This window comes from Juglans microcarpa x Juglans regia, chromosome 4S (genome assembly GCF_004785595.1).
Source record: "Juglans microcarpa x Juglans regia isolate MS1-56 chromosome 4S, Jm3101_v1.0, whole genome shotgun sequence".
Taxonomy (NCBI): Eukaryota; Viridiplantae; Streptophyta; class Magnoliopsida; order Fagales; family Juglandaceae; genus Juglans; species Juglans microcarpa x Juglans regia.
Genome location: NC_054601.1, coordinates 10,956,272 through 11,028,360, shown reverse-complemented (window position 1 = coordinate 11,028,360; position 72,089 = coordinate 10,956,272). Strand labels below are relative to the sequence as shown.

At 36.9% G+C, this 72,089-nt stretch overlaps 4 protein-coding genes and 2 pseudogenes across 9 annotated transcripts in view; all 6 read right to left on the bottom strand.

The window, feature by feature from the left end:
- The window catches only part of LOC121262523 (serine/arginine-rich-splicing factor SR34-like), a 7,886-nt gene extending 2,101 nt beyond the window's left edge, over positions 1–5,785 (bottom strand). For 5 of the 6 annotated variants that reach the window (XR_005940116.1, XR_005940115.1, XM_041165027.1 and 2 more), the window contains exons 1-11: positions 5,649–5,785; positions 5,163–5,255; positions 4,772–4,837; positions 4,617–4,691; positions 4,413–4,524; positions 4,283–4,329; positions 3,989–4,046; positions 501–550; positions 329–385; positions 122–243; positions 1–56 (exon numbers count right to left, since the gene is read on the bottom strand). The exon at positions 1–56 is cut by the window's left edge and continues 58 nt beyond it. Coding sequence is in view for 4 of the 6 variants with exons in the window: in XM_041165027.1 (XP_041020961.1) it covers positions 1–56; positions 122–243; positions 329–385; positions 501–550; positions 3,989–4,046; positions 4,283–4,329; positions 4,413–4,524; positions 4,617–4,691; positions 4,772–4,837; positions 5,163–5,249 (730 nt within the window). In the remaining 2 variants the exon portion in view is untranslated. The remainder of the gene's footprint in view (positions 57–121; positions 244–328; positions 386–500; positions 551–3,988; positions 4,047–4,282; positions 4,330–4,412; positions 4,525–4,616; positions 4,692–4,771; positions 4,838–5,162; positions 5,256–5,648) is intronic. The other variant, XM_041165028.1, reaches the window with a different exon arrangement.
- Positions 5,786–6,674: 889 nt separating this feature from the next.
- On the bottom strand, positions 6,675–12,194 carry LOC121262524 (NADH dehydrogenase [ubiquinone] iron-sulfur protein 5-B-like). Its single transcript, XM_041165031.1, has 2 exons — positions 11,984–12,194; positions 6,675–6,940 (listed from the first exon to the last, which is right to left on the bottom strand). Exons 1-2 carry the CDS (start codon positions 12,131–12,133, stop codon positions 6,836–6,838), a joined length of 255 nt encoding a protein of 84 aa, XP_041020965.1. The 5' UTR covers positions 12,134–12,194; the 3' UTR covers positions 6,675–6,835.
- A 17,046-nt stretch (positions 12,195–29,240) lies between these two features.
- Positions 29,241–33,448, bottom strand: LOC121262646 (protein FAR1-RELATED SEQUENCE 6-like). The gene is made up of 3 exons (XM_041165214.1): positions 33,436–33,448; positions 33,158–33,394; positions 29,241–31,666 (listed from the first exon to the last, which is right to left on the bottom strand). Exon 3 carries the CDS (start codon positions 31,664–31,666, stop codon positions 29,597–29,599), a length of 2,070 nt encoding a protein of 689 aa, XP_041021148.1. The 5' UTR covers positions 33,158–33,394; positions 33,436–33,448; the 3' UTR covers positions 29,241–29,596.
- A 7,908-nt stretch (positions 33,449–41,356) lies between these two features.
- LOC121262035 lies at positions 41,357–41,789 on the bottom strand (annotated as a pseudogene).
- A 1,775-nt stretch (positions 41,790–43,564) lies between these two features.
- LOC121262034 lies at positions 43,565–50,630 on the bottom strand (annotated as a pseudogene).
- Positions 50,631–63,702: 13,072 nt separating this feature from the next.
- On the bottom strand, positions 63,703–65,776 carry LOC121263828 (small nuclear ribonucleoprotein Sm D2-like). Its single transcript, XM_041166908.1, has 6 exons — positions 65,648–65,776; positions 65,490–65,524; positions 65,278–65,302; positions 64,629–64,706; positions 64,092–64,196; positions 63,703–63,985 (listed from the first exon to the last, which is right to left on the bottom strand). The coding sequence occupies exons 1-6, from the start codon at positions 65,759–65,761 to the stop codon at positions 63,869–63,871; spliced, it is 474 nt and encodes a 157-aa protein (XP_041022842.1). The 5' UTR covers positions 65,762–65,776; the 3' UTR covers positions 63,703–63,868.
- Between the last annotated feature and the right edge of the window lie 6,313 nt (positions 65,777–72,089).

The window sequence follows — 72,089 nt, the reverse complement described above, 5'->3', positions numbered from 1 at the left end:
GCCTCGACTGCAATCTAGCAGGCGAACGGTGAGAAGATTTGGCTTTAGGAGACTTGCTGCATTACAATCAGAGAGTTAGAAAAAAATAATTACGGACTTACCAAGACATCTATGACTTTACCTCTTGCTCCTGCCCAGACTAATACTTCGGCTACGACTGCGGCTATAGCTCCTGCCTCTTGAATAAGATCGACCACGACTAGGGCTCCTAGAGGCATCCCTCTTTGAATCATATTCCCTAACCTGTAAACAAATACAACAATAAACAAAGACGACATGCACCAAGAGGAAAAGTGAAATATTCAAAAGTATCTAAGTTAATGCATACACGAACATATCCCCGAGAAAATGCATTCCGAAACTCAGAGTCATCAAGTTTTTTTACCTGCAGAAAGAGGAGTACAAATTCAGAAAACTACCTACTTAATCCTGATTGAACTCAACTTCAGGGGAGGTCATTCATATTGTTCATCAGCAATCATGAAAGAGATTTCACTTACTGCATACTTCATGTCTTCATAGTTTGTGTAATCCACAATCCCTGTTGTGCCTACAAAACAAACATTACAGACATTTAGAAGGAAAATTAAATCCCACATGTTTTCTTCTGAGCTCTTAGCTCAAATACCAGTATCAACTAACAAACTGTTGGATGACTCAATCAGAAAGTATTTTAGGGAGTTTGTTGTTAATTTGTGAATACCTTAGGAGAGTTTTTTAGGAGATTCATCTTTTCCTTTTAGGAGTTATTTCTTTCCTTATCTATTTCTTCCCTTATCAATTAGTTATTTCTTTCCTTATCTATTTCAGCATTGTAATCTATAAATAAACCCTTGTAAATCTATTTTCAGTATGAATGAGAAAAGTCAATTTCAGTTTCTCTAGATGGTATCAGAGACAAACCTGGGTAACTCATTCTAGGGTTTTTTTTTATCAAACTCTAAACACAGGTAGGTGTTGATTTACCTAAGGAGAAGAAGTGTGTAGATGTAAGTGGGTGTTCACTATGAAATGCAAGGCTGATGGCAGTGTAGAAAGATACAAGGCGAGACTCGTAGCCAAGGGATTCACACAACCTATGGAATTGACTACCAAGAAACTTTTGCTCCCGTGGCAAAGATAAACTCAATCCGAGTGTTACTGTCTTTGGCTGTACATTTTAGGTCCTTACACCAGTTAGATGTAAAGAATGCCTTCTTAAATGGAGATCTAGAGGAGGAAGTTTTTATGGAGTTGCCACCAGTTTTTGAAGGTAAACTTGGTAGAGAAAAAGTGTGCAAATTGAAAAATTCATTGTATGGACTCAAGCAATCCCCTAAAGCTTGGTTTGAATGCTTTGGGAGGGCTGTAAAGAGTCACGGTTACATTCAAGGTCAGGCTGATCACACTATATTCTACAGGCACTCAGGTGAAGGGAAAGTTGTTGTTTTAATTGTCTATGTTGATGACATTATTTTGACAGGAAATGACAGCAGTGAAATTGAAAGATTAAAGAAGGTGCTTGCTAATGACTTTGAGATCAAAGACTTGGGCAGCTTGAAGTATTTTCTTGGTATGGAATTTGCAAGGTCTAAGAGAGGTATTTTTGTTTCACAAAGGAAATATATACTTGACTTGCTTGGGGAAACAGGTTTATTAAGATGTAAGGCTGCAGAGACACCCATAGAACTGAATCTAAAGTTACAACCTACCAAGCCAAAAGAAGTCACTAATAAAGATCAGTTTCAAAGACTGGTTGGAAGACTGATTTATCTCTCACATACACACCCTGACATAGCTTTTATAGTTAGTATGGTAAGTCAATTTATGCACTCACCTGGACCTGACCACTTTGATGCAGTGTACAGAATTCTAAGGTACTTAAAGGGAACTCAGGTAGAGGTTTATTGTTTGGAGACTATGGACATCTACAAGTTGAGATATACATTGATGCAGATTGGGCTGGGAGTATAACAGATAGAAGATCAACGTCTGGCTATTGTGCTTTTGTTGGAGGAAACCTGGTTACATGGTGCAGCAAAAAGCAGAATGTGGTGGCTAGGAGTAGTGCAGAAGCTGAATTTAAGGCTGTTGCCCATGGGATCTGTGAAGTGTTATGGATTAAAAGATTACTTGAAGAATTGAGGGTTGAAAACTCACTACCTATGAGATTATATTGTGATAATAAAGCTGCCATAGCCATTGCTCACAATCCGGTACTTCATGATAGAACAAAACATGTTGAAGTTGACAAACATTTCATAAAGGAGAACATAGATAGTGGACTGATCAGTTTATCTTATATTCCGACTACTGAACAAGTAGCTGATATATTTACCAAGGGTCTGCCAAAGAAACAGTTTGAGAACTTGAACAGCAAGCTGGCCATCAAAGATATCTTCAAGCAAGCTTGAGGAGTGTTGGATGACTCAATCAGAATGTATTTTAGGGAGTTTGTTGTAAATTTGTGAATATCTTACGAGAGTTTTTTAGGAGATTTATCTTTTCCTTTTACGAGTTATTTCTTTCCTTATCTATTTCTTCCCTTATCAATTAGTTATTTCTTTCCTTATCTATTTCAGCATTGTAATCTATAAATAAACCCTTGTAAATCTATTTTCAGTATGAATGAGAAAAGTAAACTTCAGTTTCTCTAGACAAACCTAAAACAACAAAACAATCATAATCAAAATAATTGAAAATGTGTATTTTGTGTGTGTGAATACAATTTTTTTTTTTTTTTTATAAGTAAACAATGTGTGTGTGGGAATACATACATACGCAACAATCCCAAAAGCCCATCACTCCCTGTCCCAAGTCTAGGTATAAAATGAGAACTTCATTAAAAGCAAGGAATTTGGCACAGCTCCCATAGGATTTAGAAATTTCTTAACTGCATACCAACTTTTATCCAGAAGGAAAACCTGGAATCTGGATGTGGTGTAAAGTAAAAATTGATAACACAGGATTAAGCCCTCTTCTTTAAAAGCAAGGAATTTGGCACAGCTCCCATAGGATTTAGAAATTTCTTAACTGCATACCAACTTTTATCCAGAGGGAAAACCTGGAATCTGGATTTGGTGTAAAGTAAAAAGTGACAACACAGGATTAAGCCCTCTCTCTCCCTCCCTCCTGGTGTTCTACCACAACTGTAAGCCCTTTTTGCCCCATTGAAGTTCATTTCCTTCGCTCTTGAAAACCCGTGTTCTTTCATCAAGCACTAAATGTGTCACAGCTTGTATTTTTGAGTTTATTCTCTGGTTACTGAGAAATTGCGGATAGAACTATAAGGTGGAATCGTTGCTCAGAAATTGATTTCTTAGGCTTAACTTGAAGAAATCATTGCTGTTGGCACATTTTTTGGGTTGGGGTTTTGTGTTCTGGAGTTTTACCGCAGCAAATGGAAGATTTAGATTTAGAATAATAGGCTGTGTTGTAGTGTGGCAAAACATTGGGCTGTGAGATGGGGAGGAACCAGCAATTGAAAAACTAACCTTGAGTGTGGTGCGGCGGAACTGGATGGTGAAGACAGAGAGAACCATTAGATAAGGAGGAGGAGAAAACTGAGATTACACCGCTAAGATACAGTGGTTACAATGATGAACATGTGAATGGGAGACAGCAGTGACGATGAGGAGGGATGGTGGTTGCAGGTTGAGAGATTGAGAGAGGAATGGTGACAGATCGAGTGAGAGAAAGATTGAGGACGTTGGGAGAAAGCAACTGAGATTCAAAAGTGGGCTGTGATCTCATGTGGTCAAGCTTGCTAGTAAGAAATTGGGCGATTGACGTGTTAGCCTCTCATTTGAACGTGTAAAATGGCCATTGACACCCAATCCAGACCAAAGAGGAACTATTATCCAGATCCTTCACCCATATTGTAAAAAGGCAAGATGGTAAAGATCAATAGAAAACTAGAACCATCAAAAACTAGAATCATCTCAAATTTTGACACCACCACTATGTCATTATAAACTTCAAACAAGACCATTAGAATTATCTGTCTTACCACCGTTCTCACGGAAAACTTGGGAAAAACAAACATCCCCAGCTTGTCGCATGTGGTCCTGATACAAGACATCAATTAATCAAAATTAAACTTTCAGAAAGTGTTTTGCTACTAGCAAGCCAGGTGTGTCAACATACCACTTGTCCCAGGACCCATTATAGTTATAAACAAGTTAAAACACCAAAACTTTTCATCATTGTGGGACCCACGTCAGCGGTGTGTTGGATGTGTGAAAAAAAAAAAAGGGCTTGCAAATAGATTTTTTCTTACCAACTTATCCACACTAATGCTCACCTTAAGGTCTTGCCATGAAGCAGAAGAAGGCAATCCAGTGATAAGCACTACATGGTGGAACAAGAACAACTTCAGAAGACAATATATTCCAAATACACTAAAAAATAAGAGTATTGAATAATGTACACACCACGAAATTCAGAGCGCCTGGATACTCCACCACGTCCACCACGACCATTGCTATGACTACTATAACGATCTCTTGATGATGGATGTCCACGGCCACCATGTGCCAGTTCCACCTATAAATAGATGGGAACATACAAGATAAGCCAAGCCACGTGGATATCATACTCAAAGTGGAAACATATGTACACATAGAAGAATGACTCACACGTAGCCGATGCCCGTCAAAATCATAGCCATCACGACCACGAATAGCATCTTCAGCGTCTTGAGCATCTTCAAACTGTAAAAAATAATGTTAATAATGGGGAAAAAAAAGTAGAAACAAAGAAACCATATCAATTTAAGAACCTATCAACTCACCTCAACAAATGCATAACCTGGGGGCCTTGGTGGTACCTTCAGATCAATGTGGGCTACACGTCCATACTGCATTTGCAAAGATCAATTCTTCTAATTAATCAAGACAAAAGTATACAACTTATTCAAATCCATTTGCAACTCACATACATCAATCTTTAGGAAAAACTACATAAAATATAACTCGGTGCATTCAGACCTCAACTGGGTATAAGCTCTATAAATTCGACAAGTTGCCTTACCTATAAATCCTATGGACTTTCAGTTCAGGTTCGTTGAACAAGACAAATTCATACGCTTCGCATTTACATGTTTATTCGGCCCAGTATCGTGAAAAACTAAAGGCACGTCACATACAAACCAGGCCAAACAGTTAAAATAAAATCAAAGTTACCTTGTGAAACAAATCCTCCACTTCTCTCTCGCGAATATCGGCAGGAAGATTGCCGACATAGAGAGTTCGGCTCGCACGGCTACTCATTCTTTCCTAAGACAAAAATGCATCTAAATCAATAAGCCCAGGAAATTAAAGCTAAAACCATGCAAAAGGAATAGCAGTACGAAACAAAACGGATCCATTGGGTTGCTCATTTTATGAGCAAAAGAAACAGCACAAAAATTACAAATCTCAGATTTTCCGTAATTTAGGACCCAACTGAAAAAGAACCCGAGTCAGGTAAACCACAATAGAGAGATAAATAGCTTAGAGAATAAGCAAACGTCAATGAAACAAAAGCATCGCGAAAAGGACAACTCCAAATTCATAATTTGGTTTTCTTTGTCGATTTTAGTGCCCTTTCTCAACTATCAAACAGGGGAACGTGACCTGCGAATCAGTGTTTCTAGGGTGTCGAAGATCGTGCATGAGAGAGCCACTTACCTAGAAAGCGCAAAGGTGACAACGCTGTGAATAGGGTTTTTGACTGGGGAGAAGGAGGGAACTCAGGGAAAGGGCTCTCGGGCGAGACGACGCAGGATAAAGTAAAGAAACTGCGTTAGGTTTAGGGAAAGATAATGTGTAAACCGAATGTATCTTGTATGTCTCATTATCATCGCCATAATATTACAAGTACCATCTCGCGTTTCTCTTCAAAAAACAGTACAATTCCAAGTTAAACGAGAAAGTGGTGTTGCTCATAAATTTATAAATTAACATGATATTTATATTTATTTTATAATAAAATATAATTTTATAATTTAACATATCACATCATATTACAATTTAACATAAATTTGTACGTTATTTCTTCTATGTTTGGTATGAAAAATGTATCTCGTTTGTTTTTACAGCTGAGATGAATTGAAACGAAAGTTAAAAATTAAATAAAATATTATTAAAATATATTTGTTTACTATTATGTTTTTTTAAAGATTTGAAAAAATGAAATTATTTATTTTATTTTGTGTGAGAATTTGAAAAAATTATAATAATTAGATGAAATTAGTGAGTTGAGAAAAATTGTGAAAACAAACAAGACGAATTTTAATTTCTAATTAATTTGTTTGAAATATGTGATCCATTTGAATTTGACACGTAAATTACATGCTTGGAGTAGTTTCTAAAAACCATATAATAATTTACTAAATTAAATTTATTAGAAACAAATTTTCATTTAAGTTATCTATTTAATATTATATTATTAAACTTTGTATAAGTTTTACATTTTCGTATATCCTGCACTGTACAAGTGTTTCACCTTGTGCTATTTCCCGATTCACATTTTGACAGCCATGCTTATTCCCGATGGCATGCACCAAATCCTATCTTATTCTTTGCAAGCTGTGTAAATTTTGCAAATTGCTTACAAATAGGATTCAGGACTAACTTTCCCCGATCACCAACAATGAAAAAAGGTAACATAAAGTAGAGTGTGCCTAGAAGATCAGTTTCCAATACGCATCTTGTGCAAAAGAGTTTTATCTTTAATCTTTGTCTCATTGCCCGTGCCAAGGAAGTGCACAGCATCCAGAAGAAACAAAAAACAGAGTAACATAATCAAGTTCTGAATAATACATCTTGGTACAATTTTTATTCTCAGGTCTAAGAAGAAGATGACCAATTACAGACTAATGATGATGTTTATCAACACTCTCTTTACCCTCCTCGGGCTTCCTTGCAGCCGCTCGCAGCTTACGTTGCTCCTCCTTATAGATCCGATTTCTTCGTTGGAACTGCAATAAAGTTCCAGATAATGAGATTCAAAAGGTAACACAAACCAAGATGATAGGTGCCTGTATATTTCACATTCTTGTTTCATTGCTTTTGGCATTGCATTTCCTCCAAGGTAGTTAAAATTGTCCAAGTATTTTTTTCATTTCAGATATTAAGATTATATAGCAAATCAACAAACCATTAAACATTTACAAAATACAAGATGCCATGAGACCTGCATAAAATATTATTGGATCAAATTCTTTTCTAGATGTCTAAGTAGAGCTAATGGTAGTGTCTCACGTAATTTTACAGTTTAGGATTTTGCTGTAATCTTTGAATAAAGAATAAAGTAGAACCTAATCATTGCTTCTTATTGACTTTGAAATAATTTTGACAGTCTTCAATTGAAATATTAGAGTATGTATCCTTTAATACAAAAAGTCAAAACATAAAATTCTTCCAAGTAATTTCACCTTTTTAGTTTTAACCTTTGAATGGCATATAAAAGTAGCTATTGGCTCTCTCTAATTTGCCTACGTATTTCACATCTCTATTTCCGCTTCCTTCTAGCATGGACAACCGCTTAGGGAAGCTACAATGAGACTTCCTTTCAGGATGGGATTAGGTGATATGTCAAATTTCACCTGGTCAGCTGAGCCAAAGTATGTTCCCCTGTCTATTATGGTGGTTTAGGAGTTTGAAACCTACAATTGTTTAATCATGCACTATTGAAGAAGAAGCTTTGGCAATATCAAAATGAGAGAGAAGCATTGTGGAGGGCAGTTATAGACTCTAAATACAAGTGTGTGTACTGTGTAGAGTGGGAGGTAATCCAATGAGGTACAAGGACCTTATGGGGTAGAATTTTATTTTATTTTTTTGATAAGTAACTTATGGGGTAGAATTATAGAATAAGAAAAAATGAGAAAAGTTTTCTAATAGAGCCCTTCTACTCATCATCCACACACCACACATGATTTTTTTTTTTTTTTTCTTGCTAAACTAAAGGAATTCTTCTACTCATAATCCATACACCACACATTTGGTAAGGGAAAAAAAAATCATGTGTAATGTGTGGTGTAAGGATGATGAGTAGAATTTTTCTTTCTAATAATGTTAGATTTGAAGCAAGTGATGGAGCCCGTATTAGATTGACATGATGTGTGGTATGGTGTTAGGGCCCTCAAGGAAAGCTTTTAGGAATGTGAATAGCATTGATCGTGATAAGGATGCTTCAATGGTAGATCATTTGGAGATATCAAGTGATCTCCCTCAGTAGAATGTTAGAGGAGGTAGAAGCCTTTACCACGTTCTTTAATATCCTAAACTCCATTAAGGTGGAGACAAACTCCTTTTTGCTACTTCCAAGTAAGGGATATTCAAAATTCGTCTTTCTATATATCTTCCTCGAGATAATAATCCATTTTTCTAGAAGGGTATATGGAGGTGTGATACCCCATTCTGATAAGTGATAGGGGTAGATTGTGTATGTACTTGGGAAAAAGAAGTTCTTGCTTTTTATAATGTTCCAATGGGGCTCCAATTATATAATTTACTAATTCTTTTGTAGTATAGATCATGTGGTTTGGGTTTTCCATTGGAGTATTACAAATGGTATCAAAGCTCTATCCCAACTAGAAATGTGAAACTTGAGTCGTGCCACCTACAACGAACTGACCTGACAAAAAAGTCGGGAATATAAGGGGGGAGATTGTGATACCCCATTCTAATAAGTGATAAGGGTAAGTGGTGTATGAAATCTCACATTCTTTTGGAAGAAGAAGTTCTCGCTCTTTAAAATGTTTCAATGGGGCTCCAATTGTGTCATTTACTAGTCATTTTAGAGCATAGGTCATGTGGCTTGGGTCTTCCATTGGAGCGTTACATTTCAAGTGTCACGGTATGGAAGCTTCACTGTTTACATGGAAGATTTTGGTCCTCTATAGAACCATTTCATCCCCAATAAGAGCTTTTAAAAAGTGCAAGATGCGCTATCCAAGTACACATAATCTATCTAGAAAGAGAAAAGGATATAAGAAAGTCGTGTAAATTAAACCAATTGAAATCCATACAAGTGGTCCAAAGGAGGGGAAAGTATTGAGAAAAATTCTTTAGCTCCTCCATCGTCCGTTTGCAGTCTTCAAAACTTCTTTTATTCGTTTCCCTCCAAATACACCATATGAGGTAAGTGGGAACCATTTTCCACATTGTTGTAATTTGTGGGCTACCACCTAGCCCTTTAAGTGTCAAAAGGTCCACTATTCTTTTGGGCATGACCCATTCTAAACCAACTCAACTGAAAAAATCATTATGCAAAACACTAGCCAATTGAAATGAAGTAAAAAATGATCCATCAACTTCCCATTATTCTTATCCATGCAGCACCAGTCACTTGCAATAATTTGTCTTTCCTTACATCCAAGGTGAGAACTTACCTAGAGAGGTAGAGAGGCTGTCCATGCAAAAAAGCAGCTCTCGAAGGTACCTTAGTCCTCCTATGATACCCCATTCTGATAAGTGATAAGGGTAGATGGTATGTGGACTCTCATATTCCTTGGGAAGGAAAAGTTCTTGCTCTAAGAACTCTCGAGGTCTAAGACAAAGGGATCTTTTGTCCCCACTCCTTTTGTCAATCATGGAGGCGCTGAGCAGAATGATCTCGGCCTCGGTTAATAGTGGATTTGTGGCTGGATTCTCGATTGGTGACCCCAATAGGGGTACTCTTAACACTTTCCACTTGTTGTTTGCAGATGATACGCTGATATTTTGTGAGGCAGAACAAACCAGATTCAGGCATTGAGGGCACTTTTACTTTTTTTTTTTTTGAAGCGGTATCCAATTTGAAAGTGAACTTCAACAAGTCAGAGTTGGTGCTAGTTGGTAATGTTCGCAACATCCAGCCGTTGGCTAGCACTCTTGGATGTAAGGTCTCCTCTCTTCTCATGAATTACCTTGGTCTTCATTTGGGGGCAGCCTCAAGCGCTAAATCGATTTGGGATATGGTAATTAAGAAGACTGAATGTAGATTAGCAAGTTAGAACAGATTGTACTTGTCGAAAGTTGGTAGGTCGCCTTAATCAAGAGCACTCTGTCTAGTTTACCAACTTATTTCTTCTTTTTATTCCCCATTCCAGCAAGTGTGGCGACCCGTATTGAGCAACTTCATCGTGGTTTCCTTTGGAGCGGCTTGGGGGATGATTTCAAATTCCAACTGATTAAGTGGGATAAGGTATGATCCCCAATCTCTCCTGGTGGGTTGGGAATTACAAATCTAAGGATTTTTAATTGGGCCTGACTTAGAAAATGGTTGTGGCGATATATAATATGGAACCGGAAGCTTTATGGAAGTCGGTAATTGACTTCAAATATGGAGGTTGGGGGGGGGGGGGGGGGGGGGGGGGGGGGGGGGGGGAGGTGGAGCACTAGGGAGGTATGTGGGGTTTATGGAGTGGGACTCTGGAAGCAGATTAGACAAGGGTGGGGGGTTTTTGCTCTTCACACTAGACTTGTGTTGCGAGATGGCTCTAGAATAAAATTTTGGTGCGACTTATGGTGTGAAGATAATGCCCTTAAGGACTCATGCCCTTCAGTTTTTATAATTGCGTGTGAGAAAGAAGTTTCAGTGGCTGAATTTATGGAGATATATGGTGACCTAGTCCAATGGAATGTGAATTTCACTAGGGCGGCCAAAGATTGGAAAGTTGGCAGCTTTGCGGATTTTTTTAGTCTTCTGTATTCCATGAGACTGAGCACTCGAGGATTTGATACGTTGTGGTGGATACCTGCACGAAAAGGTATATTCTCGGTTCGCTCTTTCTATAAGTCTCTCACACAATCGCAGAACAATCATTTTCCATGGAGAAAGATTTGGCGTAATAAGGCGCCTCCCAAAGTGGCATGTTTTGCTTGGATAACTTCTCTGGGTAAGATTTTGACGATGGATAACTTAGGGAAATGCAGAGTGATTATAATGGTGAGAATGTGGATCATCTTCTACTGCATTTTGAGGTTGCTAGAGTGTTATAGGAAGATGCATTGAGCAAGGAGCTAGTCTGGGCTTGCCACAGTGGTTGAGCTTTTGGCTAGTTGGACAAATTTAGGAGGTATCCAAAATTACAACTGTGTGGAAGATGGTTCCTATTTGTATTCTATGGTACTTATGGCAGGAGCGCAATGACCAGATGTTCGAAGACAATGAGACTCATTAGAGGAGCTTAGATTATTTTTTGTTAGAACATTATTTCTATGGGCAAAAGCTGTAGATTTAATGGTCTTGGTTTTCATGATTTTCTTGTTTCCATTTCTTCTTCCTAAATAGGTGTTACCTCTTGTATACCACCTTGTGTACTTGGGGTATGCCTATTCTTATCAATAGAATTGTTTACTTATCCAAAAAAAAGAAATGATCCTTACAAATGTGTTTCCCGGTATGCCTATTTTTTTTTCCCTCTCCATACTCCTACTCAAGGCTAAAGAAGCCAAATCAAGACGGATAAACACAGGCCATTAACTGGAAAATGGTAAAATTTCATCGTAAACTTTCAACTAATAAGGGATTTCTATTTTTTGAAGAACACAACAATGTAGTTGCAGAACAAATGAACAACTCAGAAGAATTAATTTCTCTGTGAGAGGCTGGGCAAGTCAAAGCATACAAAGATTAATTAGTTTTTCATTTCTTCAATTGACCGGCTAAAGTAGGCTTCCCATAAAATGCTTCTCAAATTTCAGAAATACTGTGAAATGACTGACAAAATAAAAGTTCTCCCCTTTCGATTCAGAAATCCCCGAACCCACATAACATGTGGCAAGATTGGGAATAAGGCCAAACATACTCAACAGTCTACACTTCAACGGACATATGAGCTAAAATATCATTAGAATTTCAATCAAAGGCACCCATTTGGGGTTCAAACGCCAAATCAAGCAGGAATAAATTAATACTCGGGCAAATCCAGCCAGTTGATCTAGGGCTTTGTAATCTTATTCGAGTATGGAAAGGGGGATTACGATGAGCAATATATGATAAATTAACTGGTAGAAATAGAAAAAGGGAAAACCTCTTTGGAGTGGTGGAGGCACTCGAGGTAGTCTTCGCGGAGGAGAGCACAGTCCTTTGGCTCACGGCAGCGGGACATGCACTCGCTGAAGTCCACCCAGAAATCGTAGCATCGGCCTTTGTGACCTGAGATTCCCCAACCCGACGCCATTCTCTCAACAGTCTCTCTCTGTCTCGAATGTGGCTTTGCGATCTCTCCTCAAAAGCTGTCCCTCTGGTAATTTGTTTTGCGAAGTAAAATTATTATTTATTTACTTTTTAGATTACGTGATGAGATTAAATGATTTTAAATGTGTTAAATAAATTATTGTTAAAATATTATTTTTTAGTATTATTATTATTTAAAAATTTAAAAAAATTAAATTATTTATTATATTTTGTATGAAAATTTAAGAAATTTGTAATGATGAGATGAAATGAAATGAATTGAAAATGTTTCTGTATTCAAACACTTTCTTACTAAAACACTTTCTTATTATGAATACGAAAGTGTTTTTGTATTCATAATAAGAATCATGAATACTTGAAATCTGTTCGATTAGTAAATGACACATATTCGATTAAATTCGACTCAACTTGGTTAAGATTCGCTCGTTCATATCCGATTTGGCTCGTTAGCTCCACTCAATTAGAGTTTGTCCATAAATCATTAAACATATATAATTTATTTTTATATATTAGTATTCTTACACACACATATTTGCTTCTATACATATTAAATTTAATAATATAAACATAGTTACCTTTATAATTAAAGATTCTTTCTATCCATCTGCTTACACTGCACACCATTGCTTTTTATTTTATTTTTTATTCTTGCAAAACTAATTAAGTTCTTCTACTCATCATTCTTACACTACATACTTGTTAGGAGGAAAAAAAAAAGTAGATGTGTTATGCAGAGATGATGAGTATAATTATTTATAATTAAATATGTAGTATGTAATCCAAGTACTGCCTAGTTATTTATACCTATATATTGAATATAGTTCATAATTATATATGTTAGTTAATTAAGTACTTAGTGATTAATTATAGTAGATATTTTATAATATGTGTAATAGTTAGTATATAGTATATGGTAGTTTTAATGATTTAGTTCATTTAAAAAGTAAATAAAATATATATAAAATATTACAAGCAAAACTCAAGTAATAACTCAACTCAGCTCGACTCGAACTCGTGTTTGATCAACTCGAACTTGGTTCAGCTCAGCTTGGGGAGCTCTTAACTCGAGCTCAAGCTCAAATTCAAGTTACTTGAATTCAACTCGACTCAATAACCCAAAAGCTTAAGGGCAGGTTTAGGGGGTGAGATGAGAATTTTGTGTTTTGTTTTGAAGTTTAAAATATTATGTTTTAATATTATTATTATTTTGGGATTTGAAAAATGTGTATTGGGATTTGAAAAAATTAAATTGTTTATTATATTTTGTATGGGGATTTGAAAAATGTGTAATGATGATATGAGAATTTTGTGTTTAGTCTTGTGCCCCAAACCTGCCCTAACTCGACTTGGATCGATTACAACCCTAAAATTTACAAAATATTAAATCAACAATTATTAGTTTTCTTTGAATGTGACATTGTTGATAGTAAAATTTCAATGAATAATTGAAACGAATATAATTATTTATCCAACCATGTTTTTTTATACAATAACTCAACCAACATTTTTTTTTTTTAATTCAAGCTGTAAGGTGTAACACAATGGATTTTTTTTTTTTTTTTCCTAAAGTGTAACTCAATGGATTAAAAGAGAACCTTGTATTTCTCCCTTTTCAAAGCTACTAGCCTCTCATTCTAATTTTTCCAACTTTCTTTTTTTATTAAAATAATAATATTCAATAATGTCTCAGTTTAAACCATCGCGATGTTAAATTGACTATTAAATTAATAATAATAATAATATTACATATATATATATATATACACACACTTCAAATGTTGGAATGATAGATATATGAAGTCCATTCTATACATTTTAAACAAGAGGGCTGCTAGAAACACAAAGGAATCCCACAAAGGGATCCCACACACACTGATGTGGCACATTATTAGTGTGCCACATGTCCATTTTTCCTAACTCCTCATTTCCCCCTTTTCGCTCTCTCTCTCCTTTCCCCCTTCAGCCGTGTGCTTCAACCGTGCGCCTTACCCAACTCGATCTCCCAAGCAAAGCAGCGCCGCCGCCGCCGCCGCCACAACCAGAGGCCGTTCCCCTTCACCGGTGACCTCCCAACTGGACCCAGCCCCCCACAGTGCAGCCCCTCTCCCTCTCCCTCTCCTCCTCCCAAAATCGAGCCCCTCACACGGCTTCTCCCTCTCGCCATTGCCAGCTCCGCCGTCGTAGCCCAACTGCACCATCGCACCTAGCCCCTCGTCGGCATAAGCTTCTCCCCCAGCCACCGCACCCAGCCCCTCTCTCTCCCTTCTCCCCGAGCAGCATCTCCCTCTCTTAGTAAAGCACCTCCATCTCTCCCTTATCGGCAGTGCCGCTTGGACCGCCGGCGTCTTCTGTCCACCATGAGGTGGTTCCCGACCACCATGGCCGGCTCAGGGAGCGGGCACGGGGAGATGGCAGGGGGCGGGAAATGGGGGAGGGAGAGAAAGGAAAAGAAAAAAAAAATAGGGGAGACCAGTGTGTGGGATTCCTTTGTGGAATCCCTTTGTGTCTATAGTGTTTTCCTTTAAACAATAAATAACTCAATTTATATATCTATCTTTCTTAAGACTTAAACTAAAATATCCCGATTCATCACAATCAATATGGCTTAGTATTGGCTTCTTCTTTTTTTTCAAGAAACTTGCACTGAATTAAAAGAAGGAATACAAGATGAGAGGCTGGGGTACCCAGACAAAAATCCCTTTACATAAATTGCAATTCATACAGTAGAAAATAAAAATAAATGGGCAATGAACCAATAAATTGGACCCGAACTCTTGTTCCTTGGCAAGCCAAGGAGGAGACCGTTGCAATAGCAATTATAAAATTCAAATGGTGGATTTGTCGAATGTGGTTGTGATCTGCATCCATGAAAGGAGCCTTGAAACCATATGTTCTGGAGTCGTTGATGAAGATCTTCATGTCTTTTTTTCTTAAACTCTCGATTAGGAAAAGATGTAACATAGCAAGATAACTAGAATTGGGCAATTTGGGTCATTGGCGGCCTTTTGGAGGAACATGCAGTGGAGCCGACGTTTGTGCTACATGCGCTAGCAGGGATGGAAAAGCAGGACTGGAATCTGAAAGTGGGGAGTCCAACCATGCTGCGTGTGTGGTGGTAAGAGGCTGAAAGACATGCTAGCGCGTCAAAAAGTTGCTCTGATTGGGGTGGCATGTGTTGATCACACTTCGATCGTTTGTTAGCTCCTCCACCAAGGTTTTGAAGACCGGCGGCTGCTGAGCACAGTGTGAGGCAAGTGTGGTAGTTCATTGGTCGAAAAGCGACATATCAGACATTTTTTATTTAGTGGAAAAAGAAAGAGAAAAAAATAACAAAAAGCCAAAAACTGGAAAAACTATTATGTATCAGCCGAGGAGGAGGAGATGGAAGAGTGAGCCCCTCCCTCCCCTCCGGCGAAGGTTTACGATGGAGGGTCAAGTATTTGGAGGGTCTTGGGGAGAGAGAGAGAGAGAGAGAGAGAGAGAGAAGTTTTTTTTATCCATGATTAATATGACTTGTTTTAATTTGTATGTACAATAATGATATGTAATTAGCAAATGTCCAATGCTCTGCAGGATTTCAGATGTTTACTCCAATGTTGAAGAAGGTACATGATAGATCTCCTTATCCGGAGTTTTTGACAAAACATTTCATCAATTATTCACATTTTCTTTGCCGCCAAAACCTATTTCAAAGTATCATTAGGGGTGGGCAAAAAATCCAGCGACTCCAACTTTGGCCAACACCTGCTTAGTCTCCGACGAAGTTGTATTATTCAGACTTCGGAGTCGGAGTCAGAGTTGTTGTGAAAACAATGGTCGGATAGGAGCCGATGTAGGCTCCGACTTTCGAACTCCGACCATTTTATTTTTTTCCCTAATCGTATATGATACGTTGAAATGCTATTGAATGAAACGACGTCGTTCCATTTCAAGTGGAATGACGTCGTTTGGATGCTTATCGTGGTCCAAAACAGGGGACCCCTCTTCTTCCCCTCACTTTCCTGAACCCCCTATTCTCACTGAGTTCTCTCCTCTTTTCTCTCTGCACCCATGCACCATCGTGACAACATTGCCCGCCCAGCCCCACCATGGAAAGTAGTCTCTAGTGCGACTCTGTTAGCTCATTTTTATTTATTCAATATATTTTATTGTTGAAAGTTGCCTACTTACTGCCTAGGGTTTGAATTGTTTAGGTTTTATTTTTTATTTTTTTTAGGTTTTGAAGATTTGGGGACAGCTTTACTCTAGACCCAGGTGTTTCTTCTCTCTAGCTTTGTTTGTCGCTCTCCACTGAAGACTTTCAATCTTTCAGAGATGAGGACTCAATACCACAGTCTTTGAACTTCTTTCTTAACATTCTCAAATGTAAGAATATGTTTAATGTTTTATTCTTTTTTGTTTGGTAGCTAAGAAAATGTGAGATTGATACTAAAAAGTTTTAGAATTATGAGTCTTTTGGATTTTTTGTGAATTGGGAATTTATAATACTAAAAATGTGGTATTTTAGCACTTTAAACATTTTAGGCAAATAATTGAAAATTAATATTTATAATGATCACTGCACATTTTAGAATCCTCCATCAGCCCTCTATAGTCTATTAACATTTTAGACTTTTAGAGTACTAATAGTGGACTCAACTTAGCCAAATTTTGGCCAAAGTTTAGCTAAGTTGCACAAAAATCTACTACAATGGACTTAATAAATCTACAATAATTTTAGTCCAAGATCTGTTCACTAGCCAAATCTGGCCAGCACAAGGAGCTGACCAAATATTATTTTCATCATAAAAAATTTCTCTTTCCGCTGCCTACTATTCTTCTCGCGCAAGAAGAAAAAGATGAAGGGAAATTTCTCTTACTTCTGCAAAAAAAGAGAAAGACGAAGGAAAATCCTCTTCAGTTGCACAAAATACCCAAGCGACGCCGAAGGAAAAATTGAACTTCAGCAGCTTCAACCAAAGGAAAGTATTCCTCTTCAACAGCTGCAGTCAAAGGACTTCCATTGTAAGCCACGCCGGTCAACATATCCCACAACTCCGTCGACATCTCCCATAGTCACCACTATAAGCCACGCTGAATGCATCCTGGTTTGCTTCCTTTTTCTTTTTCTTTTTTCTATTTGTTTTTCTGGGGCTATATTTTGTTCTGTTTGGTCGAACTCTTCTTGTTTTGGGGCTGCATTGTTGTTTAGGCTGCATTAAGGTACGTTTGTGATCCTTGTTTTGAATTACTATAAAACTCTATCAATTTTATGTCGCAGTAGAAAACTTCATCTATATGATTGAAAGTTGTCCGCATATTTAATTGTCTCACTCAAGCATATGTTCTGGCACAAGATTGGCTTGGTTCTTTAGAAAGACATCACAGTTCTAGTGAAGATAACTTCGCCGTTGCCATTCTGATTAATTTTCATTCTTGGTACGATTTCTTATTTTTCTTATTATGCTAGGTCGCCAACAATATGCAGGGCATGAAAATAATAATAGAAAATGCTGATGATCACTGGAAATAAACTATTTGATTATAAGTATATGTCATTTCAAATCAAGTGATCCAGATCTTGGTTCATTAGGATAATGGTAAATTATGGTTTCTAACTCTGTTTCGAAAATAATGGCAAGACCATACTATTAGAAATTTGTTGACAATGGCCTCAATTGCAAATTATGGAAACTGGTAGAACTCTTGGATCTATATGTGAATTCACCTTTAGTTTACAAGGGGGTTGGATGATATTAGTCATGCCCCATGTGTAAGCGACAAGTAATATGCTAGTACTTGTGGTTCAGTCACTGGAAATATATGTTACTTTGTTTCCACACAATGGTATCTACTGTATGAATTTTAATAAATTGCTTCTTTGTTAGCTTTTCTGATATTCTAGTCTGTGAGCTTTGTTCATTATTATAACCATAGCAAATAGAGTAATCTTGATGGCCTCTCATTCTCGTCATCTCATCTCTTGATACATGCTTGTTTGTTTATTTGGATGATGATAAACAGTTCAAATCGTTCATTTAAAATCCTCACATCTCTTGTTAGGAATGAATCCATACACTCACCATAATGCCTACTTCACAAATCTTTTAAATAACAATGACTTTTTGAAGGGATCCACAAATGAGATTAATGAACAACAACTTTCTCCACCTCGAGTTGAGGTTATTGAGATTGAACCGAATGGACGAAAATCACAACGAGGTAATAATTTTAATAACGAGAAAAATTTGATGCTTATGGAGGGATGGCTTGAAGTTTTCTTAGATGCCGTGCAAGGAAAAGATCAAACGCACATAATGTTATGGAAAAGAATCCATACTTATTTTGAGGAAAACAAGAAATTTGATTCTACACGTAACTACACATCTCTAATGAATCGATGGTCGATGATTATACAAGCGATAAATAAGTTTTGTGGTTACTTGGCACAAGTTGAAGGAATGCATCCAAGTGGTTGTAATAAGCAAGACAAGGTATGTTTTCCACCTTTTAAGCTTTTTTTTTAACATGCTAATTATTTTGCACCATGCATTACAGAAGTTGAACATCATGCATATATTTACTTAATTATATAAAGTGAGTTTCATACTACGCTTCATGGTGCTTTATGCATGTAGTGCTTGAAAATTAAACTTGCTTATGAACAAAGTCTCTAAATGCAGGGTGTACTAATGGAATCCAAGAATACATTTGAAATGAGTCATTTGGATAATGAGACTGAAATAATGCCCCTGGCAAGGTAGTGCCTAGCCGATGTTGAACAATTCCTGAACATACTATAAAGAATGTTAAATTTTCTAGACCCAATCTTGTTAATCATTGTAAATCTAATATTTATACCTACTTTCATTTGAATAAGAAGTTGAGTTATGAAATTTGTAGATCTTAACAGGTCTATAAAAACTGTATTGTCTATCATATCAGTTTTGGAATTGAAATCTATATATTTGAGGTGATTTCCATACCTTTTTGTTTTTGTTTTTCCCCTCATAATTCTCACATTTGAACTAAGAAAAGGTCTTACGACGCAAAGTAATATATAATTTAAGCAGCATAACCAATTTCGTAATATTGTAAATAATCATATATTTCTACATTATGCCAAGAAGAAAAAATCACGTACATCTTGGATCTAACATGAAGAAGTCCATATTACAGCATACTAATGGAATCCATGCATTGCAGTAGTTGAATATCATGTATATATTTACTTAATTATATAAAGTAAGTTTCATACTGAGCTTCATGGAGCTTTATGCATGTATATTGGCAAAGAAAAGGTCATGTACCTAAATTTAGAGAAGAAAACTTTTCACTTTGATCATTATTGACGCGTGTTGAGATTCCATCCAAAGTGGGTGGAACATATGGAAATAGTGAAGCCGAAGAAAAAACCAAGTTCAAATGCTTCGACACCAAATTCAGTAAATTTGGGCAAAGATGAGGATTTTCATGCAGCATCTTCAAATTTGAATCGACCAATAGACCATAAAGCCAAAAAGAGAAATGAAATAAAAGAGAAATGACGTACTAAATGAGATGAAAGAAGATAGAAAGAGTAAACTCGTACTTATGCAAGAAGCACGTGATCATAACAATAAGATGTTGTGTCTTAGGTAAGAGGAAGTGAGTCTTAGGCAAGAGGAAGTGCGTATTCAGAAAAATAAGGTTTTACTTAAACATGATAAAGTACGGATTGAAGAAAAAAAGAAGAGGAAAGAATTATGACGATAAATACAAGTGCCATGCCTCCAATACTACAACAATACTATCTTCAACGACAAATGGAAATACTTGCAAGTCGTGCTAAGAAAAACCAGCTATCATGTATTTTATAGAGTAATGTTTTATTTGTGGTTTGTTGGCTTTTTTAGAATTATAGAGTAACGTTTATTTGATGTTTTGAATCTCGAATTGTATTTGACATTTGAGGAGTCTTTAACTCCAACGTTGTTTATGTTTTATAGAGTAACGTTTATTTAATGTGTTAGGAGAACTTTATGTTTGTTGGCTTCTTTAATACAACTATAAGACATTAATACAACAATCAACATAAACCATAAACCATTAATACAACCATAAACTCTAATACAACCATAAAATTTAATAACTTTAATACAACCATACACCACAAAACATTAATAAAACCATAAACTTTAATAACTTTAATACAACCATACACCATAAAACATTAATACCACCATACACCATAAAACATTAATACACCAATACAACTATAAAATAATAATATAACCATAAACTTTAGTAGAACCATAAAATATTATGCGACACTATATTGTTGTCATAAGTGCTCGACGATGTCTGTTTGGAGTTGACAATAGATTTTCTTATCCCTAAGAGCATGATGGCGTTGAATGAACTTGCAAAATTCAGGTGTAGGACCTGTTGACACTGGATCATGTGTGCTTCTTGCCAATTGTTCATATTCGAACTCTTTTTCTCCATTGTCAGCTCGTTCATTTTCAATGATCATATTATATAAAATTACACATCTCATCATAATATGGTTGATTGTTTCAAGGTGAAAAAACCATGCAAGTCCACGAATTATAGCAAATCGTGCTTAAAGCACACCAAAAGTGTGCTCTACATCCTTCCTTGCCGCCTTTTGGGCCGCATCAAAGTATTTTTTTCTTATTTCCTTGGAGAGCTGAGATGGTTTTAACAAATGTTACTCATTGCGGATAAATGCCATTAGCAAGATAGTACCTCATTACGTAGTTATGACCATTAATGGTGCAGAAATAAGTCGGAATATGCCCTTGAGTAAGGTCGGAAAATATAAATAATCTATCAAGCACGTTTATATCATTATGAGATCCCAGTAATCCAAATAAAGCATGCCAAATCCATAGATCGTAAGAAGCCACTACTTCTAAAATAATTGTCGGTTCATAGATATGACCAGAATACATACCATGCCAAACAGTTGGACAGTTCTTCCACTTCCAGTGCATACAATCAATGCTCCTTAACATACCTGAAAATCCATGTTTCTCACCAGCTGCAAGCATTCTAATAATGTCATCATTGTTGAGTTTCCTTAAGTACTCTTTAAGAAAAATTGAAACAACTGCTTTGACAAAATTTTTTAGGCTTCTTACTACGGTAGTCTCTCAAATCTACAAATATTCATCCATAAAATCAGTCGTGATACCATATGCAACCATCCTCAAAGCAACTGTTATTTTTTGAAAGGAAGAAAAACTAAGTCTTCCGGCTTTATCTCTCGTCTTTGGACAAAATAAGGCTCATGGACATATACCGCAGCTTGGATACGAAGAAATAGTCGCGAAAACGATTTTGGTAGGCTTGCAATCGATCACACCTGATGAATCTATGTGATTTTTTAAAAGAACCACGTGAGGTTGATCTTTTTTCTTCCAAAACAAATTGTCTTGCTGTCTCAAATTTTTTATCAAAATCTGAATCAATAAGTGTCATTTTATGAAAAAAATGAACGATCCATTGTGAGAAAATGAAAATAAAAGGTTTCACAGAGACACTTGAGTTGAAGTGAATGAAATTGTTGATGAAATTTTATATTTTATAGTGAAAAATATAACAGTTGGAGAAATATAGCTATTAAAAATATAGCCGTTGAAAAAACTAAGGCAGTAAAAAATATACCCCTTAGAAAGATATGACAGTTGAAAAAAATATAACTGTTGAAGAAATACAACCATTAAAAAAATATATCGGTTGGAGAAATATAGTCGTTGGCAAAAATACTGCAGAAAAAATATATCCATCATGAATATATGACCTTTAGAAAAATATGACCATTGAAAAAATATATCAGTTGAAATAATATGACCGTTGTAAAAGAAAGACCGTTAGAAAATTATATCCTTTAGGAATAATATGAACATTAGAAAATTAATGTGTACTTTTCTAATAACGAATAAATATTCAAATTACAATTAGAATTAAAATAAATGAAAAGGTCAAAATTAATATTAGTAGATAATGATAGATTATGAGAGTCTGTTATTTGGTGTTGTTGAAAAGTGATTAGTTAAATTTATAAAAGTGAATTCTCTAGCCAAATTTTGGCCAAACTTTGTTAAATCTACTACTAATACTCTTAGGGTGTAAAAGGTATATGGATGGGCCAAATATATCTTGGATGCAAAGTGATTCTGTATGATACAATACAGCTAATTACGATTAATGCCATGAACTGTCTTTATATATTTGGTGAGTTTTTTCTACTTTGTTTAGCTTAATTTGATGAAAATTTTATAAATGTGAACTTTTAGATATGTGTCGGGTAGAATATTTATAATCACCAAACTACGAAAATTTGCAAACTTTGTTTCTATGATAAGTTTTGTTGAATTTGGAATTCTAAAATCTGAATGTTGCCATGTCTTCTTAGAATCCTCCACCAGCCCTTCACAATCTGCACATTTTAGGCTGTAGGAATATGTTGATAAAAGCATTTTTCTTTGTAACTAAAACTCGTAAGTTTCATGAATCATGATAACTTGTTCTTATAACTTGTTTCTTTTTTTCTTTTTAAGTGGATATGGATATAAATGCTACACTTACTCCAAATAATCATACACAAGGGGATGCTTCAGCTTCTACACCGACCATAGGTACTTCCACCCTTAAACCCATATGTGAAGCTACTTCTTGTGCAAGTAGTCGATTACTTGAAGATCGCGAAGATGAACTTATTCCTAAGAGTCAGATGAAGTAGAGCGTGGTGCCGGTTGACCACCACGACCTAATAAGAGAAGGCTGTGGACATGGGACCATTTCACCAAAATTGATGGTGATTGTGAGAACCCGCAAGCAAGGTGCCACAATTATAGGGATTACTTTGGTTGTCATTCTAAGAAGCAAGGCTTGACATTTTTTATAGCACATCTGACTGGTTGTGTATAGTTTAAGATACACAAGGGGTTGGTGGCCAAAGATCAAATGAAGCTAAGTTACGAAATAACGACGGCCACTGATGGTATTCAAAGTAAAAAACTGTTAATCACTCATTACAATGAGAAGAAAGTAAGGAAGTTTCTTGCAGCTATGATTACAAAGGATGAGATGCCTTTTTTTTCCTCACCGTTGAGAGACAAGGGTTCCTTAATTTTGTTTTTAATCTTGAGCCTCGATTTCTCATTCCTTCACGGTATACGGTTATGAAGGATTGTTTAAATATGCATGTCAATGAAAGCTCGTATGAAGGATATGTTTATTAGTACTAGGCAAAGAGTTTCATTTACAGCTGATACGTGGATGTCAATTCAGAACCTTAGTTATATGTGTATCACAACCCAATTCGTTAGCAATGAGTGAACATTGCATAAGTGAATTCTATGGTTCAAGCAAACTCAATGACACAAAGGTTCATCTATTGGAAAGGAGTCGGATGATTGCATGACCGATTGAGGGATTAAAAAATTTCTTACCATCACAATTGACAGTACCAGTGCCAATGACAGTGCAATTGATTGGTTTAAGCAATATTGTATAGTGAAAAAAGATACAATTCGTGATAACGAATTTATATATGTTAGATGATGTGCTCATATTATCAATCTCATAATCAATAAGGGTCTGAAGAAAGTTGATGAGTAAATTACCGAAGTCTGCGATACTGTCAAGTACATGAAGTCTTTCCCCCGAAGGCTTGACAAGTTTAAGTCTATAGTCGAAGAACTAAAAATCTCTTGTAATAGTATATTGACCTTAGATGTTCCCACTCGATGGAACTCAACATACACAATATTAGATATAGCACAAAAGTATCAAAGCGCCTTCGAGAGGATGGAGGTCGAAGATAGAGGTTTCTATCATACTTTTTTTGAGGACACAACAAGAATAAGAGGGCTCGAACTACCATACACTATTGGTAAAATATGAGGTATTGTTCAGTTTTTAAAATTATTTTTATGATATTGTTGTTTGCAAATTGCATAGCTGGTTGTTCATATTATATTGTGAACATATGCTTTAAGGAGCTTTAGAAATTTTATGACCACTTGCAAAGTAGTTGTGAAAGCAATGTCGAGTTGCTAAATGGCATGGTTATAAGGATCAAATAAAAATATGATAAATATTGGAGGGATGTTCAGAAAATAAATAGATTATTATTTTTTATTGTGATTCTTGACCCTCGATATAAGTTGGTTATTGTAGAGTTTTGGATTAGGGACGTCCTTGGTAATGACAATGTTGATTAGTTCATTAGAGTATTGAAGAATGATATTGAGGTCTTATATAGCGATTACAACAACAATGGTTGCCAATCTTTAAGCGTAGGTGGGAGCTCTTTAAGACTGACAAACTCGACATCTTCTTCAGATGACACACATTCAAGGAGTTCAATAGTTTTGATGTGAATGTGTAATCAAATTTGAGATTCGAGAAATATTATACAGTATAAATCTAAGGTTGAACGATATTTTATGGAGGATGTTGATGCACCTAGTGATACATTTCATATCTTAACTTGGTGGAATGTAATTCATTCTACCAAGTTTCCAGTCATTTCCCGAGTAGTCCAGAATGTGTTGGTCATTCCTATCAATACAGTTGCATCTGAGTCAGCATTTAACACCGGAGGTCGTATGTTAGATGCTTATTAGAGTTCATTGGCTTAGAGAATTGTGGAGGCCCTTATTCGCATACAGAACTAGCTAAGGTTAATACAATGGACTGGACATTGTTGATGATGCCGAGAGCTATAGATTTGAATCGGGTAACTTTAGGCTTTTAACTTTTATTTTTAAATGACTAATTAGATATTTTTATTATTTTAATTCTTTAGGGTTAATTACACTTTGCTCCCTTGAACTTTTCCTTAATTCACAATGTGCATCCGAAACTAATAATTGTATCAAAGTGGACCTCGAACTTTCAAAACTTCTTAATCTCCCATTTCGTCTACCAGCAACATCAAATCTAACGGACATTCACTGCAAATATGTAATTTTTATCTAATTTATTATCATTGATCATATAAAATATAAAATAATATATTCTATCAATTAATAATAAATCATTAATCATTAACCATATATAAACTTATTTTATACTTAAGTTGAAAGTAAGTATGAATAATCTACGTACATAATGAAATTATTTGATATCCATTAACCATATATAAATTAATAAAAACATTATTTAGTGATTTATGATTTATTATTAATTTACCATATATTGTTTTATATTTTATATGGTTAATTATAATAAATTAGATAAAAATTACATCTTTACAGTGAATGTCATACACATGAACAGCACGTGCAATGAATTTTTGTTAGATTTAACGTAGATGGTAGACGAAAGGGGGGATTGAGAAGTTTTGAAAGTTCAAGCGTCTACTTTGATGCAATTGTTAGTTTCAGAGGCACATTATGAATTCAGTGAAAGTTCGAAGGGGCAAATTGTAATTAACCCAATTCTTTAACTTCTCATTTTTATGCTTTTGTAGACTTATCTGTGAACCTCATAATAATTGTGGAGGACTGAAACAGAAGCATTATGGAACAGAGTCTGACAGATGAATATTCATGAATGATATCATCAACTTTCACGGTACCTTTACAATTAGTATTATCCTTTAGTTAAGTAGCGTAATGTCTAATTTTATCTAATTTTCAAAACAATGCAGGATATCTTTAGTTTGAGTTGTTACTTGGTGCCTGGTAGTGATGGTGGAGGGGACTATGCTTTTGGAGTTGGATTTGTTTACTTGTTTAATTTAATTATCATACTTTGTAAAATTTGAATGATTGTACTTTCACTGGTTTGTAAGTTTGTAACTTTGGTTGTTAAATTGATGGGATTAGGGGAGAGAGTCACGGAGGGACTTGTAACTCTTAACTTTGTAGTATTCGTCTACAGCTACAAATACTCATTAGTGAGTATGTTCGTGTGAGATGTTTATTGTTTGCACTTTGCAGGATTGTGCATTTAGATCTTCTAATCACTTTGTTGTATACGCGTACCGCTACAAATACTCCAACACCGATATTTTACATATTTTATAAATATATATGTGTTTTTACTTATATTAATCATATAAATTTGATATAACTATATCTTATATATTTAGTTAAACTCAATGATGTTACTATTAAATATAATAACTTATAATATTATTTAAACAGTAAAGAAAATAGCAATAAAGAAAATAACAATAATAACATAAATTTATAATAACTAAAGTATAATAATATGTAATATTAATGTATAATAACATGTATACTAATGTATAATTAATACTAATATAATAATTAGAATATAGCCTATTAAATACCATAGTAATAACTTATAAATAAATACTAACAATTAAAATTAAGTGATAAAAGAATTTTAAAAACTATAACTAAAAAACTTAGGGTTAAAACATAGATTAAAATTGATTTTGGATTTAGATTAGGCCTTTAGGATTTGAATTAGGGTTTAGAGAAAAAAAACCCAACCTAAAAGGGCCAAAACGTGGGCCAGCTGCAGTCTACGTAATACGGCGTCGTTTTAAGATTATAAAACGGTACCGTTTTACGTGGTGACTGAAAGCCACAAAGACTTTCTCCCCCCTTTCTCCGAAACGACTTCATTTCTTGTAGATCAATTGAAAAGGAAAAAGAACTATAGATGGCATCTATTTCCTTTTGTTTTTAAATGATCATTGATATACAATGAAGGCTGTGTTTGATGGTATGGTTCTTTTCATTCCAATAGCCATGGCAAGGAAGCTTGACAATCCAATAGCAAGAATAGGGATCGAGGGGGAAGGATTTGCAAAAGCAGGAAAACTCTTGCTAGCAAGTGTTTTGACATAGCATTAGAGCAAAGATACTGAGTTGTATGAGTTCTGCTCGAGCCATGTCGAGTTCATTTCGACCCATTTTTACTTTAACACTTGTTATAACACAATTTAACAAAGGTTTTCACAAGAATATGCCAACACACTCATTTTTACATTAACAGGTACATTGTCAATCCTATTGGCTTACTTTCAACCTCTTCCTTTGAGGAGTTTATTATTATAATTTGAACTCTTAATTAGCTCTCACCTTCAAGATGTTGTTTTCAACATGAAAGTTCTTTGTTGAATCATTTTCAATTCTGGGATTTTGCGTTAGATGGTCCTCTATGATTTGTTTGCTTTAAGTTGCATTCTTTGCAACATCAGTTTCTTTTATGGGGGAAGAATCTCACAGTTGCTGGCATGACAAGTAGGTTGACAAATGATGGAAATGTTGGTTCTCTTGATAATCTATCGACCTCAAACCACCTTCCTCTAGGATGTCAAGAATGGGTTGACTTGTTTGTGAGGGAGATGATGTGTGCTGCAAGATTATTAGAGATTTTAGAGGATTCCATCAATTCACGTGCTGGTGAGGCAACAAAATATCTTCACTGGGTAAGTTGTATATTTAATTCTCATGCCATTGCCTTTTTTGTTTTCTGGTATGAGATTAGTGGTAGGTCCTAGACTCTAGTGGTGTTGAGAAGCTACTTTGTGTGGAATTATTTAATGATGGACACCCTTGTAACCATTACATGAACATATGATCCTATCTCACTCGGTGTTTATGTGGAGTGGAGTTTGCCAGTTTTATGACCTTTCAACAACTCTTGTCCTCATCAAAAACCATGTGAAGCACTTGAAAACAAATGTTTAGTGGTGTAACCGTGTGAGCCATTGTTTGGCATGCCATTTACCTACAAGTGTTGCAAGGTTGAATGTTCTTTGCTCCCCTAAACTCATTTTGCCATATGACCACTAAACTATCAAAGTTTTTACTTCACTCACAAACTCTCACTTCTTTATAGTTTGTCCCTTCTCTAAGATCCAAACGTTTATATTGACCAAGGCCCCGTTTCGATCCTTGACTGCAATGAGTGCAGTTCACTTTTAAACTCCTTCAACCATCCAAACACCTCAAGTGAGTTGCATTATACATGAATTCGGTGGATTCATTTTCTGTAGATGGACGTGACTAGGCTGGCAGACAAAAGCTTATCTCTTCTTGCAGCTTTTTTTTTTTCCTCTCTCTCTCTAGTGAAGGGTGGAAATTGGAATCCCCTTCCCTAGGACACATTTTAGTGAAGGAGCAAGGGGTCCAACCCTCCAAAAAAAAACATGGGATTGTTTTATAGTCGAGAGTTTAACCATCCTTGTGTTGTAATGTTAAATATAAATTTAATTTCTAGCAGACTGATCTGTTTAATTTCATCTTGGTTTATACATATTTCTTAAGGTGTTGACAATGCACTTTCTGAATATAAACTCACTGTAAGACTTCATTCCAAATGTGGCACTTAGTGGCATTGCTTTTACTTTTATACGGTTTCTTTCTTTAAGGCATGATAAGATTTGAACACTGATAAATGGTTCAAAACATTGCCCACATGTGAACTTATATCTAGACGTCTGAACTTTCCACACACGAAAGAGTCACTCTATAGAACAGCATTCAAAATTGAGAGAGATTGCAAGCTGGACATATTACAACAAACAAAAAGAGAGAATTTACTAAAGCTGTTAAGATACCCCTGCGAGTAGGAGAGGCCAATTCTATTATCAGATGTTGTCAACAGATCATGTATGGCATCAGATGGTTTGAAGAAACTTTGTATTAGCAGTATTTGCATGTTCCATTCTTTGCCTTTCCTTTCGAAGACTCCTCTGGAAGACATAAGGAACAACGGCATGAAATAAAAGGGCTTTGCAAATGATCTAAAATAGCATGGAAATGCTAGATGCAACCCCATCGGCAAGGAGAGATTATTAGAAAGAAAATAGTTCTGATTTGAAATTAGTTAGAAAAATAGGCAGTGAGCAGGACTCTGGCATGTTGGCACCTCCATCCTTCCTATAGGAAGTGATGCTCTAGGGCCTTACTTTTCTTTTCTTTTTACATTGAAATGCATTCTCACGTATATTCACTGGTGCATTACAACCAACGCTGGACTCTTTGCAGTCAAAATTATCCAGACCAAATTGCAAGAGCAGATTGTGCAGTAGCATGATTACAAATTTAAAGCACTTTGGGTGGATCACATAGAACTGCTCCTATTTTTCTCATCTACTAAATCACAAGTTTCAAAACAGGAGGATTGTATTAACAGAAACAAATTACAAAAGGGCCAGTATATATACATCAAATCCCAGAAAGAAATCTGGGAAAGGAGAAGCCTGCATTATCCCAGAAAAATTCTATACATTATGATATTTGCCTAGAAGAGTATAAACAGGGCATATACTCCAACGCTTGATAAAAATGAAGAACTAAGTAAACTAAGACAAAGAATAAGCAACATGCAAGTTGCATAAAGCCTATCCATATTCTATGAAAGTTAAGTGACATCTGCTTGAACAGAGTGAAGGAGCCCTCAAGAAAAGGGAGGGGATAAAAATAAGGCTACAATTGTAGTTAAAGAAGGATCAAGGACATTGTCACAAGGCAATTTTATCCTCTCTGTTTTCTACAGTAGGAACCAAATTCAATGTGTCCTCAAAAGCTTGTAATGCCTGCCCGCCTTCTACATCGTGAACCCTATTCAATGACTCCTCAAAAGTTTGCAATGCCACCTTGTAATGGTCTAGAGAAATCACCCCTTCCTCCACAACTTGCAAGGCACTTCTGTATAATTGATTAAACCACTGCACACGGTCAGCTGCATTTCCAGAGCCAAGATCTGGAATGTATAAGCGCTTATAATCCTTCTTCCATCGTGACAGAATGTACTTAGGAGGGACCTCCTCCACCCCATTAAAATTAAGCACACACAACGCATGCCGGCACAGGTACCCATAGAGGTTGAAGCAACTGCATATACATCGAACCTCGCCTGCTGTTCTGTTGTACAGAACTTCAAAATCCCTAATCTCCCTCCTATTCCCCTCACCCAAAACACGCTCCTTGACCAAGAATATAATGATTGGCCCATCAACATGTAACTGAGTTGTGCTAAAACAAGAATACATCTCTTCCACTTCATATTGGAACTTCTTAAATACTTCTCTTGTGTACACTTTGGAGAGCTGTAACTCAAACGAACATCTTGTTTTCAGTGAGGGACTTGAGCTTCTTGACTCAATATCTGCATGGACTTCTTCTTTGTGCTTCTTATGAAGGGCTAATTCATACTTATCAAGAAATTCTTTCAAAGGAGTTTGTTTATGCACGTATTTATCGAAAAATGGATGCAGGGTCTCACCTGGATGTGAAGCAGACATTCCAGCAAAAAATGTGTCTTTCAGATAAACGGGTGCCCACATACCACGATCTTCATACAAAGATCGAAGCCACTCATGATCACCAACTCCAAAACGTTGGATCATGAATCCCCATGCGGCTTCAAATTCGCTCACCTTCAAAGTTTCATAAACTGCTTTAATAATTGATTTCCTGATTGCATCATAGTTATGTAATCCTCCCAGTTTTTCTGGAACTCTTTTCATGATGTGCGACAAACCAAAACGATGGTGAGATCTTGGAAATACCTCCACAATTGCACCCTGTAAAGCCTTGCACCTATCAGTAATAACAGTTTGTGGAGGTGGTCCTGACATACATTTAAGCCAAGTTCTGAACAACCAAATATAAGACTCTTTTGTCTCACCTGCAAGCAAACCACAACCGAGCAACGCTAATTGGCCATGCTGATTCATTCCCACAAATGCTACAAGAGGGATCTCATATTTGTTTGACAAATATGTATTGTCAAAATAAATAACGTCACCAAAATAACCACATGCAGCCCTGGACCTAGCATCAACCCAGAACACATTCCTCAAACGCCCTTCATCATTGATATCCATCAAGTAAAAGAAGTTTGGATTAGCCAGTTGCATACGGCAGAGATAGTTATAAATGGCCTGTGTGTCTCCCTTTTTTAGGCTCAGCTGATTGGGTTGATCAGTAAAATTCCCAACTGCTTTTGCATTAGAATTGGAGCCGCCATTGCCTCCAGCGTCTATCACAAGTGCTCGATACAACTTGATTGTACGGACTTCTGCATCAGCGTTTGACTCTGACTTCCTTTTAGCACCACTGCTTATCTTCTTAATTGATTTGTAGGTCTTATTGCCTAACAAGTGGTTGTGCTCATGTGTAACTTCGAGTACCCTCCACCTTTTCGAGTCCACTAACCTCATTCTTATCATTGCAGGACAACCAGTTCTCGTTTCCTTTCTTAAACGATTTACATCTTTAACTCTTTTGAAACCCTGGCTGCTGCAACAAAGTACTGCACCATACTTCTCTCTACTATTACGTTTGAACCATGAATTTTTCACTCTAACACGAAATCCCACTTCCTTAGCATAACAATTGTAATAATTGTAACCATCATCATATGACTCAAACTCCATTCCTACAGCAGGTGGAACAAATTCCTTCCTTCCTTCAGATATACCATTTTGATAGTCTAATCCTGTCATTACACCATCTTCTTCTTTGTGAATCTCATTGCATTCACCACCACCAGGCACTTGCTTACTTCCAAGGGAGGCATCTTCCATCTACAATACATAATCAAATTCTTAATTATTATAACATACTATCTGAAAAGCAGACTGGGAGGTTTGGATGGTGAGTTGAGATGAGACGAAAGTTGAAAGTTGAAAAAAATATTGTTAGAATATTATTTTTATTTTGGGATTTGAAAAAGTTGAATTGTTTATTGTATTTTGTTTAGGAATTTGGGAAAGTTGTACTGATTAAATGAGATAAGATGAGATGAGATGCTTTCTGAATCCATACAAGGCCTAAGAATAAAACATAAATGATCTATCACCGTAATTTACAGGTGATTCATGACGCACTTAATTATGTAAGGTGCAAAGAACCTATTCAGATATTAGTAATATATCAATCTCCTCTTGTTAGTAAATCAATTTTTTTTATCAGTAAATGAGAATTTTATTAAAATAGGCAAAGCCAAGTACATGGAACATATACCAGAGCAACACCTATGCATGAATATTGTGATAATAATAATAATAATAATCAGTCCAATGCCTAAATTTATTTAACGGAATGGCTGTTTGGACTAGGAAGGTCAGAAGCTTTGAAATGGCTGTTTGGGATAAGGTAAATCTGAAAGATGTGAAAAATCCAAACACGTGGTTATTTGGGGCAAATAGGGGAGACAAACAATAGAAAAAATAAAAGAAAAATTCCTGATCTACAAAAAGAGGTATAAATACAGGGTCAATCATCATCTGCTGTGCCACAATGTTTCCAATGTTTAAAATAACCACTGATTATTCTGGTACGAGGAATCTGGAGCCCAGGCGTGCTAGAGATTTGACCGGGGATGAAATGAGCTTGTGAGTGGAAGCTTCATGCATGATGCAGGTCTTTCAAAGTTACACTCTAATCCCAACAATGACCATAAAAAAATAATTCACGCGATCAAAATCCATGACATACAGGGCTACGCTTCAGAGAAACTCACAAACTTGCCTTCCTTTAAGACTAAATGAATTCCAATTCGTGTTCAAGTGCAAATTCAATGAAGAACATCATCGACCTAGATTTAGATGCAACAGTTTTCCAGTAGTGTATGTTCAACTTATATTAGAACTCAACTGTTGATTAAGACACTAATTAGTCTCTATGTACGCAACAAAATTAAACAATCAAGACCATGTTGAAGGTTCAAACTTTGCCAAGTCATGGGTATTGTTTTCATTTCATATTGCACTAACCTCCACTTGGCAGCTGAGAAAAACCGGAGCAAATACAAGAAAACAAAGGAAATTTATAACATTAAATAAGTTTAAGCCAAGAGTCTCAACTTTCCATGAGGTTTTATTTTTCCTTTCCTTCACTTTCTCGTGAACCAAAAAAAAAAAGAAAAATAAATAAAAGTTCAAAATACATCAAGAGAAGAAAGAAAGAAAGAAAGAAAGAATGATCCTACGAAAGTGAAAGAGCGACAAAAATTCAATTAGGACGAAAAAAGATAATTAGGGCAAATCACATGTTCGAGCCTTCGAGGTGCTTACAGTATAAGAGTTATGTTTCGGGAGTTGGATCCGTTAAAAATTATCCGCCGGCCCGAGAACTTGCGGAGCGGAGTCGCCAGTCGGACTATGATATAGGAGTCAGAAGTTTCTCTGCGTCTGTTTTCCATTTCCACTGAGATGAAGCTGGGTATTTTTTGCATTTCCGTTTTTGCCCCCACCTCAGGGTAGCTTTCATTAGGGTTGAGTACCTACCAAGTCGGAGTCGGTATGACCATCCTCTGACTCCAGCTCCGACTTTGTCGAAGGTCGAATCTGACCTCCAACTCCGACTTGTCAAAATGGAGTCGGATTTGATTTTTTTTTTTTTTTACTGTTTTTAACTTCATATTTGGCACATTTTTTAAAAAAGAATTTAAGCTTTTAAATTTAATTTTTTTTTCAAAAATCACAATCTAAAGTAAATAAGTTACTTTTTACCAAAAACATAACAAAAAATAAAACTAAATAAAAACAAGTAACATACTAAGTTACTAACATGCTTCAAAAAAATTAAAAAAACAAAATAAAAATGACTAATCACTCAATAAACATCCACTCCCATCAATGCATCATCCATCATCCACATCCAACTAATCACTTCAAGTCTACAATAAACATCCACACCCATCATTCATCAACTACATCCAAAATTATCCACACCCATCATCCATATCAATCATAATTATATGTTCTTGCAACGAATACAACAAACATTTTTTATTTTTTTTATAAGCACAACAAACATTTTTTAAGTTCTAATTTTGAAAAAAAGGAAACCTAACATTTTCTAAGTGCCAACCAAATTAAATGCTTCCAACAACAAACATATTACAACAAATTAAATGTTTCCAAGTGCCATACTGTCATTCCAACTTCTAAGTTGTGCTTAAAAAAAAATATGAAAAGATTTTAGTTAGAAAATATTTTGCTATGCCAACCAGAAAATGATAATGACAAGAGAGCTAACTATGAATTTTGCTATGCAGTAAATATCCATTATCCTCCATGAATTTCACAGAGAATAACATTATTACCATGAAATTTAGGAGTTCTCGAACTCCAAGAACTATATAATAGTTCAAAGAGACTAACAAACTCCAACCACTAACAGTTCAATAATCTTACAAACTCCAAAAATCCAATGCAAGCATTGTTGATGGTCCTCTCAATTCAACCAAGGAATGTGATATAAGTTATCCAATCTTTCTTTTCATGATTTTCAAGATTGTCAACCACAAAACAGGCATCAGCAGGACTTTCAAGGAATAACATGACAACTTATGTCGTATATGCACTAAATTAATTTATCAAAAGAGGTGATTTCGTCAAGTTTGAATTCCTAAAGGTGATAAAACTTCAACTTTGTATTTATAAAAATGTTCAACTTTGTGGCACACAAATTAACTTCCCAACCACACCATCAATTACACTCAAAAGGTGGGAGATTAATTCTTATCAAAAGTACCCTCTCCAATCTTTTTTTTTTTTAAGTAATCAATAATATATTAATAACAATAGGCAAAACCCAAATACACAAGATGGTATACAAGAGAGAAGACTTATCTAGGTTGAATTAAGGGAAACTAAAAAGTCATGAAAATTCAGGCTATTAAAATCTAAAGCAATGGCCCATAGAAATAAAGTATTGAAAAATAGAGTTCTAAGTTCCTTCGGAGACCGCTCCTTATTTTTGAAAGTCCGATCATTGTGCTTTTGCCATATACACCACATAATACAGATCGAGATCATTTTCCACACTGCCTTGATTTGTTGAACTCTTCTTGGAAGTGTCCAGCTAGCAATAGGTCTGCCACAGATGCAGGCATAACAAAGGATAACTCTATTGGGCTAAAAACTTCCACCCACAAAGCTCTAGTTGTCTTGCAATGTAGCAAGACATACCCTCTCCAATCTTTCTACATACTATCTCTCTTTATTTCCTTTACCTGTGGGGGTGGCTAATAGGATTGAAAAACTCTTTAGTGCCTTTTTGTGGGGTGGTATGGGTGAGGAATACAAGTTTCATCTTGTGGGTTGGCCAAAAGTGTGCAGTCCAAAGGAGATGGGAGGCTTGGGGGTGCATAACTTGATTACTTTTAATAAAGCCATATTAGAAAAATGGTTGTGGAGATTCCAATTCGAAGAGGATTCGTTGTGGAGAATGGTAGTGGATGGGAAGTATGGTTGTGATTGGGGGGTTTGGTGTTCTAAGGAGGGTAGGGGACTTATGGAGTGAGTCTTTGGAAGTTTATTAGAAAGGGGTGGAAGGTGTTTGCAACACACACTAGTTTGGAGGTTGGTGAGGGCACAAGAATTGGTTTCTGGTTTGATGAATGGTGTAGTGAGAGAGTTCTATTTTCTGCATTTCCAAGAGTTTTCAGATTAGCCAGAAATCAACAAGCTACTGTTTCAGACGTGTTATGTCAAGCCAATGGCACAATGTACTGGAATCTGACCTTTTCAAGAAATGTGCAGGATTTGGAAGTTGAGGAGATAGTATGTTTTTTTAGTTTCTTTATTCCAGGAAGCTAGGAGGAATTGGGGGAGATAGAATGCTATGGAAACATTCAAAAAAGAAAAAATTTTCTATCAAATCCTTCTATAAGGTGGTGCAAGACCACCAACCCATAATGTTCCCATGGAAGGGTATATGGAGAGTTCCAGTGCCACCTAAAGTTGCATTTTTTGCTTGGATTGCTGCTTTAGGCAAGATTTTAACGGCTGACAACTTAAGAAAGATGATTGTATTGGAGTGGTGCTACTTGTGTAAGAAAGATGGTGAAGCGATTGATCATATTTTTCTGCATTGTGAGGTGGCGAGGGAGTTATGGGATGACATTATCGGTAGGGCTGGGTTGTCTTGGGTTATGCCCAAGAGTGTGGTGGACCTTCTAGCTTATTGGAATAGGCAACATCCTAGCTCTCAGCTGGCTGCGACGTGGAGGATGGTCCCTTTGTGCTTATCGTGGTGTATTTGGTTGGAAAAAAATAAGAGATGCTTCAACAACAAAGAGAGAACAGTGGGGGAAATCTGGAACTTTTTTGTATTTTCTTTGGTTCAATGGTTTTCTGCTATTATGTTAAAGGGAGGAAATATTCATGAGTTTTTGCTTTCTTTTCAGCTTGCTAGAGTGTAATTAAGTGTCTCTTTTGTATACTAACTGTGTACATGGGCATTGCCTATTTGCATTCGATCAATAAAGTTTATTACTTATCAAAAAATAAAAATAAAATAAAACAGCCCACATGTTCACTAAAACAGTCCCAGCTTTAGCATCATATTAATATATAAACAGCCCCAAACCATAACACAAACAAAAACAGCTCCAAAAACAAGTATAATCACAATTTATTCATTCAAAATGTCCCAACAAAAACAGCCCCAATATTAACTCAAATTAAAATAGCCTCAAGCCCTCACCCAGAAGGAATAAACTGTGATTATACTTGTCTGGAACTTTGGATGGATGTTGCAGTTGATGAGTTTGTGTAAAATCTGTGTAACTAAAATAGAATGAGTTTGAGGCTGTTTTTTTTTGTTGTTGCAAGGAATGATTGGATAAAAAAAGGCACCGTTTTCTTTGATTTTTATGGGTACACTAAATTTAATTTTAGGGATTGTTTGGATTCAGAAACTATCTCATCTCATCATTATAACTTTATCAATTTTTTATACAAAATATAAACAATTCAACTTTTTCAAATTGGGGTTGGGTGGTAAAAAACGGCGCCGTTTTCTTTGATTTTTATGGATACACTAAATTTAATTTTAGGGGCTATTTTGATTTAGAAACCATCTCATATCATCTCATCATTACAACTTTTTCAAATTTCAATTCAACATTTTCAAATATCAAAACAATAATAATATTAAAAAAATAATATTTTAATAATATTTTATTCAACTTTCAACTTTCATCTAAAATCATCTCATCTCATTTCACTATCCAAACCAAACTTTAATCTTAATCTTTGTTTAGGCTTTTAACCCTAAGTTTTTTTATTTCTAGTTTTTATAATTGTTAGTATTAATTATTATTATTAATTATATGTAATCACTTATCATAGATTCATATAATACTTTTAACATTTTATCATATTATAGTGTCTAATTATATGTTATCGACTTATCATTTTATTTATGGTTTTTATAATTTTTTCCATCACTCAATTTAGTTGTTAGTATTAATTAATGAAAATTATTATTTAAATTGACTTGTACTATATTGACTAAAATTTAAATATAATTATTATACTAATATTGTTATACTAAAATTTAGTATTGTTATACTAAAGTATTACATATTATTATATTAGTTTCTAACTTAATTATATACTAGACTTAGTATTCTATATTTAATTTATTATACTAGTCACTAGTGATTATAAATTATATATTGGAACATTGGTTATTATATATTACTATTATATGTTTCTATACTTTAGTTATTATACATTACTATTACATGTTATTATACTTTAGTTATTATATATTAGTATTACATGTTATTATATTTATATATAAGTAATTTATTGTTACATGGTAGTAATTAATATTGTAATAGTATAATGTTTACATATACTAAACTATTATTAATCAATTTAGTCTATATATTTTATAGTATAAATATATTATTTAATAATAATGAGCTCATGCTAGTATAGTATAGAGTTTAACTAACTATATAAAATATAATTATATAAAAGTTTTATGATTAATATATAGGAAAACAAATATATATTTATATAATATCAGTGTCGGAGTCAGATGACAAAGTTAGAGTCGGATTGAAGTGGAGTCAAAGTTGGTTCAACTCCACCTCCGACTCCTACTTCTCGGGGAAAAAAAACCTCTGACTCCGACTCCGACTCTAACTTGTCATTTTTTAAATTACGATGGTGTATTTATCATTTGTTAAAGATAAAATAGAACAAACGTGATGAAGATATTAGTCGGGATAAATAGTTTTGAAATATCTTTATCTAAAAAAAATATATTCAATGAAACTAGTTCATGGAATTCAGAGGGAAACATGCTTAATAATTATCATTCTTCCATCCTTCCTTCCAGGCATATATCCACCAAGTGGTATCCGATCTCCAAAAGCCTACCCTTTTTTCTTCCTGAAAATGCAGGACTGGAGCTGCCACGGCCATTAATGTTCTTTCTAACTTATATTTGGTCTTGCTTTGGGATTCAAATCTGTCATCATTCCAATTTTGGCCATTGCAGTTGCCATTTTTGTTAGTTTTTAGCTTTGATGCAACTAATGTGCTTTGGCCTTGATCGAGTCCAGTCGTAGCTTGTACTATTTTCCCATGTCTCTGCAAGTGATTAGCTCTTTTTTGGTATCATTTGCGTAGCAAGCTGTTGACGGAAAGATAAAAGGAGGGGAAGGTTCGCAATGTGTTTTGCCTCATCCTTTTCACTACAAGAAATAAGGTTTTTTGTGGCAATTTTATGTCTGTTGGGAATAAAATCGCCGCATAATGTCTTTAATTGCGGCGATTTTTATATCGTCGTGAACATTTTACATAAATTTTTGAAATTGGTCTTTTGCAGTGATTTTTTCACTTTTTTGCGATGTACATATTCGTCGCAATTACTAAATTGGTATTTTTACAGCGATTTTTCACTTTTTGCAACGAAAGAATTTGCCAGTAGATTAATAAACTTGTTACAACGGTTTGGTAATCGCTAAAATTACGAAAGTGGCATTTTGCAGCGATTTTTTAACTTTAAAAATCGCCGCAAATAATAATCAAGCATTTTCCATTGATTTTAAAATCGTTGGAAAAAAATTAGACTTTATTTCGGGTGAATTCCAAGTCGCTGCTTAATGTCAGTGCTAACTGAGAAATAACGAAGTAGATTAATGTACAATTCGCTTTTGCGGCAACTGTTGTACTTATTGCGGTGATTTTGTCGTTGTAATAAAGTATTTTTAACTGTAGCGACATTAAATTTCCGTCGATTGGAAAAATCGCCGCAACAAATAATATTTAACGGCGACACTAGTGTCACTGTAAGAATATATGTTGCCAATTAAAGCTTATTAGTGGCGAATCAGAAGCGTTGAAAAGGCTAATAAAATTTAAACCTCGCGCCTAACTTTTTCCCCTCATTTCTTTCCCTCCAGCGACGTCTCCCCCCCCCCCCCCCCCTCCCTCCCTCCTTTCCCTAATCACTCTTCTCCCTCAAGCCTCTACCACGCACAGCCCATCACCAGCGACCCCATCACGCCACCGCCACTTCACCTCGACGGCCACCCATCCTTCTCCCCTAGCCCCCACATGGAAATATCATTTTCCCTGAATCTGGCATCACCTCTCTCTCTCAGATTTCTCTATGATTGGCCCCGCTAGAGGTGCCGTTGGCCACCAATCAAACCTTGACGCCATTGCTAGTCTGCCGTTGGAGCCCCCTTCTCCTCCACGCCTAGCCCAGCAGCCCGAGGCCCTCCCTCTCTCCCTTGCTCTATTCGCAACCCACGGCCCCCACGCGATTTACTATTCTGTCACTCTCTTGTGAGTTTCGATTCTTCCCTTTGTCAATCTCTATACTCTAGTTAGTAATAAATTAGTTTTTTTTTTTTTTTTTTGCTCTGAACTGGCGAACCATGTTTGTTAGTTATGAAAAATATCAGCAGTTTCAAGTAGATGGAAATCTTCAGTATAAATGCCCCACATTATAGGATGAACATTCTATTTATAGTTTGCATATCCTTCTTTAAATGGTTTTTAATTAAAATTTGCATATCCTTCTTTAAATGGTTTTTAATTAAAAAGTGATAATGAAGTCTGTAGATGTACTTCTCATTCTCCCTGTGTTTTAGCTAGACATATTCATGAGTTGTTCGGGTGTAGCTGCATTTTGTTTTATTTTATTTCATAATATTTTTTTTCTAAATGCTATGGGCCTTTTCATTTTCTAAATGCTTTGGGCTTATTTTACTCTCAGGGTAGGAAATTTTCACTGGAATTTGGAGGATGTTGTCAAATCACTTGTTTGCATGGTGATGTATGGCCCATGTCTAACTGGCTATACACAGGTATAATTCTAGTGATATAAAAAATTAGTTCTTCTAGGTACAAGCGAGTTGGCGCACCAACCCGCGTAGCAATTATTATTTTAATACTATGTCAGATGCTATTTTTATATATATATATATATATATATATATATAAACCGATAGAAGAAATTCTCCATCAAACATTTCTTCTTTCTTCTCAAACCTTTATCAGTCAACAATTCAAACCAACAGTCAGACTCAAATGTTAAATTCCCTCATCTTTTTTCTTCTTCCATATATCTGAGATTCTCTTTCTTCTTTTGTATATCTGAGATTCTGAGCTACATGCATCACCGACTTCACCCTCTCTCAGCTCCTCCTTTGATCCTCTACATCCAACTCTACTACCACCGTCCTCATAGAATCCTCCACTAGCGTCCATGTATCATACTCCCTGCTCTTGTCCCAGATCCATTCCTTTACGACCTCTCTCTGAAGCTCAACCTATCTGTCCAAAGGCCACGTTGTGTTCATTCTCGTCCCTCCCTCCCTCCACATTCCAGTTCTCTATGTCATTTTTTTTTTTAAGATTAAGCATAATGAAATACTAAAATCATGGAACACAACATAGTTGCAAGTTACAAAAAAGATACTACCAATAATATGAAAAAGGGGAAATTTATGATACAATGTTTACTAGTAGACATTAAGACAATGAAAGATTAATGAGTGCTACCAAGAACACCCACAAACACAGTTTAGTGAAGGCAACCGCATCTGCTAATCCTGTGCTCTGCTCTTTTTGAAAGAAGGCTCTGGGGATGATGATGCCACAACCCATGAGTCATTAGAGCTATCACAACTGAAAGATGCATCAATAACGCCATTTGGGCTGCCCGGTGTTGACAGATGCTTTCGCTTGTTACTTCAATTATGATTGTGGCCATGGCTGTAAGATATTTCCTGGATAAGCTTGTAGCAATCATTTAGTTTTTCCTCACCGATTTTAAGAACATTAGTAACCTGGTTCTAATATTCCAGGGGATTATATTGCTTAACATCTTCAATAACATAAAGCATTGTTGCAGTAGCTAATACAGAAGGAAGATAGCTCATAACCCTCAAATCGGCAATGACAGAAACAATAAGGCGAGATGGCTAATCCAGGGCTTGTCCCGCTAAAACATCAGGCCATAAGCAGGCCATAAGCAAAAGTATCAAAGTAATTCACAGCGAGAAAAGCGGTCAAAGTAGAGAACCCATAGTGCACCTTAACCCTCAAAATCCAATCCACAGCCTCTTTCCGAGCCACCATCGAAGGTCCATTGAGATCAGACTAGTCAGACAAACATGGGTTTCTCCTTCTTTAATAATTAGGGACACAAGCTCATCATTATCCCAAACCATGTCATTCTCTACCAAAACTGAACGGAAAAGTAAGTGCCTTTTCACATTCTCATCAGCATTCTTCCTCCATTCTTCCTCGATACCATATTCTTCCTCAAAACTCTCCTCATAGAAGAGACCATCAAGGACCATTTGAGGGCTTGTAGCTGTTGGGTTTCTTCTTCCTGCAGAGCCATCTTCTTTTGAGAAGAAGAGGTTGAAGCCTCTGTCATTATACAATGAAAGTTTCAAAACTTGAATGCAACCCCATATCAAAATTCTTCTTTAGCAAATTGTCTAAGAGGGAGAGGGAGAGAGGGAAATCTCTATTTCGCTCTCTTGGCCTTAGGCGTCACCAAAATGAGTCCCAATCTCACGACTCACCGTTTTATTAAATTTAAGTCCACCTCAGCCATTGGTGCGCAAAAGCGCCTGAGAGAATCATTTTTCATAAAAAATGCTACACTTCAACACCATAAGAACTTCAAACTCATCTAATGTAATCTTCTTTCATTGTTTCATTTTTTAGACACTCAATGATTGGTATGACCAAGAAGTCGATGCAATAAATGAACCTTATCGTCCACTTCCTTAAGGAGCAATAGGTCTGAGAACGAGGCATTTAATTTATTGTCTTCTTTTCCATCCTTTTTGGTACAAAGTTATTTAACCAATTGTAATGTATGCACACAAATACTTCCACTTAATTCATTTATATTTTTTCTTTTATTTTTTGAATATTTCATGTTGCTCCCTATGATAGTATTGAAGATGAATATCAGTTCCTTAATCCTTACTTCTTTTTTGGTCATCCTTGTCACCAAGTCAAACCATTCGGCTTTCCTTCATGTTGCAGTGAAGACTTTGCTTAAACCATGACTAAGTTCCAAATACGGTTGAAGTTGAGCAGCAAGGATCTATGCATATTTTTTTGTAAATCAGGATTCTATTCTCGTTGTTGTGGATTCTTTTTTTTTTTAAAATTTTGTGAAATATCTTTTCCGGCGAGTAAAATTGGCCGGAATTTATTTTTTTCGTATAATAAACTTATTTCCGGCGATCTTATATCGTTTGAAATACTTTTTACCGGCGATTTTTATATTATATTAGTCACCGCAAAACGTTTCCCAGCGATTCAATTAGACTGTTAGAATTAGATCTCCTAATTACCGGTGATTTTTATAGTATTTGTGGCAACTATAATTCACCGCAAAAAATTTTTTCGGTGATTTAATAGGCAAACCAAATGAGTATTTGCAGCGTGGAATTTGCGGTGAAAAAAAATCACCAGAAAAGATAACCTTTTAGCAGCGATTTTTGGCTTCTGTGGGGGTAGATCATAAGTGGAGGGATAATATCGATGAACATGCAGTGATTTGTAAATCATCGGAAAAAGTCAATAGTGGCGATTTATAAGATTTTTCCAAGCGATTATCCTAGCGAAAATAATCGTTGGGAAAAGTGACCGGGAAAAAGCTTTTAACCTTGCTCCAATGCTCAAACTAAGTTTGGAGCAGCTTGTAATGGAAGGTAGCTTGTATCCCAGGTAAAAGAATATTGTTGAAATAGTTTACCAATTACAATAAGGTAGATGAACATAAGTTGGTGATGATGAAATCTGCATCCTTCGAGTTGATTATTAAAAAAAAATGAAGCTACACTAAAGAAAAGAGAAGCAAGGCTAGAGCTAGTAATGACAATGACAAGAGAAGCGTATTGGATCTTCATGCCTGCCATGCACCAGCTTTCCTTCAAAATCTAAGTAAAGTATGCACAACATGTGATTCCACTTCACGAAAGTTACTGTGAACGTTTCTAGCTGACATACAACACATTCAGATATTCGACTGAATCAAAGTTATCGGGACCATTTCTAGAGGCCTTATGCCCAAATGCATCATGCATGAACATACAAGCATTCTATTTTGGTTGCGCAATTACAAGATGCAAAAGAGTGCATACTGTATTTTCGACCAAGTGAAGAACATCTCTACAAATATAAGCTCGGTCAATATCGGTAACCACCAGATCCAAAGTAGTCCCTGGAGCTGGAAATAGCCATGCTTTTTAGGTGTTCCAATTTCGGGCAGTCCCGAATACGGTGACGAAGCCCACCACAATATGCACAGCCCTTAACCCCATTTGCATTGGCAATTGCTTCTACATCTTCCATCGAATCATTTAGCTTAACCAGCACAGGTGGAATTCTCTGTTTTGCTTCTTGCAAGAGGTGTTTCAAATCAAGAATCGTTGTCTCACTCTGATTCTTGCTTATAAATGTTGTAGCTATTCTTGTGACTTGTCTTGCCACATCTTCCAGTTCGTCCAATCTTGTTGGAAATAAAGTGAATATTTTGAACAAGAACAACAAGAGAATTATCTGGATAATCTACAGTACATATCTCCTTTTTTTTTTTTTTTATGTACGTGACCTTGTTATTTATACTAGTATCTTAGACTATTTTTAGATAATGAAGATCACTAAGCACTTTCTTGGTACATACACATACATGGTACCTAGCCTCCTTGATACTCACCCATACATGGTACCTAGCCTCCTTGGTACGTACCCATACATGGTACCTAGCCTCCTTGATACTCACACATACATGTATTTAGTAAATCAAGAACACATAATAATCCTAGTTAGGGAAATACATTAACTTTAATACTCCTTAATGTGTTTTCCAGTAACTCCAAGCATATCTCCGAGGAACTGAAATATGTCCCTTGGTAGGGTTTTTGTAAAAATATTTGCCAATTGCTCTTCTGTGCTGTAAAACTTGAGCTGAATTTGACTACTTGCTTCTACTTCACTCAAATAGTGATATTTGATGGCAATATGCTTAGTTTGACTGTGGTACACTGGATTTTTTGTGATTGCTATAGCTGACTTGTTATCACAGTATAATTCAACCGAACCTTGCTTCTTTTCTCCCATATCACCCAAAATTCTTTTCAGCCAAATTGCTTGATTTGCAGCCCTTGCTGCTGCCACATACTTAGATTCTGCAGTAGACTGTGCCACACTATTTTACTTTTTTGAACTCCAAGAAAGTATTCATTGGCTCAAACAATATCCTGAGGTACTCCTCATATCAACTAAAGATCCTGCCCAATCACTATCAGTATAGCCAACTAACTTTGCATTAGAACTAGTCTTGTACAAAATGCCAAAGTCAATTGTTCCCTGCAAGTATCTGAGGACTCTCTTTGCAGTTCCAAAGTGGACTTGACTTGGACTCTACATAAATCTAGACAACAAACTCGTAGCAAACATAATGTCAGGTCTAGTGGCAGTTAAATAAAGCAAACTACCAACTAAACACCTATAAATTCCAGCATTTGCTTTCTTGACTTCATCTTCCTTCTTTAACGTCTCACTTGGAACCAATGGAGTTGTAACTGTCTTGCATCCAAGCATCTTGAACTTTAACAGCATATCTTCTGTGTACTTTTTCTGCGAAATGAAGATGCTTTCTTTTTCTTGACAAACCTCTATTCCAAGAAAGTAATGTATGAACCCCAAATCACTCATCTCAAAGGAACTCATCATGTCATTCTTGAATCTTCTGATCATGGCTAAGTTGTTTCCTGTAAAAATCAGATCATCCACATACAAGGAAACAATAAGAATGTCAACTTCTCCTTGGGTTTTCATGTAGAGTGTAGGTTCACTCTTGCTCTTGACAAACCCTTGTTGTACAAAGTAACCATCAATTTTTCCATAGCAAGCTCTAGGAGCTTGTTTAAGTCCATACAAGGCTTTTCTTAGCCTAAATATCTTCTCTTCTTCCTCCGTGAAACCTTCAGGATGATCAACATAAACTTCCTCTTCAAGTTCTCCATTGAGGAATGCTGACTTGACATCAAGCTGGTAAATTTTCCAGCTTTTCTAAGCTGCAAGTGCCACAAGGATTTGAATGGTGTCTAGCCGAGCAACTAGAGCAAAAATTTCATTGTAATCCACTCCATACTACTGAGCATAGACGTTGGCTATGAGCCTTGCCTTGTGTTTTTTAATGGACTTGTTTGGATTTAGCTTAGTTTTGTAAATCCATTTCACCCCAATTACTTCTTTGTCAATAGGGCGATTCACCAACTCCCAAGTATTATTCTTCTTGATCATCTTCATCTCCTCCTCCATGGCTTTAATCCACACAACTTCCTTAGAAGCTTCTGCAAAATTGTTAGGCTCAATAGAAGAGAAATTACAGCTTTCATAAATCTCACTCAGAGGTCTCATCCTCCTAGGTGTTGTTTCTGGTGAGGAAAGCTCTTCTTTTTCAGTCACTTGTGGAGTTTTTCCTGCTTCTTCTACAACATTTTGGTCTTTAGCAGAATTTTCCTCTAGAATTGTGATGCTCAGCCTTGTTACCTGCTTTCCCTCCCAATTCCAGACTGCATGCTCATCAAAGACAACATCCCTTCTTGTAATGAGCTTCTTTGTTTTAAGATTATAAATTTTGTACCCTTTTGAAAGAGTGCTATAGCCCAAAAAAATTCATTTCTCTACTTTCTCCTCCAGCTTGGTTCTTTTCTGAGATGGTACATGAATGTAGCACACGCAACCAAAGACTTTTAGATATCCCACTGAAGGTTGTCTACTACTCCAAGCTTCAATTGGAGTTTGATTAGGCACAACTTTGGTAGGGCACCTGTTTAGCAAGTACATTTCAGTGTTAACTACTTCTGACCAGAACATCTTTGGCAAGTTTTTCTCATAAAGCATGGATCTTGCCATCTCCATAATTGTTCTTCCTCTCAGAAACTCCATTCTGCTATGGAGTATAAGCCACTATCAACTGATGTTCAACTCCTTCTTCTTCACAAAATTTATCAAAGTAATGGGAGTTGTACTTAGTCCCTCTATCACTTTGAAGAGTTTTCAGCTTGTGACCACTCCGAGTTTCTACAAACTGCTTGAACTTCTTGAAAAAACAAAAAACTTCAAATATTTCTTTCAAGAAATACACCCATGTCATTATGGTATAATCATCTATAAATAGCATGAAATACCTATTTTCATTTTGAGAGGGTGTCCTCATAGGGCCACACACATCTGTATGCACAAGCTCAAGAGGTTTTATGGCTTTTCATGCACTGTCAAATGGAAAAGATTGTCTATGTTGTTTGCCTAGCATACATCATTCACAAACAACATTCTTAGCTTCTACTAGAGATAGGTCACTGATCATACTTTTCTGATGAAGAAGCCTCAAGGCATTATAGTTGTAATGCTTAAATCTTTGATGCCAAAGTGTTGAATCATCAACTGTAGCCACCATAGCTTTAGGACAGTGCCAAACAATGGGAAAGTTTATGCTTCCTCCCATGTTTACCTCAGCAATCTCCACATCATGTTTTTCATCAAAGATTCTACACAAATTTTCCTCAAAGTGCAAAGAATACCCATGTTGCATCATCTAACCAACACTTAACATATTTTAGTCTAAAGAATGGACTAGAAGAACATCTTTAATGAATCTAATACCTTTCTTTGTTTGAACAGCCACTGTGCCTTTGCCTTTGGACTCCACCAGATCACCATTCCCGATCTTAACCTTAGTCTTGACAGAAAGATCTAGGTCAATGAAGATGCTCTTAACTATCATATGATTGCTATAACCACTATCAACGAACTATGTATCATTGACTTCTTCTACTACAGCTTGGCAAGTAAAGAACAAATGCTCATGATCTTCTTCAGAATAGTTAGCTTGATGCTCTTTTTCCTTATATCAGCAATCTTTTCTTTATGACCAAACTTCTTACAGTTTGTACAAAGGGGCTTCCCCTTGTGAAAACAATTTTTCTCCAAATGATTGGTCTTTTTGCAGATACCGCAAGATGAATATTCATCATTTTTAGCCTTCCCTTTGTCTTTCTTTTGAGAAGTTTCACCCTTGAATTGGCCTTTATTCTTCTTTTTGTAGTCACCTGATTTTGGATTCTTCAGATTGACTTTGGATTGGAAGGCATTCTCTAGAGACTCTCCATTCCTTCTGCTCAATCTCTACTCATGTGCCTGCAAAGATCCCATAAGTTCTGTAATGGTTAAAATAGACAAATCCTTGGATTCTTCAATGGCTGCCACTACGTGGTCATATTTTTTAGTGAGACTAATCAAGAACTTCTGAACAATCATTTGCTCAATAATATATTCTCCATATGCCTCATCTGAATCACAAGCTCAATCACTTTGGTGCTATACTCCGTAGCATTCTCAGAGTCCTTCATCTTGAGATTCTCCATTTCTCTTCTCAAGCTTTGAAGTTTGATGGTCTTGATCTTTAAATTTCCTTGGAATTCTTGCTGCAAAATCTCTCACGCCTAATTGGAAGATGTGGCTCTTATCAACCTAGGAAAAATAATGCTTGTTGAAGCACAAACAACGCCTTCGTATCCTTTTGTTTCTCATTTTTCTCAACAACTGCATTAGAACTTCCTTCTGCAGAAGCTGACACCCCTCTATCACATCCCAAAGGTCTTGTGATAGAAAAAAAAAATCTTCATTTTCATACTCCAATAATCATAGTTTTCACCACCAAAGATAGGAATAGGTTGAGAAGTTCCAAGACCCGCCATAATGTTTACCGGCTACTACTTGCTTGAGTGTTAATGCCCTGGTAAGATCGAACCTGCTCTAGTACCACTTGTTGGAAATAAAGTAAATATTTTGAACAAGAACAACAAGGGAATTATCTGGATAATTTGGAGTACGTATCTCTTTTTTTTTTTTTTAATTATTTATCTTGACTTTTCACAAGTACATGACCTTGTTATTTATAATAGTCTCTTAGACTATTTTTAGATAATACAGATTACTAAGCACTTTCTTAGTACGTACACATACATGTTACCTAACCTCCTCGGTACTCACCCATACGTGTATTTAGAACACATAATAATCCTAGGGAAATATATTAACTTAATAAATCATGTGGCAATAGTTTTCGATCTCTGCAGGCATGTCATAATTAATGACATGTTGAATGTCAGGAAAATCCAACCCCTTGGGGCAACATCAGTAACAACCAAGACATCTTTCTTTGCTACCTTGAAGGATGAAATGGCATACTCTCTCTCTTCCTGGTCCTTGCCTCCATGGATGGCTACAACTTCGACTCCTTTCAAGAGGAGGTATTCATGAATGTCATCCACATCAACCTTGTTCTCACAGAAAATTAAAACAGGTGGTGGGGTTTTCTGCAGACATTCAAGAAGGTAAACAATCTTGGCCTCTTGCTTTACATACTCGACCTCCTGAATCACATCGAGATTCACTGCTCCAGTTCTTCCCACATTAACTGTCACAGGTTTTACTAGAGCACTTCTGGCAAAGTTCTGAATCTTGGTAGGCATGGTGGCAGAAAATAAGAGAGTTTGCCGTTGAGCTTTAAAGTGGTCAAAAACTTCTCTTATATCAACTTCAAAGCCCAAATCCACCAATCTATCTGCCTCATCTAAAGTAAGATACCTGCATAGAAAGTAGTGGCACTAATATATTATAAATCAGTAATTAAGATTGGCATTTATGTAACTGCAGACAAAATATCCTTCAGCCTCCCAGGAGTAGCAACCACAATATGAACACCCTTCTTCACAACATCCAACTGCGTTCTCATATCCACTCCTCCTATACAGAGCAAAGGCCTCGGTTCTGGATAACCAGCCTCCCTCATGGGAGTCAAGAACCGTTCCGCTACTTCATAAGTCTGCCTTGCGAGCTCTCTTGATGGGCATATAATCAAACCAAATGGCCTCTCTCCTGGAACAATAAGCATCATAATCTGCTCCTGCAACGCCACCATTATCATTGGCAGCACAAAGACCAATGTCTTGCCTGAGCCTGAGCCTGTAAACGCGATCCCAACCATGTCCCTCCCAGATAAAATCGCAGGAAGATCTTGCACTTGAATAGGAGTTGGTTGTACAATTCTCTTTGCCTTTAGCATCTTCAAAATTGGTTCCGAAAACCTCGTATCCTTCAAATCCTTAATTGGAGGGAGAATGTCTTCCCCATCAACTATTATGTGCCACCGCTTAAAAATCCATAAAAACCAGCTACATACATTAGTCCAAAAAACAATCCCAAATGTAATTAAATCATACCAACATTCTCAAAAAAGTTTTGACAAAAACACAGTTACACAGGCCCAAAAGCACAATACAAAACTATTAACTCAACTTGGGGCTCACATGTTCAGGTTAGTTGTACACAAACATTCCCAAAAATTTTTTGACAAAAACACAGCCCCACACAAACAGTAACATACATTGCAAAAAATAGTTACAAACTTACATACATTAGTCCCAAAAACAGTCTCAAATAATAAATATTAGCTCTAATTATAATCATACACAAACAGAAACATACATGGGGAAAAAAAAAAAAAACAGCCCCAAATGTAATTAAAGTTCTTGTTTCAGACCACCCGAATGACCTAATTAATTTGTTATATATAAGAATTAAAGGCATGAACGAAATGTCCTCGATTGTCTTTAATAATACCACCCACCCCTGAAGAGCCTGGGTTACCAAGACTACTGTCATCTGTATTCAACTTAAACCACCCTTGAGCGGGCTTTTGCCAAGCCATTAGTTGTATATGCTGTCTTGAGGGAACTAAAGCCAGAATTTGCAAGGCTTGCAAAATCTGCGAATCTTGCCTACAACATTTTGTAACCCTATTCATGTCTTGACACACTGAACTCATCCAAAGCTTAATGACATGCCAAACTGAACTAAAAAACTCTAGACGACCCTCCATACAGGTAGTGCATCTTTTGTGCCAAAGATGTGAAGTAATGATAGAAGGAAGAAACCCCACAATGAGCCCCACTTGAGAAGAGAAAGACGCACGTCGAAACCAAGCCATCACCGTCTCCATCCAATTACGACCAAGAGGAAGACCAAATATAGCGCCACAATAATGCCAAACCTTAAAAGCAAAAGCCCCTTCAAACAGCACATGATTATGATCTTCATAATTACCTTCATCACAGTAATCACATCGAGAAACTACCGAGATCCCAATACGTCGAAGATGATTATCAACGCTCAAAGCCATATTCCATGCTTTCCACATAGAAACCAAAATTTCCAGAGGAAGCAACTTATGCCACATCCAAGGATGCCATTTCGTACTTGAACCTCATATGTGAATGTAATCCCACGCTGATTTAGTTGTAAAATTTCCACTCTCGCGCTTCGTCTAAATCAACACATCGGACCCCCCTTACAACTGGCCAAAGCCTTGCAAATTTCAACACCTTGGGTTACAAGATAAGCGAGAAAGACCAACCGCACCACTTCGAGCCAACTAGTCACCAACTTTATTTCCCTCCCTATAAACATGCCGAACCATGCAAACCATAGAATCACTAAGGGCAAGAATATCCTCCCAAAAATCCTCCAAGTACCACACGCCACATCTCCTCCTATTCCACCAGGAGACCACCACGTGAGAATCTAATTCAATTTCCACAAAATTTATCCCCAGGTTTTTACAGGTTTTGAGACCCTGTAGAAGAGCTAACAACTCAGCTCTATTGTTTGAACCAAAACCTATAGGAGAATTAAAGGCATGAACCAAATGTCCTCAATCGTCTCTAATAATACCACCCACCCCCGAAGAGCAAGGGTTACCAAGACTACTGCCATCTGTATTCAACTTAAACCACCCTTGAGCGGGCTTTTACCAAGCCATTAGTTGTAAATGCTGTCTTAAGGGAACTAAAGCCAGAATTTGCAAGGCTTGCAAAATCTGCGAATCTTGTCTGCAACATTTTGTAACCCTATTCATGTCTTGACACACTGAACTCATCCAAAACTTAATGACATGCCAAACTGAACTAAAAAACTCTAGATGACCCTCCATACAGGTAGTGCATCTTTTGTGCCAAAGATGTGAAGTAATGATAGAAGGAAGAAACCCCACAATGAGCCCCACTTGAGAAGAGAAAGACGCACGTCGAAACCAAGCCATCGTCGTCTCCATCCAATTATGACCAAGAGGAATACCAAATATAGCGCCACAATAATGCCAAACCTTAGAAGCAAAAGCCCCTTCAAACAGCACATGATTCTGATCTTCATAATTACCTTAATCACAGTAATCACATCGAGAAACTACCGAGATCCCAATACGTCGAAGATGATCATCAACGCTCAAAGCCATATTCAATGCTTGCCATATAGAAACTGAAATTTCCAGAGGAAGCAACTTATGCCACATCCAAGGATGTCATTCCGTACTTGAACCTCGTATGCGAATGCAATCCCAAGTTGATGTAGTAGTAAAACTGCCACTCTCGCTCTTCGTCCAGATCAACACATCGAACCCCCCTTACAACTGGCCAAAGCCTTGCAAATTTCGACACCTGAGGTTACAAGATAAGCGAGAAAGACCAACTGCACCACTCTGAGCCAACCAGTCAGCAACTTTATTTCCCTCCCTATAAACATGCCGAACCATGCAAACCATAGAATCACTATGGGCAATAATATCCTCTAAAAAATCCTCCAACTACCACACGCCACATTTCCGCCTATCCACCATGAGACCACCACGTGAGAATCTAATTCAATTTCTACAAAATTTATCCCCAGGTTTTTACAGGCTTTGAGACCCTGCATAAGAGCTAACAACTCAGCTCTATTGTTCGAACCGAAACCTATATGAGAAATTGAATTAAGACCAACTTCACCACTCCGAGCCAACCAGTCATGAACTTTATTTCCCTCCCTATAAACATTCCGAACCATGCAAACCATAGAATCACTAAGGGCAAGAATATCCTCCCAAAAATCCTCCAAGTACCACACGCCACATCTCCTCCTATTCCGCCATGAGACCACCACATGAGAATCTAATTCAATTTTCACAAAATTTATCCTCAGGTTTTTATAGGCTTTGAGACCCTACATAAGAGCTAACAACTTAGCTCTATTGTTCGAACCGAAACCTATATGAGAATTAAAGGCATGAACCAAATGTCCTCAGTCGTCTCTAATAATACCACTCACCCTTGAAGAGCCTGGGTTACCAAGACTACTGCCATTTGTATTCAACTTAAACCACCCTTGAATGGGCTTTTGCCAAGCCACTAGCTGTAAATACTGTCTTGAGGGAACCAAAGCCGAAATTTGCAAGGCCTGCAAAATCTGCTTAATCTTACCTAGAACATTTTGTAACCTTATTCATGTCTTGACACACTGAACCCATCCAAAGCTTAATGGCATGCCAAACCGAACTGAAAGACTCTAGACGACCCTCCATTAGAGCAGTGCATCTTCTATGCCAAAGATGTGAAGTAATGATAGAAGGAAGAAACCCCACAATGAGCCCCACTTGAGAAGAGAAAGACGCACGTCGAAACCAAGCCATCACCATCTCCATCCAATTACGACCAAAAGGAAGACAAAAGATAGCTCCATAATAACGCCAAACCTTAGCAGCAAAAGCCCCTTCAAACAGCACATGATTCTGATCTTCATAATTACCTTCATCACAACAATCGGATCAAGAAACTATCGGGACCCCAATATGTTGAAGACAATCATGAACACTCAAAGCCATATTCCATGCTTTCCACATAGAAACCGAAATTTCTAGAGGAAGCAACTTATGCCACATTCAAGGATGCCATTCCATACTTGAACCTTATATGCGAATGCAATCCCAAGCTCACTTAGTAGTAAAACTGTCACTCTCATGCTTCATCCAAATCAACACATTGGACCCCCTTACAACCGGCCAAAGCCTCAATAATGTCATTTACATTATCTTGGCCCACTAAACTTGTCAGCAGCTCCGCATCCTAAATATTAGACATCTTGCAATCCTTAAGCTTATGCAACGGGCTTCTGACAAGTTGGAAATCATCAATTAATAGATCCCTATCCCTCCATTTATCATACCAAAATAAAATGTTCCCATCTCTAACACGCCACTTTGAATTATTAAGGACACCGGGGAGACTTTTAACGATCATTTTCCAAAACCACGTTCCTTTATTCATGTCAATGAGGGACCAAGGGGAAGAACCCACATATTTTTCCTTACAGAAACTAACCCATAAGGACTTACCTTGAATTAAGTTCCATGCAAACGCATGTGCAAGGCTTTTCGCATATCACCCATGTTGCGCAATCCCATGCCACCTTCCTCAATTGGCTTACAAATATTGTCCCATGCCACCCACTTTTTTTTTTTACCTTTACCATTCACCTCACCCCAAAAATACATGCTCATCATTCGGTTTAAAGCTTTGATAATAGATTGGGGAACTGCAAAACAACAAACAAATGTAAAGTCATGCTAGAAAGCACATGCCGAAGAAGGATCAGACGGCCACCCGAGGACCGGATCTTCATTTTCGAACCACTTATTTTACTCCAGACTTTATTAACCATCTCCTCCAAATGCACATGCTTGAGACGCCCCAAAACAATCGGAAACCCTAGATATTTAAAGGGAAAAAAGCCTTCCGAGAACCCCGTCAACTTTTTGAGAACTCTCTTACTGACCAAAGAAATACTTTTAGAAAAAACATGGAAGTTTTTTCTTTATTAATCATATGGCCTGACCAAGATCCATACTTGTCGAAGACTAATAAGAGTTCCCTAACAGACTTCCTACTATCATTCAGAAAAATCACAATGTCATCGGTGTACATAAGATGAGAAATCTGAGTACATTGAGCTTGGGAAAATTGCCCAATCTTGCTCTCCGCCACACTATGCTTCAAAAGTCTAGAGCTTGGGAGTACCTCTCTGCCAAACTGTTTCTTTTTTTTCCCTTTGGTGCTCTTCTAGGGTTTGTTTCAAGATTTACGTAAGGCTGCATGGCAGTCGCTAAAAACACAGGTCGACACTCATTCGTGGATCTCATCTTGTTGGTGCCCCAGCCACTTCCCGAGTTGTCTGTGACACACAGTGTGCCGAAAATTAAGGATGGTGAATTATTTTTTCAATTTTCAAAGGAGGAAATATCTCGTTCAGTAGAACCCTTTAGGTTCTCCATAGTTCTGAAATTTCTTTGGCAACACCCCTCTTTGGATGTCGGGCTTTCATTCGTAATCGATGGAGTCTGGACGGCACTTCGGTGGTTTCTACTATGCAGCGTCCTTGAAATGTATTTATACGTATGCCATTAGAGGAAGATTTCATGAAGGCTCTGTCATGTGAAGCTTGCGACATTGATGGGTTTCCATACCGTGCTTTTCATTGGACCCCAGAATTTAAGGAAGAAGAAGAACCTTTGATTGTTCTGGTCTAGATTGTCTTGCCAGATTTGCCTCCTAACTATTACCATGAATCCTTTCTATAAATTCTCACAACCCTCATAGGAAGATTCATTAGGCGTAATAACCCCACTTGGTGTGCGACTCGCATCGATGGTGCCCATATGTGTGGAGATAGATGCTACCAAGGTGGCTCTCTCTCATTTCTTGATTGGGACTCCTGGGATGGTGTCTAGCCGAAAGCAAGAAATCATATACGAAACTTTGCCAACGTTCTATTCTAAGTGCAAAATTCAAGGGCATAACGCGCGGACTTGTCGTGCTAGAAAAAATTTATCTGAAGCCAAAGTATTCTCGGCAACAAGATCCTGTTATTGAAGAACCAAAAGATACAAAACTCCCTTCTGTTAATGCGGAGAAAGTTGTAGAAGAGAACATGAAACCTGCGAGCAATCTGGGAACAGGGGAATCGTCATCACTCATTTTGATTGAAGAGTTGGGAAAGGGTAAAGAACATGGTGAGGCAATGATAATTGAGTGTTCTGTTGAGAAAAGTAAGAATAACATTATTCCTGAGAAGGTTGATGTGATACAGGACAATTCTCTTCTGTTGAGGGAGGCTGAGGTGAACATAGGCAGGTTGGGGATTGCAGACGCAATTCTTAAGGGTAAACAAATAGAGCAGAGGGATGATGATCAATCCTAGGAGGATGCTTTCTTTTTGGAAGAGGGGTCGATGTCGGATCTGGAACCTGAATTACATGCAGAAGTTTTTCAGTAGGACAAAGATTACCATATTGAAATAGAGGGTGAAGCCGTGAAGAGGAAATACCATAAAAGACATTTTGAGAAAGTCAGGAGTTCTACTAGGGTTCTCACTTGAGCCACAAAATTTTCTCTATGATAGGTCCCATATTTGTTTGGAATATTAGGGGGATCGGTACATCCAAGGGTCGTTTAAAGAATTTGCTCGTAAAGTTCAAGCCGAAGATGGTTGTGTTGATGGAACCATTCTAGAATTTTGATAAAGCTCAAAGGTATACGTGGGTTCTTCACTTTGATAATGTTATTACTAATGAGGAAGTTGGTGGGAAAATCTGAATTTTTTGGATGGATGATCTAGACGTGCAGATTGACCGTATGGGATCCTAGTTTATGTCGTTAAGTATTGCAGATGGTCCTTCTCATTTTCTGGGTAATTTTATCTACACCAAGTGTAATATGACTGATAGGCAGATTTTATGGGAGGAGCTCAGTTCGAGTCGTATGGGTGCAGAGCCTTGCTTATTTGCTGCAGATTTCAATATTATCTGCTCTGACTTGGAAAGGAGGGGTGGTAAACCAAGGCCACGAGCTGCGATGGATGCGTTCAATTGATGGATTCACCAGGATGGGTTGATTGATATGAAATCACAAGGAAGCAAGTCCTCTTGGTGCAATGGTTAGCATGGTTTATCTAGAACTTGGGCTAAACTGGACAAAGTGCTCCTTGATGCTAATTTACTTTCCACTTTTCGTAATGCGACTTTTTTATATTTGCTGAGGACGACTTCGGATCACTGTCCCATGTTCATAGAGTTCCTTAAGGATCCTTATTCCTATGGCCTATCTACGTTCTAATTTCAGCAAATGTGAGTTAATCACCCTGATTTTATGGATTTTGTCCAGTATGTTTGGTTTGAACCAACAGTAGGCACGAGGCTTGTAAAACTTGCTAGTAAACTTAAGAAGGTTAAGGTGGCTCTTCGTGAATGGAATAAGCGGCCGCTTAGGCGGACCAATGATCATAATGCTGCTCTTGAAGAAAAGGTCGAGGCACTTGAATTTTGTCTGCAAAGCGATTGGGATGAAGATGTCGAAAGGGAGCTTGTGTTGTCCTCTGCCGAGTTGTCTTCTTGCAAGCGTAGGGAAGATACTAGGTTAGCTCAAATGGCTAAAATCAAGTGGAAGATGGAAGGCAATAAACTAAATTCTTTCATGTTTTTTTAGCTAATAAAAGGCGTAAAAGAATTCAAGAGATGAGAACTCCAGACGAGATTGAGTTTAAATCACTGAAAGCCATTCATCAAGATGCCGTCGATTATTTTTCTGGTTTTCTTCAAGATACAAATCAATCAAGAGAACTTCCAGATTTATCTTATTTAATTTCGCCAGTTATTGAAGAAGAGGATTGTGTCTGTCTCTATTGCACTCCTTCCATGGATGAAGTTAGTGAGGCTATCTCTTCTATTCCAATAAACAATTCTCCGAGACCAGATGGTTTTAGTGCAGGTTTCTTTAAGAGCTTCTGGGAGGTGGTGAAGATGGATGTCTTGGAAGCTTTCTCATAATTGTCTCTCTCTAAAAATCTTCCAAGGTTTTATTTGGCTTCATTCATCGTGCTTATTCCAATTTGATAAATTTAGGTCGATATGTCTTTGTTCAATTTTCTATAAAATTTGTTCCGAAATTATTGTTAACCGTCTGACAAGTCTTCTTCCCAAATTGATATCCCTTGAGCAAGGTGCCTTTATTCCTGGGCGGAGCATATTCGAAAATATTAGTCTTACTCAGGAAATGGTTCAATCCATTAATAAGACTTCCCATGGTGGCAATATCATGCTTAAAGTTGATACGGCCAAAGCATATGATCAGGTGGATTGGAATTTTCTGTTGGAGGTCCTCCGTTGTTTTGGATTCTCTGCTCCTTTCTGTGAATTAATTCATGCCTGCATTTCGAATATTTGGTATTCAATGATGTTGAAAGGAACGAGAAAAGGTTTTTTTCAATGTGGTCGTGAGTATGATGCTTACATATCCTAAACTATTATTAGTCAATTTAGTCTATATATATTATAGTATAAATATATTATTTTATAATAATTAGCTCATGGTAGTATATTATTGGATTTAACTAACTATATAAGATATAGTTGTATAAAATTTTCATGTTATTATGTTTTAGTTATTATATATTGGTATTACATGTTATTATAAATTTATATATTAGTGTTTGTTCATTAGTATTACATGTTATTATAATTATACATTAAGTAAATTAGTGTTAAATGGTAGCAGTATTGTAATAGTATTTGCAGGTGAGGATTGCAAGAATATTTAACACTTATGGGCCTAGAATGTGCATAGATGATGGTCGTGTTGTGTGCAATTTTGTTGCATAGGTAGGTCGCAGAAACTTTCAGGGTTCTAGTCTTTGTTTTTGTTTTAATGGGAAATATGAGCTAGCTAGCTAGCTGTTTTGTCTTTCATTATTAGTTTGTTAATGATGATTTTTGTGGTTGATTATGTAGGCATTAATGAAGGAGCCTTTGACTGTTTATGGCGATGGGAATCAGACAAGGAGTTTCCTATAGAAAAAATATGGAGAGCAACTATTGTTTGGAAGTGGCCGCATCACACCCTACGTGGCGTAGTAAAATAATTAATTTGTCTTTGCAACAAAAAGCAAATTCCTCTCTCAGATTTCACCAGTTTGAAGTTCGGTCTTCACCCTCACCCCCGCGTCGTGCAAACTCTCCCCCACCCCGATCCTGCATCGCCATCCTCTCCCCCACCCGCACCCCCGCGTCACGCATCTAGGCCAAATTGGAGACATGGCTGAGCATGGAGGGCTGAAGGAGGTGCGATGGAGCTGGTGGTGGCAAAGGGAAGGCGGCACGGTGGCTGGAGGGCAGCGGATCTAGGCCAAATGAGTGGAGAAACCCATGGGAGGAGAAACCCATGGGAGGAGAAACCCACTTCAGGAAAGAGAGAGGAAGGGCTGCCGTGCTATGGAAGCTTGACGGTGGCTAGGGAGGAGGTCAAGCACTTGGTGCTACTCGACAGTAGGGCTGGAGGCTGACGACGGCAGCAGTAGCAACAGTGAGATGGAGAAATCATGTAGGGGAACCCATTTCGGGTTAAGAGAGAGGGATGCGCGTAGGGGCTATCGTGGAGACTTGAAGTTGGCTGGAGGTGGCCGACATGAGGGGGAGTCGATGGTGGTGGCCGGTGGCACTACAGGTGGCGCACAGCGGGGCAGGGTGAGCTGAGAGAGAGAATCGGGTAGGGGGTGCTATCGCGTGAATGTGATCTCAGTAGATGAGGTTTTGTTTAAAAATAATAATAATAAGATGATGACATATAATGTGTGCTACAGATCAGCCGTGAATAGTGACTAATAAGTAGTAAAACTCTTTCCAATATGTATCTGACCTGGTTAGTGAAAAGAATCTTTGTTTATTCACCATGTTTAAAATTGTGTGTTTGTTTGCCCTTAAAAAGGGGTGGTTGTTTATTCTTTGTTTGGTGGTACCGGGATAAGAAATTCATTGCTTTTTTTTTTTTTTTTCCTTTTTCTATTCATGTTGCTTCTAATATGCTTTTGTGTAACCTCAAATTGTTTCTTATGTCGAGTTTTACTTTATTGTTTTTAACTTAAAAATGGAAGTTTCTTCTGGGAGAATGCAACTGCTTTATGCTTGTTTGTAGCTGCTATTTGACACGAAAGCTTGCCATCGTGCATATCTTAGGCTACTATCTACTTATTACTTTTACAGTTTCAATAAACCAATTTAGGGGAATTTGGCTTCAGTTGGAAGTTTTGTATAGTCAGTCTGCAGGTAAATGTGAAATCACCAATTATCTTAAAAATTTAAGTTGATAAGAAGAAATAAATTTTATTATTTATTTTATATTTTAACACTCTCCCTCAATAGATGGCCTACCATATGGAATATTTAATTAAATAGATAGAGTGTAGAATCAGGATTCGAACTCAATATCTCTACTTCATGTAAAATCACCACACAAAAGTTTAAGTTAATAAGAAAAAATAGATTTTATCATTTATTTTACATCTTAACAGTAAACCAATAGCCATCGTGGAGCCTATATCATTGTTTGCTCACAGAAAATTTTGGTCAGCACACGCCTTAGAAAGTATAGTGAATTTGTTATTTACTAGGGCCTGTGTTGAGCATTGAGTAAGTAGAGAACTGCTACGTACAGGCAAAAATCGTGCCTATACGTGCACGATGCCGGCATTTTGCCACGTCAGGCCTTATCTTATTAAAAAAAAATTGAAGAAGAAAAGAGAGAGGATGGAGGAAGAAAAAAGCTTATTTTTCCCCTTTTACGATCTCTTCTCCCATTTTGCGATTTCTTCTCGTAGATCGGTGTAGCTCCTTCCAAACAATCACATGTTTCAGCTAAATTCTTCTACAAAAGTAAATATCCTGGAAACCAAAAAATATGAAAAAATAATCACAAACTGACAAAAGTGAAGTGAAAGTAGGCAGAGGAAGTTGCAGAGCCCGTAGCAATTAAAAGGGAGTTGAAAATGGGTGGAGCCAATAGTGGTTACAAAGGGCAACCTTTTGAAGCTCTGTTTTTCCTGGACTTACTTTTGCAGCAATCAGCGTTTTCGAAGTTGACGAAGATGGGTTGTACAACTTGTACTAGCAACTGTGTATGTATCTTGAGAGGGAAGCGATTTTGAGAGGGACACGAGATTCATCAGAGGGCTTAGGGTTCTGTAATCGGTATAGGGAAATGGAGGTTCTTCACATGGATGGAAGGGAGCTGGAGGTGCAGAGGGCTAGTTTTTTTTATTTTTATTGAAACGCACCATTTCATGAGGTTGTATTGGTGAGGAACTCGATTGAGGGATTGATTATGAAACGTTTCGTTTCAGTAATACACACTAGGTGCTGTGCACGGGGAGGCCCCAAGTATGCCCGATTTTAGCATTTTTCTTCCTAAAAGAGCCATTTTGAAAGCTTAAAGTAAGCGAATCATTTTAAATTCCCCCATCGGGATACGAAACATGGTCTAGAATGCCAAGTCTATTTTCACTATCAAAGCATTGGAATTTATTTCCAAAATGTAAAGCAAAGCGAGTAGTAATAAACAGGAGAAAGATCCGTATGCTTCTACGGTGGTTGGCTGGCTATCTGTGGTAGCGCTGCCTTCCATTGACTAGAATACTTATTTAATAACAAATCTGGGATAGGCTTTTCTCTCCAACAGGGAAATGGGTAGGTCCTATTTCATACCAATAAATAATAATGGTTGCTTTTACAGCACTCTCTCAGAGGAAGAAATAATAATGGTTGTCACAGAGGAAGAAACAAGTTTTTGTTGTAAAAGAAATGTTGATATTTTTAATAAGATTTCTATTTTGTATTTGGCTTTTCCTTTTAGGGTTAAATTGCAATTTCAGTTAAGTAACTGCTGCTCAGGATAATAAAAATGGTGTGATTTGATGTGTGCCACTGCAGGTGGAGGGTCTGGTCCGACTTATGGAAGGAGAACACGTTGGACCCTTCAATCTCGGACGCTAACAATTTAAGGATTGGGGGAAGTGGCTAATGAGCAACACTCCCTTGTCCCTTCTCTTGGCTACTCTGGAAAAATCCAATGTGACTATTATAAAAATTAAGATTAGTGTCACTAACAAATTTGGATCCCTTAAGAGTTCTTATCAAATTATAAGCGTAAGCGTAAAGTGGAAGAGAGATAGATATATGAATTAGACTTGAAAATATTTTTAACTATTTGAATAAATGCTCAATAAATGTTATTGTCTGCATTTTCGATCTTTGGAAACGAGAATTGAAGATTGGTAAGCTAGATTATCTCTAGCCCAACAGGTTGCTTCTCTTCAATTAGTCCATCTAATTCAAGAAATTTAACATTTATTTGACTTAGATCTTTCATATTATAACCCTCAGATTGCTTAATAAAGAAAATGTGAACTCTTCAAGACAAGTTTTAATATGCTAGCCAGATAAAGAAGTCTCATCGATTATCATTTCAGCATACAGTTTCTAATTTTTTATTGTTTCAGCTGTGGCACCAAGACAAACGGTCTCGTCAATTATCACTTTAGAAGACAGTTGCTAACTTTTATTGTTTCAGCCAACGCACCAAGACAAACGGTCTCATCAATTATCACTTCAGAAGACGGTTACTAACTCTTATTGTTTCAGCTGATGCACAAAAACAAACGGCCTCATCAATTATCACATTACTATATACTTTACTATTTTAACTTCAATTAAAAGGATAATTTATTGTACTACCTCAATCAAGATCTTCTCATTACGATAAATGGGATATAGGTCGCCATTTAATCTTAGTTGTCAAATTGTAATTGAGAGTACTGATTAAGATTGATAGATTAGGTTGCAAATTGGATTATTAATTAAGCTGTTCGGGAACAAGTGAACAAACATTTATGCATAAATAAAATTCACTATATATATATATATATATACACACACACGGTATATGTAGTAGTTATGATGACTAGATATGTAATAGATGTATGATATATATTGTTGAGAAATGATATTTGCAGTCGTGACTGTACATGCGCCGTATAATCACTTTAAAAAAAGTGAATAAATATGAGACCTATATGAAAAAAAGTTAATTTTTTAATAGTGGACCCCATTCTTTTTCAAAGCGATTGCATGACGTTGGCACACTCCACGACTGCATATAACATTACTTTATTGTTATACATTTAGTTAACCATTTTACAAGTGTAATTTTATAAATGTTATAAAAACCCCAAGGGGTTGGTCCAAGTGATAAAGGTCTTGATCTTGGAGTATCACTCCTTTCAAGGTTCAACACCTCATGAGTGCAAATAATCCTTTGAGACCACATCTTTGGTGAAAAACCAGCAATTTAATTAGTTTTGTATAAGAAAACTTCTAAGGGTGCAATGCACGAGACTGAGGTTTACTCAACAAGAGTAGGTCCTAAGAACCTTGCCTTGAAAAGGTTTCTCGATATTAAAAATATAAAAAAAAAATTGAATGTTATAAATATGCTAATATCTTATAGAAAGTACAATTTGATTAGAGTTGGATAAGAGCCAAGTAGCCATTTGATTGAATTTGCAAATAACTATGAATAATTGCGATTGAAAGAACAATTTTGTTTCTAATTATAATTATATATATTGTGAGTAAGAATATTTTATTTTATTTTTATAAAATTTAAAAAACAAATTAAAAATGATAAACAAATTGAGTCAAGGTGAGTGCTCAATATAATACTTATTATGAGTAATTGAGGCAAGCTTGGGCATGAGAATATCTTACTTAAGTCGAGTTCGAACATCCAAAAATAGTTCATTTGATCATTTTAATAATCGAGCTAAGTTTAACCGACTTAAACCCAACTCAGTAGAAAGAATGGGAAGATAATCTACCAGGAGAAAGAACTTTATAGAATTTTATCCTGTCGAATATCTACTGAAGTTGCACCCAAAAAGAAGATAATTAATCAGAAAACTTCGTTTCTAATGAAACTTTTGACGATTGTATCAGATTACTTATATGAGGGCATAAGCTCCATCATATGGTTCATTTCTTAAATAGGAAATGACTGAAAAAATAGACCAAACCAGACTTTTTGTTCCTTACAAGAAGACTAACAATTCAGATAACACTTATTTTCTAGATGAAACTTTTAACGATTGTATCAGATTACTTATATGAGGGTATAAGCTCCATCATACAGTCCATTTCCCAAATAGGAACAGACTAAAAAATAGACCAAACCAAACTTTTTATTCCTTTTAAATCTAAAGATCAAATCAGTACGAAATGCTGCAATGCTAGGGGGGCAGGAAACCTGGAAACCATGAATTGGGAATGGTTTTTGAAAAAAAGGAGAGGGTGGTGAGAGAGTAATCACCAGACTGGGAAATATATATATTTTTTTTTGGTAAGTACCAGACTGGGAAATATATGAATCCAGAAACATAACAATACCAAACCTCACTGCACTGGGTGGGGGAGTGGGAGCACTTGTAAGCCCCCGGTCAGAGGTTAAAAAATGCGGTGATAAGGGCAAGTAATAAGTGATCAACAAGTCATGTGCAAAACAAACACGACATTAACAGTATTAGGAATGGTTTAAGCAAGCAACAATTAGTCCTACAAAAAACGGATGGCGTCTGGTTTTTGTTAAGTACACCTCAGCAAAGTTAAAGCGCAATGAACTGGATTCACATCATAATAAGTTGTTCAACTTCAGATGATCATAAGATATCCTGCAACTCTCACTTAGGGTTCCTAAGGACGATAATAACTGAGTCTCCCCGAAGAAACATCTTGCTGATAAACCTATCTTTGTTGACAGGATGTGCTTTCTTCTTGCCCTTACCAGTCTTTGGTACCTAAACCCAAAGCATAATAAGTATATTTAAATAATCAATAGTTTGCTAGACCTGATGGCATCGGACAGAGGAATTAGAGGCACAGTGCGTTGCTAAAACAACTAACCTCAGTCCACATCTCCCTGACATTTTCAAGAACCATGTTGCAGTGCCGATCAAAGGCCCTCACCCGACCTAGAAGCTTCTTGTTGTTTCGGCAGTTAATTAGCACCTTAACAACAAGCAAGAGATAGAAGGAAACAATCAGCGTCCTCATGAACACAAATCTAACTAAATAATTGTATCTCACTGGTAGACACACTGATATCACAAGCCAATAACCAAAGTATTTGTTTGAGAATTCCAAAAATGGGACCAGGGTCACTTGCGTAATACTACCCAGTTCTGGTGGTGAAAACCAACAGAACAGTGATTTTAAAAATGCACCTGATGCCTAAATTTTCAAATCTAACTAAACAATGTGCACTCCAATCCAGTCAGTTCCCAGCCGACCAAATTTTTGGGTTTACCAAAAACCCTCCTACCAATAACATCATACTTAACCCATTACACAAGCCTTTCTTTACAATCAAACAATCTATCGCTAAATTTAATAATAAAGTGTGAGCAACTTATATAACAGGCTGTTAATCTTAAATTTTACCTGTGTGTTGTTTTTAACACTCATCATCAGAACAGAGAGTGGCCCAGTGTTGAATTCCTCTTCCTCATTCTTCCCAGCCTGTCAAAAACAGTTTGGTTGAGCAGAAGTCTATGTCCAAAAGGCAGGAAATGATAAGCTTAGATCAGTACAAGGAAAAATTCTGTGAGCTAGACTCCACAGAAAAATCTTATCGAAGACACAGATTTCACTACAACACAGTTACACAGTGAACATACTAATAAAACAATATAAAAAATTTTGTTGAAATTCAGTGCCAGTGATAACAACTCTTTGTAGCTCTAATTGGTTAATAGTTGTTATTCATACACCATAGTAGATTTTTTAATTTTTCAGCTCGCTTACAAGCTACAGCCAAAAGACAGAACTCACAAAGGTGAAATAACATTCAGAAACCTGCAAAAGCTCCAACTTTAACGATTGAGTAACAGATAACATTAGAAACAGTGAAAAAATTCTACAAACAATTCTCAATTTAGTTAGACAAAGAATAATAGGTGACTAATTCGGAGCAACTAAAAAAATCCACAACGATGCTGGAGAAATTGCACAACAAAAAATCATCAGGAACAGGGCTAAATACAATTAATACACACACACACACATTTGCGTCTATAAGAAGATAACTTACAGTGGCATCCTCATCCATTGGCCTACTGCAAAAGACAAAAACGAAGAAAAAAAATAAAAATAGGAACATTAGTAAAATCTAACCATGCTTTTCGATCTATTCACAAATCGCGACTAGCAAGCCCTAGTTCTCTACCAACTTCACCGCCTATAAGAAAAAAAGAACCAAAAAGTAAAAGAGAATCAAGAAAGGAACGGAAAACCCGAAGTTACCTCATTTTGAGATTAATTCGATTCTCTAAAAGAACCTGCAAACGGAAACAAAGCTTAGATATTAAGAAATTAAAAAAAAAAAAACAATGGTGCTAAAGTTAAGAAAATCATAATCTGATGGAAACCGGAAGGGGCAATATTGAAACTAAGGAACTTACAGGATTAGGGTTAGGGTTTTGGGGGGTTTCTACTTTGTCGAGACGAGTGGAGAGGGAGAGAGATACCGTCGACCGAAAAGCCGAATCCAACGTATTTATATCGTAAGAAGACATCCCGACTGAGTAGAGAGCCCGCTACCAAACATCACGTGTAAAAGCATTTTTAAGTAGTTATTGCAACGACACAGTCACTTAGGCGTAGTCACTTGGGCGTCACAAAAGCTTTTAAGGCGATGCCTACTCGTCACAACCTTCAAATTTTTCAAATGCTTCGAATTTTTTACCTTTCCAAATTGTTATTAAGCTTCTTAAAATTTTAATTTTCTTGAGACATTTTCCCTTTTAATTTGATTGAAATTTGATGCAAAGTAATTAAATGGTAGAGACTTTTCTTGAACAGTTAATTACTAAGTATTGTTCTAACAGGCAGGCATGCGAAGTTTACCTGAATATTGAATTTGATTATGGAAATTAAGTGATTTGTGCAAGTTTAGGGCTAGCAAGCCCTATATATTACTCATTTAGGGCTAGCAAGCCAAGTTTACCTGAATATTGAATGTGATCATGGAAATTAAGTGATTTGTGCAAGTTTAGGGCTAGCAAGCCCTATATATTACTCATTTAGGGCTGGCTTGGCTTGCTAGCCCTATGCATCATGTGTACTCGGATTTTGCCTCTTTACGTGAATCAATAAAATTTCTTTTTACCTATAAATAAAAAACAAATAGTTGGTTACAATATTCATTTATATTTTTCATTCGGAGGATCCATTAATCCCATATTGATCTGATATTAATCCAAGTCATGAAGTATGGAAGTATTGTTTCCCACACTAGCTAGTGTATAGATCAGTATATTATATATGGACTACATGCATATGCCCACAACATGAGGCATCAGGAACTGACAATTGGAACCAAAGATAATGAAAGGCCTCTAAATAATATATAGGAACGTGCATGCATGGTATAATGCTACAGTTATATATAGGATAAACAATGGAAGGAGACATCCTAATAACTCTTGAAATCTGAGACGTGTGCGCCCGTCGTTCTATCATAGAATATCATATTATTAATTTTTTTTTTTTTACGTAAATACTCAATTTAATTACACGTAACAAATATAATTCTTGTTAATTTTACACTAATGTCCATATATCGATGGTCAAGTAAACTCTTTAACTACTCAACAAAGCCTTTAACTTTTACTTTTCCTCATTGTATAGACCAGTATACTCTTTTTGAAATGTAGTTTGGGATGACAAGGTGTATTTATGCTCTAAAGTATCCAAGAGTTCAACAAATGTCGAATGCTCTATAATCTTGAATAGCAATTCACACTGGATAAAAAAAATTAGTAATCATCACCTTTAATTTTTCAGGATCATATTTTCTTAACACTCGAGGACTAGATCATTTACCATCATTCCTAACTCTAAAGTGTGATGGTGATTTATCCTTCCCAATATTTTTTTTCTCTCTAATGGGAGAGTTCGGACAAGCAAATCTTATGTAGTGTGACATTAATAAGTGTCATTTTTATAATGGCATCCATAAAGTTCTAAGCAATACTTGCATCGAGTTTTAGGTTCAATGGGAACAGGTTCAACCATTGTAAAATGATCCAATACAATTAAATTAGTTGGTAGCCTTCTTGGCTATTTTTGGCTTTGGGGGGAGAGATGATGTCGAGTTTGGAGTATTCATAGAGGAAGACAGTAAATGACTAGTATCTTTCTTCATGTCTAATGAAATATGAGCTGATCCACCAACACTACAAATAAAACTACATTCCATCAGTTTTAAACATAAGAAAAAAAAATATAATAAAAATCAAATCAACAACTAACATAGTCAACATAGTCAATACTAGCAAACCATGAATCATTATCGCTAGAAACAAACAAGGCATATTTGTTTGGCTGAATTGGTATATTACATAGAAATATATGAAAATGGTGAATATATCCAAGCTAAACAGGATATTTAGAAAAAGGAATCGAACTAAAGCAACCCACAACATAAAAACTAACCCTATTGGGACCCGTTAACAAGCCCATCCCTGTTGCTACTACTGCCACTCTAATACTACTATTGGCATCACCATCTCTTTAGAATGCCATTTACTTTAACTTGTAAAATAATGCTATGAGCGTGGCAAAAGATGGGCATGCTTTTTACACAACGAAAAGACCGGCTCCTTGCGACTCTAATCTCAACAAAAATCTCTCTCCAAAAAGATAAATTCCTAAGGATGGCAAAATGATTCTTCAAGTTACAAAATTGCTCAGATTAGTGTGAATCCAAACCATTCAAAACAAAGAATTGCCTGCAAAATAGACAGTAAAAGACTTCACCATCTCTGAGAGAGAGGAACATACGATGAGAGAGAGAGATAGGGCAAACAACAATGGACTTGCAGTCGCAATGACGACTAGGGTTTCAGATTCGAGAGACTTGAGAGAAGCTGAGATTTGAGAAAAAAGAAGAGGACTCGAGAGTAGTATGACAGACTTGAGAAAAAAAATTCTGCTTCCAACACGACATCAGAATTTTTTTTTTTTTTTTAAAAAAGGGGGACCCGATTATGGATAACTGGTTCATAAGACCAGATCCGAGTTTTTCTCAATTGCCCAGGTGTAATCCGAGCTAATAACTGCCCGAATACACCTGGATTCCGAGTTTCGAACCGGACCAAGAAAAAATGGGGCTCGGTTCTACACCCCTATGATATTTTGTGATAAGATGAAAACACCATGTGTTTGTACTTAACAAGTATTTAATAATTACTATTAAAAAGCTACACAACTCTGGGTAAAATGCATTATTATTAGTCATTGGCCAAAACTCTGCCACTGTACTGATCCTATACCTCTACCTGTGCAAAGTTTATTTGACCTAACTTAAACGTTAGATTCATCCTCATCGGGTCCCTTGGACTATTGAACACTCGGAGTCTATCGGCTATCCATCACCACAAACATTATCATCTTAACATTATCCTAGACTTGAGTAACTACTTTACGTTTCATACTTATCTTATGTAAATTCTTGTAACAAACTATTATATATATATATATATAATACACGACAACTACTCTACATTAAGTTGGTTTTCCAAATTTAATTCTTTATGGTATTAGAGAATTTCATCTGACTCACGTCTTCCTCAATCTTATGGCCGCTAACTCAAACACCTCAGCCATGTCAACCATCAACCCCATCACACCTTCTACCCCACCTACTGTTAGCCTTCATCATGTTGTCACCATTCGCCTTATCAAGGATAACTACCTACTGTGGAAATCTCAAATGGTTCCCTATTTTCGAGGCTAAAAGGTTTTGGCTATGTTGATGGCATCATTCTCTATCCAGCACAGTTCTTGCCTTCTACTACCTCCGAACCCGCAATCTCCCGCCTATACTCAATGGTGGATTAAGATCAAGTCATTCTTAGCTCCTTACTTTCCTTTTCATCTGAGGGCATTATGGCAACGGTGGTTGGCCTCACCATCTCTCATGCGGTTTGGATGTCCCTTGAGAATTTTTTCTCTACCAACTCACGTGCTCGGGTGATGACCACTCGACTTCAACTGGTAGCAGCTCATTTTCTGAATACTATCACAAGGTCAAGTCCTATTCATACTCTCGTACTGCTGCTGGATAACCTCTGAATGACCTTGAGTACACCTACTACCTCTTAGGAGGCCTTGAATCATCTCATGAGTCCCTTGTTACCTCCATATTAACCCATGTGGATCCTATGCCTGTAGATGAGATTTACAGCCATTTTCTTACTCACGAGATGTGCCTTCAACAACAACAATCGACCACAGATATGGTGGTTGGCTCTGCCAATGTTGCCACTCATGGTGACTCCTCTCATGGTCCTCCCTCTCGTGGTGGTTTTGACTCCCGTCCACCACAACATCAACAATACCGTGATCGTGGGTGTGGCCGCTAGTCTTAGTCATGCCTAACTGCCAACTTTGTGGTCGCCCTAGCTATCTTGCTCCAACTTGTTATCATCGTTTTGACAACAACTATCAAGGAATTCCACCCTTGATGCAAGCCTTTACTGCCTCTCCTTCAGCTCCATCGGATCAGGCATGGTATACCGACTCTGGCTACATCAACCATGTTACTCATGACCTGCAAAATTTAACTATCCATTCCAAACCATATTTGGGATTTGATCAAATCCAAGTGGGCGACAGTATAGGTTTATCTGTTTCTCATGTTGGCTCCTCCGCTATCCCAACTTCTTTTAAGACTTTGTGCCTTAGCAATGTACTTCATGTGCACAACATAAAAAATAATTTGGTTTCGGTTTCTTAGTTTACTCGTGACAACAATGTTTTCATTGAATTTTACTCTAATTATTTTTGTGTGAAGGACGAGCTCATGCAAAAAACAGTACACCACGACAGGACTAGGGGTGGCCGCTACCTGCTCACCCTCTCCCCCTCCCCTTCCTGTAACGGCTCCCTCCATGCATTATCTTCTATCTGCATTCCTTTGGACGTGTGGCATTCCCGTTTCAATCATGTCTCCTACCCTACTATGAAACGTCTTGTCTCTCAACTCAACCTTCCCGTCTTATCAAATAAAGTGCCTATTGTATGCTTCGCATGCCAACATGGCAAAATTCATCCGTTGCCCTTTTCTACATCCTCATTAGTGTCGTCCTCTCATTTGGAACTTTTATTTGCCAATGTTTGGGGACCTGCTCCTGTTTTGTCTAAAATGGTTACAAATACTATATTTCCATTGTAGATCATTTTAGTAAATTTCTATGGATATTTCCCATGGTTAATAAATCTGATGTTCTTTCTATTTTTCTTATTTTCAAAAAACACGTTGAACGCCAATTTAATTGTCAAATCAAATCTATCCAAATGGATGGAGGTGGTGAATTTCAACCACTCCACAAGCACTTCATGCAAACTGGTATTCAACACCGTATCTCTTGCCCTTACACGTCTCCTCAAAATGGAACCATTGAACGTTGTCATCGTCAAATAGTTGAGGTTGGACTCTCCCTCCTCTCGCACACTAATGTTCCCTAATCTCATTGGGACTTTACTTTTCAAATGACTACCTATCTCATTAATCGTCTCCCTTGCACGTCCCTTGACTCTTTCTCCCATTTTGAAAAATTATTTCACACTCCTCCTGATTACTCTCTTCTTCGGACCTTTGGTTGTGCATGCCAGCCCTATCTTCGTCCATTATTTCACACTCCTCTGTGTCTTCCTCTGTTATAGTCCGTTTCATCGAGAATTCAAGTGTCTCGATCCTCAGTCAAACCGTGTCTTCATCTCACAACACGTTTTGTTTGACAATTGCATGTTTCTGTATTCTAACTCACCGCCCAACAAGCCAAATTCAAATAACTCCAAACCAAATTCATCCCCTCCTACTTCATCGCCATGGGTCCATCTACCTACCACATTATCCCTCACTCCTAAACGTCCTTCTTTAGATAACTACAAGACAAATTTGAATTCCCATGGCAATCATTATGTTAGCTACTCTGCAGATCACTACAAGATAAATTCATTTTAATCTTCTTATAAGTCGGTTACCAACTCTTTCACTCACGTGGGACCATCTTTGAATTCTCCCTCTCATAACAATTCGTCCTTATCCTCACGATCAGCTGCCTCCCTTTCTCTAGATCATTCAAAATTCAACTCACCTGTATCTCACTCTACCTCATCCACCACCAAGTCCCCTACTCCCATTCGGTCACTGCCCCCTCCTAGTCTTGACGTGATGCTCTCACCCACTTCTCGAGCTCATCCAATGACCACACGTTTGCAAGTTGGCATCTCTATACCGAAACAATTTTCTAATATGACCATAAAGTACCCTCTTCCTAAGGCCTTGTTTACGGAGAAAGCGGAGATTCCGAATGAGCCTACATGTTATATTGAGGCTACAAAATACAAAGAGGGGCGCCATGCAATGGACCAAGAGTTCTCCGCACTCATAAAAATGGCCTTGGTCTCTTGTTTCTCGACGACCAGGTATGAATGTTGTAGGAAACAAATGGGTGTTTCGATCTAAACTCAACTCCATAGGCGCAAAGCTCGCCTTTTTGTCAAGGGCTATCATCAACAATCAAGTATTGACTACTCTGACACCTTCAATCCTGTAATCAAACCCGCCACCATCAGGGTGGTTCTCTCCCACGCTGTCTCTCATGGCTTCCCCCTTCGCCAAATCGATGTGAACAATGCCTTCCTCCATGGCCTCCTATCCAAGAAAGTTTACATGGCTCAACCGCCTGGTTATGTCCACCCAAAGCTTTCCGACCATGTTTGTCATTTCCACAAGGCAATCTATGGTCTGAAACAAGCACCTCGCGCCTGGTATTCTCGTCTCTATGAGAAACTTATCTCCCTTGGTTTTTTGAATTTCAAATTGGATTTCTC

What these genes read in the sequence shown, in the direction of transcription:
- LOC121262524 (XM_041165031.1), bottom strand. Translation starts at nt 12,133, where the DNA reads ATGGCGTCGGGTTGGGGAATCTCAGGTCACAAAGGCCGATGCTACGAT. An exon ending in GCCTCCACCACTCCAAAGAG is followed by an intron (nt 6,941 to 11,983) that starts GTTTTCCCTTTT and finishes ACTTTATTGCAG; the next exon opens with TTCCAACGAAGAAATCGGAT.
- LOC121262646 (XM_041165214.1), bottom strand. Translation starts at nt 31,666, where the DNA reads ATGGAAGATGCCTCCCTTGGAAGTAAGCAAGTGCCTGGTGGTGGTGAA.
- LOC121263828 (XM_041166908.1), bottom strand. Translation starts at nt 65,761, where the DNA reads ATGTCTTCTTACGATATAAATACGTTGGATTCGGCTTTTCGGTCGACG. An exon ending in GTGTTAAAAACAACACACAG is followed by an intron (nt 64,197 to 64,628) that starts GTAAAATTTAAG and finishes CTTGTTGTTAAG; the next exon opens with GTGCTAATTAACTGCCGAAA. An exon ending in TCAGGGAGATGTGGACTGAG is followed by an intron (nt 63,986 to 64,091) that starts GTTAGTTGTTTT and finishes CTTTGGGTTTAG; the next exon opens with GTACCAAAGACTGGTAAGGG.